Source organism: Palaemon carinicauda, chromosome 30 (genome assembly GCF_036898095.1).
Source record: "Palaemon carinicauda isolate YSFRI2023 chromosome 30, ASM3689809v2, whole genome shotgun sequence".
Lineage (NCBI taxonomy): Eukaryota > Metazoa > Arthropoda > Malacostraca > Decapoda > Palaemonidae > Palaemon > Palaemon carinicauda.
Window position 1 is genome coordinate 56915340 of NC_090754.1, and position 72089 is coordinate 56987428.

General features: G+C 39.3%; 2 protein-coding genes across 3 annotated transcripts in view; both read right to left on the reverse strand.

Annotated features, from left to right (window-relative positions):
- Positions 1–18626: 18626 nt before the first annotated feature.
- LOC137623150 (NAD-dependent protein deacetylase sirtuin-2-like) lies at positions 18627–54668 on the reverse strand. Its single transcript, XM_068353837.1, has 9 exons — positions 54647–54668; positions 39260–39391; positions 30152–30369; positions 29690–29792; positions 28851–29077; positions 26052–26175; positions 21148–21340; positions 20625–20820; positions 18627–19525 (listed from the first exon to the last, which is right to left on the reverse strand). Exons 2-9 carry the CDS (start codon positions 39378–39380, stop codon positions 19493–19495), a joined length of 1215 nt encoding a protein of 404 aa, XP_068209938.1. The 5' UTR covers positions 39381–39391; positions 54647–54668; the 3' UTR covers positions 18627–19492.
- An 11748-nt stretch (positions 54669–66416) lies between these two features.
- The window catches only part of LOC137623151 (5'-3' exoribonuclease 1-like), a 52214-nt gene continuing 46541 nt past the window's right edge, over positions 66417–72089 (reverse strand). For both annotated transcript variants that reach the window (XM_068353839.1, XM_068353838.1), the window contains exon 20: positions 66417–70139. In XM_068353839.1, the coding sequence (XP_068209940.1) occupies positions 69093–70139 (1047 nt within the window). In that variant the 3' untranslated portion in view covers positions 66417–69092. The remainder of the gene's footprint in view (positions 70140–72089) is intronic.

A 72089-nucleotide genomic window follows, 5' to 3' on the forward strand; every position in this document is an offset into this window, starting at 1 on the left:
TATCTTTTTTATCTATATTTTCTGTTCATTCTTTCAAAATCAATCCATGTTCAAGTTTTTCTTTTCTATATCAATTTATTCTGTTTTTCCCTAATGCCTTACTCTATTGAAAGTTCCTTATTAAAACCCATTATTTTGTCCTCCCATCCCCTAGCTATGACTTACATTACTCTAGGTCCGGTTACATAGGACAACCCAGCTGGAAGCGACTGGCTGCAGCCACTCATCTTTAACACGCTCCGCCTACAAACGCCATCTCGCATCGTTATTGGTCGCCGCCTTCTAATGGCTAATTCATTTAAACATAACATTAATGATTAGAAAGAGAAGTACTTTAAAAGAGTCAGTATAAAAACAATTCTGTAGAGAGAAAGCAAAATATAGAACTGACCAGCATAATCTAATTTATGGTGTAAACATACAGAAGTTTGCCTAACCCCGCCTTTTAAACGTCCATCAAATGATCTTTGCTCCGCCGTGGCTCGCTTCTCTCAAAAATAAACATTATCTCATTGCTCCGCTGTTCTGGCAACCGGTACGTGGAAATGCTGCGCATGTCATCCATGAGGGGCACTAGTAAAGTATCATAATTACATATTGTTACTGGGTACTAGTCTCTTATAATCTGTTTTATTGTTAATATGGTTGTTTACATGAATTAGCTGTGAGAAGGTGGTGGCGACCAATCACGATAGGTCTCGCCCTGCCTTTTAAACGTCCATCAAGTGATCTTTGTTTGCTCTGCCATGGCTCGCTTCTCTCACAAATAAACATTATCTCATTGCTCCGCTGTTCTGGCAATCGGTACATGGAAGTGCTGTGCACGCCTTCCATGTGGGTCACTAGTAAAGTATCATAATTATCTATAATTACTGGGTACTAGAGTCTCTTATAATCTGTTTTATTGTTAATATGGTTGTTTACATGAATCAGCTGTGAGATGGTGGCAGCCAATCGCGATAGGTCTTACCCTGCCTTTTAAACGTCCATCAATTGATCTTTGCTCTGCCATGGCTCGCCTCTCACAAATAAACATTATCTCATTGCTCCGCTGTTCTGACAACCGGTACGTGGAAATGCTGCGCACGCCATCCGTTTGGGTCACTAATAAAGTATCATAATTATATATGATTCCTGGGTACTAGATTCTCTTATAATTTGTTTTATTGTTAATATTGTTTACATGAATCAGCTGTGAGAAGCTGGCGGCAGCCAATCGCGATAAGTTGTAGCGGTTTTAGACAGAGCGTGTTAATGATGAGGGGGCTGCACCCAGTGGCTTCTGACCCAGCATTTTTGTCTTCTGGCAGTTAGGCTAAGTGGAAATCTCTTTTTTTCTCTTTTAAATACTCACCTTACCATCATTATTTTTCCTTTGAATTCGATTTAACGCACCAGAGTTTAACCATTTATTCGCTGCAATGTGAAATGAATGTCTTCCTTCAACTCTAAGCATTTCTTATTTTTCCTGCTGAGATTTTATGACCTTAGATTCAGTACTAATGCATATGCAAAATGTGAATAGAAAAAGGCTAAATCTTAGACTGACTGTAGACTAAAAAGCTTGAATAGTGAGCTTTCGTAGAATCGAACCATCCTTGAGAATTACTGCAGAAGAAATTTTTTTCAAACATTGCAAATAACACTGTATAGATGGCGCAGCAGTCTGTAAACACATGTCCGATTCCATTCAGATTGATTTCACGAAGGTTTTATTGATTTTTTTCTCTATATTCGAGAATGTTGATGATATATAAATGTGTGTGTAAGTAAAAACCTTTTAATCATGTATTTTTCTTTACGTTCGTGATTTTATATGGGATGAGTGTGTATGTAAAAAGGATTTGAGCATTACGAAGTCAAGACAGAATCGGACATGCATTTACTTAATCATAGAAATACATAAGCTGTATAGAGACGATGGTAACTAACGCTCTGTGGTAGAAAATGACAGTTTGCTGTGTATCTCCACCTGCTGTGACCAAATCGTCGCTATACACAATGGCGGGTAAAAAAAGTAACAAAGCAAAAATCACATTTTGTGGCTGTGACGGAAGGCCAGGAAAGTTGTCAAATGAATTTATGAATATCCAAATAGATGAACATTTTATATATAGACTTAATAATAAGCAGAGGAGACCAGAAGAGCCTTAATGAGTTTAGATTACATAATGGGATCTTCGAATGTTAATCAGCCAAGGATTCTTGAGTTTGGGAGACCATAAGATACAGTCACTGTTAGGGCTCGGCGAGACCAAGCGCGGCTAGCGGCGAGGTTAGCGGCAAGAGGTTCCCACGGCAAATTGAAACCTTGGGTATCTTATGTAGGTGGCCAGATAGCAGGCGCGAGGCTTCCCGCGCCTCCTATCTGGCCACCTACATAAGATACCTAAGGTTTCAATTTGCCGCCATAATCTCTTGCCGCTAACCTCGCCGCTAGCCGCGCTAGGTCTGGCCGGGCCCTTAGGGAGACTGTTTCGAATTTTAATGTAGAATAAACAACCGTGTCTTTATCGATTCCAAATTGGATTGATTTAATATCTAGATCCAAATCTGAATATTACAGAGTCCAGATAAAGGGATTTAAACCTGTGTCCAAATGTATTGTTTCAATGAAGTTACTCTTTTAACTCGCGTCATCTTTTTCCTTTATTCTGAAATACTGTTGACATATGAAATATAATATAAATTTTCTCGGATTTTAGAGAAATATAACTTTCTGTTGTTAATCTTTCGTCTTCCAAAGCCAATGGAAATAGAAAGTTGATTATGTTTCTTGAATTAAACATATCAAAAGAGATAGGTTGTTTTTTCTGAAGAGCATATCTTTATCTTAGCAAGTTTGTAATATCAAGAAAATTGAAGTAAGTAAAGGAATGATTTGATTTTGTATCCAAGAAACAAATAACGTTTGTATAGAAAGAAAACAGCATCAGATAAAAAATAGGTAAAACACAGAAGACAATCGCAAAATCAGAATTATTTTTGGGAGTTGGGAACATGTAGATGGCGTTAAGTCCCATGGAATTAACCGTGACCTTGACCTCAGGCCGAAAAGGACGATTTTCCTCAAGTTCAAAATCTCTAATAAAAGATATTTTCATCTTCCCTCCTAACGAGACATTCAAAAACTTTCAGTCAGATCAGCTTGAGTTCAGATAATTACAACATACAATAGTATGCTTTGACAAGTATCAAGTCTGCCATAGTTTTCTGGGTCTCGTAAACAAGGCAGGATCAAGGATGCATTCGTTTTCCAATTTGTTAACTTATCAATTTTTATTTGGCTACAAGTCGAGAGACACTCCATATCTGCAGTAGAAAACCATGAGTTACCAAATTCAAAATGAAAATATTAGTATTCCTTTGAAAGCTTTCAAAACTTTAAAATTTCAAATAGTCTTCTGAAACCTAGACGGAGGCCAAGTTGAATAAGCAATTTCGCTTTCAAATCTAATTGAACCTTGATTTCAAAAGAAGTGCTATAGATATGGTGGCTTATGTGATAACATCCCTAAATGGTGATCGTCATACTGGGGTTCGAGTCCCGCTCACACTCGTTAATTTCTTTGGTCGTTGCAACCTCACCAACCTTGTGAGCTAAGGATGGGGGTTTTGGGGGGAGCTTATATGTCTATCTGCTGAGTCATCAGTAACCATTGCCTAGCCCTCCTTGGTCCTAGTTTGGGTGGAGAGGAGCTTGGGCGCTGATCACACATATGTGTAGTCAGTCTCTAGGGTATTTTCCTGCTTGATAGGGCAATGACACTGACCCTTGTTTTTGCCATTCATGAGTGGCCTTTAAAAAAAACCATTGAAATGTTAATTTTACAGAGCATTTTCCAAGCAAAGATTGTACTTTTTAAAATATTTATAGCATTTTGAAACATTTTAGAAAAAAAAGATGGAAAAATCTCGCTTCTTCAACCAACTTAAACGGTCATTAAAACGGGAATTTTGCTTATAAAAATACACTCGCCATCCACCTCTTGAAAATCATATCCTAAATAAAACAAAAAATCTATTCCTTTGACAACTTTCCGAGAATAAACAAGCCTTTTTTTCATTATAGAAAGGAAGATCTTCTCATTTTAGTTTCTAGTCAACCACGTCGAGAATAAAGCAAGTGTAGTCTTTCCAGTATGAAGATGTGGGAAAATCCAAAATCAGAACCAGCTTATATCATTGAACCTTTTGATAAACATCAGATTTGTAACTTCCTCAGAAAAGAAAGTGTGATGTTTTAATGTACGTGTTTGGATGTTTGTGTGCATGTGTACGTGTGTATGTGTGTGTATGTGTGTATCTTCTCATGTGGTGTGAATATATTCGTGGTTTTGTTTCCCAGTGAATAAAATAAAAACATCTGATGCCTTACATAAGGAAAAAACTTCACATATTTTTGCTCTATTTTATATTCTATATTGTGATGTGATCATCTAGTGAAACGGGTTTCACTCTGTGGTTTTTACTCTTCATACGAAACAGCTGAAACCGGTTTCATTGTATTTAATTAAATACAACACTTGAATAAGCTTAAGGAACTACAAGTGGATGTCTCAACCTATACCCATTGCCGAAGATACATTAAGTGTGAAAAAACCTTTATAGGTACTTGTAGATATTCTATATACTATGGAAGGATATATAGTGGAACAAACACTTTTAAGGACTTACTATACTTCACGTCTGTAGGATACATGGACCCATAGATCCATGGGATACTCAAGATACATAAGATATATTGAACTTGATAAGGTTTCGCTACAGTGGACCAATAAACTTTTTCGTAACCTCTCCAATAAACTTTTCCACCGACCTTTTTCGATGTGAGTTTTTTTTTTTTTCGCTTTTCTTTTTCTGTTTTCTGTGTAGTTACTGCCGTCTACAGAATGTTGAGTGAATGTTTTTTTTTCAGTCTAAAGAATGTTGGGTGAACGTTCTTTCTGTCTAAAGAATGTGAAGTGAATGTTGAGTAGACTTACGTCATGTGGACGTGGCCTTTTCAAGTGGGCAGTCATTAATTTACTCTCCTGCTTAAGACAGCTATGATAATCTGTTGCTATTTATAACTGGGTTGTATATGCACGCAAAGAAACTATTTGCGTGCATACATACATATGTATACATGTAAGTTATAGTATATATATATATATATATATATATATATATATATATATATACATATGTATATACACTATATATATATTTATATATATACCTATATATATATGTATATATATATATATGTATATATATATATATATATATATATATATATATATATATATATATATGTATATATATATATATATATATATATATATACCTATATATATGTATATATATATATATATATATATATGTATATATATATATATATATATATATATGTATATATATATATATATATATATATATATATATATATATATATAACCTTATATGATATTTCCTATGAAAACTCGACCATATAGTAATGTAGATTACATTTCCTATGAAGATAATTACTGTTCCTCTCATCACATGTGCTGTACATATCTGCTATACTTCTAATCTTAAGATAAATACTCATAGATAAGGCAAAAAAATCTGTACATTTCACTCTAGATAGTTTTGGAACACTGTCCATAACTAACATGCTGTCATCTCTCATCTTTTAAAAATGAATACTGAAGACTTTACTTAGCACAAAAGGACCAAATGCTGATGATCACTTCACAAGAAAATAATGTCGTTTGTGGTTGTGGCTATTATTGATTTTCCTTTTAAATGTTAGTGAATATTGTATATTTGTGAAGGTGCGATGTCATTAAAAATTATATGAAAAACTGATGGATTTCATTTACTTGTTTGACTTGGATATTTACGGTGTGGCATTGTGCATTCGATTCTGCCAACAGCAAAAATGAATTCTTGTTTCTTTATAAAAAAAATGTAATTTATATATTTCACTGAAATTACAATACTATATCTGATTGTTGTTGTTGTTATTGTTTTAGCTGATATTGTTACGTAGGACACTGGTGTTGTAAATTAACCCCAAAGGGGTTTTTCAATCAACATTGCTCATCAATTAGTACTTCCAAGTTCCTCCACCTACCGACAACATCAGGAACTATGAACCCATGTAAACAAACCACTTTGGAATCTGTGAAATTGTTTCTTAAGCATTTAATAGTAATTTCAGTCCTTTTATCGAATGGATTATCATACCATATAACGTGCGCTATCTCTTTATATCAAATTACAACTAAATTCCAAGGGATTTGTTAAACGGTGATCTGTAAGATCAAGAGTAAATTAGCAACAGGTTTCCCTTCAAGTCTCTCTTGTGGGAGATTTAAATGGCCTCTGATTTCCCTTTAACTTTTTAGGGAGAGTAACAAAACAAGACAGTAAACACACAGTCAACATTGATATTCGTCTTCAATAAATGAGAATTATCATCTTATAGTGTTTTTTCAATATAAAACAATACGAAATTGATAAGACATTGGACGAGAGTTAGCTTTGCAGATTACAGCATATATCGTAAGTCACTCGATTTAGTTATGCTAATTACAATATTTTTTTATAGTAATAGTGACATAGTCAGCTATTTATTTGGATGTTGAATGGTGAAATATACTTTTGAGTTGGTTAGATTTTAACCTTATAAGAGGGCATTATTTTTATATTTGTTATTACTGTTCTTATTAATATTAATTTTGTTTTTATACTTGAATTGAGTACAATTTATTGATACAATAGTGACACTTTTTTATATTTAGAAGTTTGCACAACTTTTCAACTTCAATTTACATTGAGTAAAAGTTCTTGATAGTTACACTTCTGTTTTTCAAATGTTCGAAGCTTGCAAACTTTTAATATTTAAAAAAGCTTTTTATTTCATTGGTTTTGATAAATAGAATACTGTTTTAGTATCATTTTTGTTTTGTTTTCCAGTGTAACGTATGTGAAAGTTAGAGTTCATGTGGCAGTTTAGACTTCAATTTACTCCACAATTTGATCAAGCGGGGACATGTCTGAAAAAAAATAAACATTCAACTATCCAAGAATTTAAAACAGTGGCTTCTTATAGTTCATCATATAGGAGCCACATTCTTGTGGCTTAACCCCTGAGCTAAAATACAGAACTCAAGCAAAAACCCAGGTAAGCATAAATAATACATTATGGAAGGCCACAAAATCTTGAAATATATATATATATATATATATATATATATATATATATATATATATATATATATATATATATATATATATATATATATATATATATATGATTGGTTGATAAACGTGATTATGCCTAGATAGACGTAGCTTGTGGCAGCTAAAAAAAATTGCATATTCTTGTTCTGCAGTGAAAATACAAGTGAATTTGAACATTTAGTTGCTACCCATTCAAATAACTTTAATTGCTTAAATAGTATACATACGGAGCTCTGTTTCGAGTAAATAAATCTCTATTTACTGTGCATTTAACCTCAAAATAAATCATGTAACTCTTATAGCCACAGCTCTTTAAGAAAATTCAAAGGTTAAAAATGAAGTGTTTCCGCAAACAGCAACTCAGATGTTACGGATAGCTTCCTCGCAGGAAATTCCTGTCTTTTGATTAGCTATCGCATCCTCAGCTGTGATTGGTGGGGCTATGGCTGTTGTCGTCATAAACAATTAATTTGTACTGCACTGCATTATAACTCGAAGATGATATTTACAACCTATCTCCTATTCTTGTGTATTGGTATTATCATTTAATTTCATCTCAGCTTCAAATTTTCTAGTTTTTTACGTTGTTATTTTAACCCAGAATCAGGTTTAGATATATTCGAGGTTTTATTCCTTTCATCGGCTACATAGCTTCGAGGTAGGCTACGCCATTTATGTAACATGACGATAGCTAAAATTCTTTCATAAATTATATATCCACTAAAATCCATCGCATCAGTTAGGATTTCAATCAGATAAAGCTTTTAATAGAATCAATTTTATTTCAACATAGTTGCTGAGACCAGATAACGAAAATTGATTAAATAGAACGTAATAGTTTGTAAGTATTAACACACATTTTGTTTTGGTCCTCTGACTACAGTTCATGTCCACGAATAAAAATGCTAAGTGGCAACTGCTCGATACAAAGAAAGAAGCAATTAAAAAGTTATTCAGGAGTATTTTATTATTCTATTTACATTTCTCAATATTACTAAGACTTTATAAAGTCTTTTGGTAATCAAAACAAACGATGTATAGAATTATGGTGAGTAAATGCAGTGTTAAAGATTTGTCAGCTGGTGTCGTATGGCAACTCTATCCTTCCGTAAATGGCGTGTCTCTTACACCGTCTGGAATGTCGGCATAATTTACATCAGCATTTCAACTAACAGTCCAGTTTTCCAGAAAGATTGTCTGTAGAATTTGATCGTATACTTATTTTCAATTATATGTCTAGTACTATTTTACAATAGGATGCATGCATGCATTCCTTTTCGAGAATATAACGTTCATCCTACTCGTTATGACGTATGCAGTTCATCCTGCACTTTTGAGACGTATGAATCTCCTCCTACTTAAGCTCCGCCTACTCTGTGACGTATGAAATTCACCCTACACCTGCTGACGTAAAGGTTCATCCTACTCTCTGTGACGTCATCTTACTTTGTTCGACGTCTCAGATAATTATATTCTTAATCGTTTATATAAACGTGTGTGGTACTATGTTTTGAGTAGATTATATCTATGATTGCCTCTAAATATTAAAGGAAACTAAAAATACTCTCACTTTAAGCATTTGAGATAAATTACATGGCATGAGGAGCAGGTTCTTCAAACAGCAAACCCGTAAATCAACACACACACACGCACGCACACACACACCCACCCACCCACCCACACACACACACACACACACACACACACCTCAGGAACGCCGTGTCTTCTTCCCATTGGCTGTCTCATTCTCATTTGTGATTGGTAGTGAAGATGGTAAGTTATGTTGCTTCGATCTATTTTTCGTAAGTTAATGTTGTTTCGATAAATAAACTCCAGTAGGCTATTCCTGCAAGATTGGTATTAATTATGATCATGTGAATGAATACTTGTTATCAGTTTACCAGTATACATACAATTCTTCATCTCATTATAAAATACATCCTACTCTCGGTAATGTCACAAATATATTCTCTATAAAAGTAATATAAGAAAAAATCAGTCCATTGTTAAAATATTATTTCTTCAAAAGTTCAAACTTGCAGCAAATGTTATGTTAAATAGGCTGACATAAGTCTTTTTATAGTTTATTATATGAAACGGTGTTTGATGTTACAGTTTTTAGAATATTTTACTTTAATTGTTCATTATTTCTCATATCGTTTATTTATTTCTCATTTCCTTTCTTTATTGGACTATTTTTACCTGTTGGAGCCCTTCGGCTCAAAGCATCTTGCTTTTCCAACTAAGGTTGTACCTTTGATGATAATAATAATAATAATAATAATAATAATAATAATAATAATAATAATAATAATAATTATTATTATTATTATTATTATTATTATTATTATTATTATTATTATTATTATTATTATTATTATTATTATTATAACATTTAAATTAAACTGGTTTTAGTTAACTAAAAGTTTGTCTACCTCTCACTACCTCTCTCTCCCACTCTCTCACTACCTCTCTACCTCTCTCACTACCTCTCTCTCATGTCATATTCAAAATATTACATCGATCGGCCTTGGTAAAAGAGTTTAAATTGGAATTTGGAGAAAATATTGAAAAGGTCTTCAAACAGCAACGCATATAAATCGAAGGGCTGCCTTCTCCTCAGCTTACTACGATTGCCACTGACGTCATAAATTCTTGCCATTTACCTCATTCTATTCATGAAAATGTATTTAAGACTCGAGGGATTAACTTGTACTGGAGTATTGTCATAATATTTTACATCATTAGCTATTTTTTAGTATTATAAATTACGTGTATTGCCTAAATTAACGCGATGAAATAGGAATAAAACGGGGAATATAAAACTATCTGGTATTACGACCTCTAGTCACCACTATCACCCGACTGGACGGTAAGTAAAAAATCTGTATTATATCTTTACTAAATTTTATCTAAATAATTATTATTTTACTAGATAAAAACTCTAACTGAATGAATTTTAACTAAAATTACTTTCTATTTCCATAAAATAATGTTAATCAAATAAAATTTAATAGTTTGTAAGAAATAACTAACTACGTTCTGGCTACACTGGCCCACATTCCCAGAACAATAGTAACCGGCAACTTCTATGAACAGAAAAACGAGTAATTTAAGTTAATTACTGTTATGTTCTAGCTATATTTACGTCCTTGAATAATATTCAAAGGTTTAAAAGGTCCTTATATGCTAGAACATGTGAAATATAGAATTATATTGAGTTAAATCAGGGTTGAAGATTCGTCAACTGGTGTTGTATGGCAACTCTATACTTACGTAAGGGCGTGAACGTCTTCTTGGCTCAACATAAGGTAACCCATATCGTTTCAAGTAACGTCGTCCTGTGTTCATCTAGTAAGTATAACAACAGTGTTTGGTTAAACACTAATGCTGATATATACAGTAAGTATACTAGTGTCCTTACACTACTAGTGTATATGAAATTAATGTTGCTCCTTCATGACATAAATCGATTAACGAATATTTTATATTAAACATCCTTCGATGATTAAAATAATATCAATCAAACATACAGACTATCATTTATCTCCCTTTATTTTCTTATAAAATTATTCATAAGAAAAAAAATGATCGTTCAGTTTTTAGGTAAAATGAACCTGGTTCTCAAACAGCAATCCATAAGTCGGAGGATTACTACATAATACCTCTTTCCCGCGAAAGAAATCTGGTTTGTCATTGGCTACCACCTGCTCGCCTGTGATTGGTCGTACCTCAATGATGATATCGTAGCCAATGTTTATTCAATTATTCCTTTGAATTTCCTGTGTTTATTTAAGTTATACAGTTTAAATAGACATATTGTCTATTTCGCAATTCTTTACTTACATATTTATGTATTTTCAGAGTAAAATAAAATTTTAGAACTCAATATTTAGTTAAAATACGTATAGATTCTCTACCACAAAGTCCTGAATTCATTCATAAAAATGGTTGTGATGACGTAATCATCGGGAGCAAGTTTTGTGACGTCATAGTACAATAGCCAATGAGAAGGCAGTATTTTTCCCGCCAAGTAACCCATAAGGTGAGCGGGTTCCTCCGATTTATGCGGTGCTGTTGTCCAAATCTTCAAATTTCTGAATCGATTTTTACGAAACGCTCTAGCTAAATGGCTTATTTTGCCTTAAAAATTCTAGATATTTTAAACGCTCTAGCTAAAGGGGGTCTTGCTCAGAGGGTTCCTCCAGTTTATGGGTTGCTGTTGATTTTTTTTTCCAAAATGGTAGAAATTGGATTATTTAAACGCTCTAGCTAAAAGAGCCTGTTTATACTATTAGTTAGGAGGGTTCCTATGATTTATGGAGTGCTGTTTACTAGTTTCAACATCTGAAATATTTCGTCTTTGAAACGCTCTAGTTAAGAGAGTCTTGTTTATTTCGCTTTTTTAATAAGTTGCTGTTGATTACAATAATCAGTCGTTTTTTAATTTATTAAACCAGTTTTTTCAGAAAGATTATTTTATATATGTTAATGACACATCTCCCAAAGGAAAAATAAACATTTATTAGCCTTGCTAACAATTTATTCATTACATAATAGATTAAAACATAATTTGTGTTAATGATGGCTTTGTTTGCCATATTCTCCAAAGCACTGCTAGTTTCTCAGCCATACGAAAACGTCGAGACTTCAGACAGGATACCATACAACGAACTCCATTAGTATACCGGTGCCGGGAAAGTCCTGTCACATTCTCGATTCTGATTGGTAGATACCTTTGCTTACCACGGTACAGGGTATGACGTCATCTTCCATCACTGTTAGAAGTCAGTCTATTTCCCTCTGATGGCTTATGATTACCATGTTGACTTGGATTGTCCTTGGGTCCTGTGAGGCCACTCTCATGTCTCAAGTACATCTATGGGGGTAAAACATAGAAGTGGTTAGACAGGAAATTGGAAGAAAGTAAGAATGAAGGTCAAGTAGATTGATGTGAAGCAAGTGCAGCTCTGGAAGAAGGGATGACGCACACACTCCAGTCTCAGGTGGCTGACTGACGGTAGTACAGTAACTTACTACAAGATACAGCTACTTCAAATGCAATAATTATTCTTTAACCAGACCGATTACATATCACATGCTATCTTACAACTGAAATCCATGTTTTTATGAATTAAATATTACTTCCAATTCATTTGAATGGCTTTAGACATCTGGTAATTATATACCAAATTAAGTGATACAAATGGCTATAGACAGGGAGAGGTGGAGGCGACTGATGCCAATGTCCAGACTCAGGAATCTCCCATCTAAAATGCTGTACTCATTCATGAAAAAAATGTGATGTGATGTACAGTAACCAATGAGAACCAAGGGCACCCATAAGGAAGGGGACTTCTTAGGGTTGATGGACAGAAGAAAATTAGGAAATTGAGGATAAAACCGAGGTTGTGGTGAGGTCAGGTGAGCAGTAAGGAAAGTAGAACAGGATAGCCATGCATGGAATCATAGACTGTTATAAAACAGGTGGAACAATTTAGATAACTTAAGATCAACTATAAGTCTTGGAGAGAAGAGATAAGATTGCTGAGGTGGATTATGGGAATATCACTGCTCAAAATATTGGAAAATGATGAAATAAGGATGGCAGGAACACTACAGTAAAGATTTCAGAGGTGATATGAATAAGTGTCACGACTAAGATAGTGTGGGCATATGTTGAGGATGGGTAGTGGAAAGAGCTTGGGATTAGATCGAGAGGGAGACTGATGAGGTGAAGGATACTATAGAGAAGAGGTTTGGTAGAATAGGATGCCTTTCATAAAGGCATTGGAAAGGGGGCATCAGGCAACCGACTCCCTAACGTAGGGATAACGGTGGGGAAGAAGAGTAGGCTATAGTAGACTTGCTAGTTTAAGGTTAATGAAGAGACTGAAAGACGGTGCATCTACCCTCGCCATCACCATTTACATTGTTTCAATGACATCATGGTACTGAATGAAGCCTATTAAAAGGAACAAAAGAAACTTAAATTTGGGGGGTAAATGTCAATATAAACAAGCTTCCATAGAAAAGTAATATAAACATTAGGGAAGCTTCATAAAGATAGTTACAGCTCTTAAAACACATAAATCATTAGACAGATACTTTAATCATTGTGAAAGGAAATATTCAGGACCATATCTTTAAATAACAGCAATGGCACTTTTCGGTAATAAATAGTCTAATGTTTTGAAGTAAAGATTCTAATGTACGTAGATTTAGATCCGTTAATAGCTTTGCTTAGAAGCTAATGATAAATCCTTTAAAACAATGTTAGGAAGCTACGAAGTTAAAGAAACATCAAACTGAATTTATGAATTTGGGACATAGCTACCGTTGGGCAATGAGTGGCTAAGTATTGACTAAAAGCAGTCAAGTATTGACCAAAATCGTCCAAGTACAATTAGGGGAAGCCCACACATCTAACTGCCAGTTGTTCATTGTTCTCATCAAGGCTAAAGCTCATCCCTTTACCCAAAAGAAACATAACTTTCCTCTTTGGATTGGGGTCCTCTTCTGTTTTCCACACTTTTCTTCCGTTTTCATTCTATTTTCTTGCTTAACTCAGGAGGCCTGGTTTTGAATGGATTTAAGAAATTTGGTCTATGGGAAAACCCTGCAATCAAAATAAGAAAATTTAAGAAGTCGAGCGTCAAGATCAACCAGAGAAACGGGGACGAAGGTGAAGTAAAATAATACAAAGGGACGTTGCAAAGACCCCAAGTAATGCCTATAGTACACTACATGAAGTGCACTGATGGCATTAACCTCCTATGGTGTTAAGCTTGCCAACCAATAAGACCTCTGCCCTTGTAAATTATTAGTTTAAATACATCATTTACTATAATGTTATCGATGAAAAGAAGGTTAAGTCAGAAAATCTGGTCGTCCGTAAGCGAGAGGAGACCAAAAGTAACAGATGTGTTGGTAAAATAAAAGATACATAAGGAAAGTAGGTGGGCAAGGAGAGGTTCTAGTCCCGTCTTCTTATTAAATGATTGTAAACTGGCCAAAACAGCACTACATACTGTACTCTTATCCCAAACTTAAGAGCACAAAATGGCCTAGATTGCTCTATTTCCAGGCCTCTACACCGAACTGCTACTTCACCTGTGTCGCTCAACTCCACACAGAAACCCTGCAATGGGCCCTCTTGGTGGAAAATGGGTCTGGTTCCCCTGGAAGGTATCAGAGCAGGGTCTCTTAGCTCAACTGCGAACAAAAGGGCGAAGGTATGTCTTACATATAGGAACAAACAGTAGTAAAAATAAACAATGCACTGTCAGCCCACTGGAACTGAAAAACATTTACAAGACATTGTTGCAATACACAATAAAATACTGAACAAAAATCTAATAACTTATGGAGTCAAGACAGATAGAGATCGACATTTGTAATTCCAACTCTTTGATAGTTAAGTAATTTTTTTTTTAATCTTATAGACCAGTAACTTCAACCATGAACAAAAAACTAGATAAAGCCTTGATATCCAGATACTTAGGCATAGACACGAGTAAATTCAACTCTTAGTGATTCAAGTAAAGTTTTAACAATCTTGCAGACCAGTAATTTCAATCATGGCTTATTTTATTGAAAATTATTAACAAACATATTTCACTAAATCATCAATCTGGGTTCAGATAAAATCTCCTCACAGTAGCAGCAATGGACCTATAAAAATTGTGGCTGGTCAATAATGAATGATTTCTTAAAATGTGTTCACAGTTGTAAATATCCAAATTTAATAATCTAGTGCCTGTACTAATAGACAATAAGTAAACATAAGAATAAGTGTGTTCAATAAATAAAAAATGCTTCAAGTACAAAACAGAAAACTAATTACAGTAATTAACATCTTTTAAATGAATTTTGTTACTGAGCTGGATGCATAAATTAATTTAAGTTGGCCTTGAGAAAATTTCAGCTTAAGAACCCACTCTCGGAACGTAGACTTTTCTTGCATAAGGGACTCGCTACTCAATTCGGAATTGACGGAGATTGTTCATGATTCCGTCAACTGATCTTGGAAACAGTACAGCAGTTGTAGAAATTTAAAATTCCAAATCTGTACCGAAAGTCTCTTGAGTTCTTCCTTAGCAATAAAAATTTACTGTATTAACAGGGAGTTTGACTTTACCTGCTTCAGGAATAACTAATTTTCATCCTTCAGTATTTTCTTTCCTTTTGCAATTAAAATTCCACTACAACTTTTCCTTCTCAAGTAGTTTAAACTTCTTGACATGGAACTCGAAGACCATCTCACATAAGACGAGAAAACCTCTGTGATTCATATTCTTCAGCCTTCTAAAAGTTTTGTTGAATACCTAGGAATCCATAAACATTAAAATCTATACAATATACACAGTGCCTCATTTCACATTGCTTCGGAGGCCATTTCCATTTCAGAAATAAGTTTATCATATAAAATCACAAAAACTATGAGATATATCTTGAAATTGAAACTGAAAATATGAGTACGGGTACTCTAGTAATATACCTCTACTTTGTAATCTGTAATTCAAGTCATCAAAATCGATACATGTACAGCATTCCCTAAAAAATATCAAACGTTCACCAAACACAGCTTTTAAAATACACAATACCGGTAAGTCTTCTGACTACCGTTAAAACTCATTATACAATACCATTGTATTAAAAAATATAGCCTCTTGCTTTATTTTAGTTTATTAAAATGTACCTTTTATACATAACTTTGGATTTTTATCATGGACATAAGAGCTATAATTCAAAATAAGACCCACATCCCTTCAACAGTTGTATAATATATCACAGAAGGCATAATGTATGAAGAAACTCAACACTAATACATAAAACATTACAGTGTTAACATTCTTAAATTAATATAAGCTTGATTTAACAGTACAGAACAACATTCTTAAAGTAGCTAATGCAATTACAGTGAAGTCATCTAAAACCTAACAATTTAAATATTAATATGGATAAACATAATTATGCTTCTTTTAAAGAAACTAAATGTTTTTATAAAATAAAACAAGTTTTAAATACAACCCCATTCATCATATACGTGTCTAAATTCGGGTACTGAGTGTTCCAAAGTTTAATAGCCTTTCCTCTCTTGAGCGAAAGGTGGTCCGAATACTAATGCACCATCTGGATTCTGCGAAAGTCTCAACTACCTTCTTCCCTATTTGTTTAAACCATACGTAAAGCTTTAAGATTTTGGAGTAAGAGACTGGTTACCTTAAAAAGGGAGTTGATAACCAACTCAACAGCTCCAATTACCCCTGGTTTTCCTAAACTCCTGCCACTATCCTCAGCATTTAAGGATATAAGACCAAACCAGCAAAAGAAGTACAAGTAGTCCTCCGTTTCTCATACCTTAACAAGGTACTTTTTATTCATGGGCCATCAGCCTTTCCTGCATCATAAAGGGGACCAATGGCTCCTCCCTGGAGCCAACCTGTTAGGAGTAAAAGGATACAATTTCCTTGAATGGGTCTCAGGAATCCTCTACTGGCTGTTGGGTATACTAGACAGGCACTACAACCATTATGGATCTTTTGCAGAGGTTGTAAGATGGATCGTTGCCTGAACATTGACCAATGGCAAGGAGCTAGGAGAAGACACTTGCTGGAGACTTGGGTTTAGGAGCAGTATGGCCGTCACTGCTGGAGGAGGCAAAACTTAACAGGAAATGCACACTGGAATGATGAAAACATTGTGGAAGATGTGAATTTCTCAAGATCAAAATTTTGATCACATACCTTTTCCCCTGACACAACCAACGATTTAAAAGACCACCACTAGTGACTGACTGATCAGCACCTATTATATGTAAAGTTAACTCTTATTACTTACTGAATTCCCTTCAAGTAAAAGGGGGCTAAAAACAATTGAGAAAAATTGGCAAATGAATTAGCAATAAGGGTTATGGCCACAGAATGGAAAGGTCGCAGCCATGCACTACATGGGCAGCGAGTTCACACACCTCTCACAGCACGATATTTTTTATTAGTGCCCAATTTACTGTTCTCCTGAACTATGGAAAAGGGCTTGGGAGCCCCATAGCTCTACCTTCTATATCATCCCTAGCCATTGCCTAACCTTCTTTGGGGCTTGGACATCAATCATACAGTAAGTGTACGCGTTTGGTCTCTAGGACATTCTGCAACAGCCCAATCATTTGTCCCATGCCTCTACCACTCGTGAGCAACCATTAATCCTTTAAATAACAATTATCGGCACAGTAAAGACCTTGCGAACAGTAGACAGCGATGATATCAGTACTGCTCATTTGTGAAAATTGAAAGTAATTAGAACACCTGAGGATTCAGGTGGTACAAAGAAAGCGAGACTGATTCCAACTGTCTGACAGCCAAACAGCCTCATAATCCTGGTCATCAGGGAGACATATATAATCAACGGGGTTGTGACAAAACAACACTTAATACAATACTCTTCAGCAAATATATCACGGAAAAACACTCTAACCTTAATCAAATTTCAGCTTATTTTTTATGGCTATTTTGTTTATGAATACAAACATAATAAATGCAAATTATCAATAATTTGGCACATAATTCTATTATCTGGACAAAGCTAATATAAATGCTTTCTTGAATGCTCTACTTGAGAGTTTTCTTTGTTCCATACAAATTTCATCTAGTAAATTGGTCATTGGTCATAAATTATTAGACCTAATTCTGACAAGAAATTATAGACATTAAAAAACATAATACACAATAAAGCAATCTTTAAAAAACACAGAGAGAGAGAGAGAGAGAGAGAGAGAGAGAGAGAGAGAGAGAGAGAGAGAGAGAGAGAGAGAGAGAGAGAGAGAGAGAGAGAGAGAGAGAGAATTTCACCAAATGAATAATTAATAAAAGTTTACGAAGAATGCCCACTGAGCACCAATGCTTATGATAATGAAATCCACTATATTATCCAGTTCAATTTCATGCCTGTACACACTAATTGCATTCTTTAAAACAGAATTTACTTTTAATTAATATCAAACTCATTACTTACACCAGCTATGCAAGACAAAAGATCAATTAAACATCTTGATTATATGACCAAAAGAATATTCTACCCAGTTAGACTGGATATATCAGACACTGGTTCAAATAATAGTTACATTACTGAGAAAGATTTTGTAGCTTTCTGCAAAAAGTTATTTTATTTCAATACAAAATATCAGTTTCACATTATTAAGCCCATTTTGGAATTTCTTGATTATTAATTAATATGATGATATTGTAAAGTGTAGTATCTACGACCTCTGGGTCTGCAAAACTCCACCAATAGACAGTGACACTTCTTAAGCATTCTCCTTAATGAAAATAAGAATATCACTCGGTTTTTAATTCTTACAGAGTTCGGTATTAGTCTCTGCTTTTTAAAAGTTTAATCTTTTCTTTATAATAATATATTATAGAGTCAAATCTATAACCTATGATATTTTAATAATTTAAATTAATTATAATTATAATAAAGTGGCCGGTAACGTACAGCAACAATACGCACATTTTCACCTCTGCCAAGACAAAGTTTCGAGCCAATGGTATCACCGATTCAGTTACGTACCTAACATACAGTATAAGTCAGGAAAAAAAAAAACAACTTAATTCTACTTAATTACAAAAACTGCGAAAGCTTCACTACTGAATAACATTAAAATCAACAGAGTACAAAGTCTTCATGCAAGAGAGCTGCTTTTTTCCTAAATCCCTTTCAAGCTAATCTGAAGAAGCTTCTCAACCGCTAAGTTTGTTAGGTTATGATGAATAATCATAAAACAGGACTGGTGAACTCACGACGCAGAATTCAAATCGGTTCACATGTAAGGCGCTGTTAATACAGACTATAATGGAGCAAAACGATACCAATACTAAATTATCTATTACATAAGTTCCTCTTTTTTCCTTATTAATATAGCTTTACAATAGCACATTTCCTTCATTTATTCCTTGACTTACATTCATTTGCCTCTTTTATTTCAACCTTCTAAGGGAAACATTTAAAATCCCTTTGACTTACGGCAACATCCACTCTTTTACTCTTTAGCTAAGGAAGAAAGCAGCTCTAGGTTAACAAATTACGGTCCTGCTCCCAACAACGTTTCCGATGTTGCTTCGGGACAAAACAAAGGTGCGACAAATTTTCTTTATGCCTTACACAACAATTTTTTTTTCCAGTGGGTGAAACAGACTCCCACTGCATTTCAGTACAGACTGGATAAAAAATACACACCGGGTTGATGACTTAACAATATCACAGTTCGAATCAGGATTTACTTCTTGGTCAGGAGACTTTGTAGGTCCTCCTGCAAACAGACAAACAAAAATTAGTGCTGATTCATCTTTGTTTTAATATTTCTTAAAACAACATCAAGATATAAATTTAGGACTACGACTGAGATACCCTAAATGTCAAGGAAAATGCGTAAAACTTAAGGCAGTCTCCAAACCATATAAATCTTTCATACAAACGAGCTTTTGTGGTTTATGGCAAAGAAAGGGACAATTTAAAACTTATATAGACACCAACAGCTTACCAGAAGAGGTTGATATATGATAACAATGAAGTACAAGCAGTTTATTTTCTACTGCCTGTCATTCCAATATATCAAATAACTTAAACAACAAAGAAATATTAAAAAAAAAATATGAATAAGTAACGAACAGGAGTCTCTTTGGTCTAAATCATTCAACATACTGTACTAAATTAATTGAGTTATGATTAAGACACATAATGGGAAGCAAAGCCAAACATAAAGACATCGTGTTCATAATTAAGTATATGAAACCAACCTTACTTTAATGGCTGATTCACTCTCTCTCTTAACTAGAGACAGTAGAACACTATCTACATAACTAAACACCAGTAAAAATGGTAAGCACTTCGTGTTAGTCTGACTTTATCAAAAAATACTTGAACACTAACATAATGGTATTGGTCCTTAAGTCTAATACCATATATTTCAAAGCAGTTTGAGTTAATATAATAAGAAATTTTATATTTGTTTTAGACCTCAAAGATTTAAAATAATTTCCATAAAACAACTACATTAATATTCAAACACATTACATTAATAATTCCTAAGAAAATAATTGGTAAATCCACTGCCTTGCGATTTGCTGGACTGGGATTCGAGACCCAGTGAAGCTCGACAGTTTCTAGTAGTGTCTACAACCTCATCACTTTTGTAAGCTAACGATGGGGAAGTTTAGGAGAGTCTATAGACCTACTTGCTGAGTTATCAGCATCCATTGCCTGTCCCTCCCTAATCCTAGGTTGGGTGGAGAGGAACCTTGAGTGCTGATCACACGTGTATATGTTCAGTCTCTAGGGCATTTTCAGTGTCCCTTTGCCTCTGCCATTCATGAGCAACCTTTAAATCTTCACTGTGAAAACTAACTCACCTTCCAGCCGAGAAGTTCAGCGAGCTTAAAGCATCCTTCATCACAGTCTCCTAGCAAAGCTACGTCGCGAGTATTCCTGGGGGAATCCAGTGCTAGGCCGCCACCCCCGCCCATTCCCTGCAACAAGGCCATCATAGGGTCCAGCGACCCCGCCTTCTCGCGATTGACGAGGAGCCGCGGGCACGTGGAAGGTACGCTAGAATGAAATGTGGGCAAATACAAAACGTTATTTCTATAACATTGAACTTTGGTGATTTATTTTTGTTATTGACAATTTTAAAATAAAAGGAGGCAAAGAAAACATTATGTTTACAACATTCAACTCTGGTGATTCTTTCTTTTTATTTTTGTTATCGACAATTTTAAAATAAAATGTAGGCAAACAAAACATTATGTTTACAACATTCAAATCTGGTGATTCTTTCTTGTTACTGACCATTCAAAAATATCAGAAAAATTGACAGAAAAACAAATAAATAGATTATCTCAGTCATAAAACAGCCAACAGCAGGATGGAACATACTTGTCAATAAGGGAGGCAAACGGCTGAACAGTAAGCGACGTCCCTAGGATGATCAGAAGATCGCACTTCAGGAAATCGACTTGAGTCAGCATGAAGAAACGAGGAGGCAAACTCTCGCGGAAGAAGACGATGTCCGGCTTCACGACTCCACTGCAATCCGGACACGTTGGAATGTTGTCTTTGAAGATTTCCTCTGCAAAAGAAACATAACCGAATTAATTTCCTTTCCATAAAATAATAATGTTGTGAATATGCCTTCCCTATCATAAGACTCAATACTTCATACCATAGTATTCTAGAAGTTTTATTCCAGCTGTGACCAGATTGTGGAATGATCTTCCTGAATTGGTGAAACTTCAAAACTTCCAGTGAATGTTTTTATCCTGAACAGACTGACATAAGTCTCTCTTCATGGTTGATAAAAGACAGATCAATTTTATCAGTATTATTGATCTTGAAATATGTTATATTAATCATTTATTACTTTTCATGTAGTTTTATTTCCTTTCCTCACTGGGCTATTTTTCCCAGTTGGAGCCCTTGAGTTTATAGCATCCTGCTTTTCCAACTAAGGTTGTAGTTAAGCTAGTAATAATAAAAGTAATTGATCAGCCATTTGTTTCCAGATGGAACATGTACGACAGAATGTAAAATACATTTAAAAAAGACGGTGAAAAATATCTATCCCAGCAAAACTTTGCAGAAATTTAAACTAATGTTAGTCTTATTTGAGGCTGTCTAGCCTTACCTCAATTGAGTTTAAACTCATAGTCTACTATATTATCTCAATGTGGGCAATTGCTTTGTTGTTGAGCAGTTTTAAGTCTCAATTCATAACCAACGAGATTAATCGTTTTTCTGTAATAATGTTGCTCTTGGCACTGTCAGATTTTGCTTCTCCAATAAGAGTCCAAACTAGTCCAATAATAAAAATAAATAACAATAAGATAAACTGTGAGACTAATGACACCAGTAATGATTATACTGCAGCAATAACAGCCTGAGATATCTTATATCAACCCTGTCTTCACTTCACTCTAGCTGCAATGCCTACATAAATTATGTGAACTCAAAAAATTGTATGTTGATGGAGTGGTGAGAGAGGTGAATGCTCGAGTGCTTGGACGGGGATTAAAACTGGTAGACGAGAATGATCATGAATGGAAGGTAAATCAGTTGTTGTTTGCGGATGATACTGTACTGGTAGCAGACACAGAAGAGAAGCTTGACCGACTAGTGACAGAATTTGGAAGGGTGTGTGAGAGAAGGAAGTTGAGAGTTAATGTGGGTAAGAGTAAGGTTATGAGATGTACGAGACGGGAAGGTGGTGCAAGGTTGAATGTCATGTTGAATGGAGAGTTACTTGAGGAGGTGGATCAGTTTAAGTACTTGGGGTCTGTTGTTGCAGCAAATGGTGGAGTGGAAGCAGATGTACGTCAGAGAGTGAATGAAGGTTGCAAAGTGTTGGGGGCAGTTAAGGGAGTTGTAAAAAATAGAGGGTTGGGCATGAATGTAAAGAGAGTTCTATATGAGAAAGTGATTGTACCAACTGTGATGTATGGATCGGAGTTGTGGGGAATGAAAGTGATGGAGAGACAGAAATTGAATGTGTTTGAGACGAAGTGTCTGAGGAGTATGGCTGGTGTATCTCGAGTAGATAGGGTCAGGAACGAGGTGGTGAGGGTGAGAACGGGTGTAAGAAATGAGTTAGCGGCTAGAGTGGATATGAATGTGTTGAGGTGGTTTGGCCATGTTGAGAGAATGGAGAATGGCTGTCTGCTAAAGAAGGTGATGAATGCAAGAGTTGATGGGAGAAGTACAAGAGGAAGGCCAAGGTTTGGGTGGATGGATGGTGTGAAGAAAGCTCTGGGTGATAGGAGGATAGATGTGAGAGAGGCAAGAGAGCGTGCTAGAAATAGGAATGAATGGCGAGCGATTGTGACGCAGTTCCGGTAGGCCCTGCTGCTTCCTCCGGTGCCTTAGATGACCGCGGAGGTAGCAGCAGTAGGGGACTCAGCAGTATGAAGCTTCATCTGTGGTGGAAATGTGGGAGGTTGGGCTGTGGCACCCTAGCAGTACCAGCTGAACTCGGCTGAGTCGCTGGTTAGGCTGGAGGAACATAGAGAGTAGAGGTCCCCTTTTTTTTGTTTTGTTCTTGTTGATGTCGGCTACCCCCCAAAATTGGGGGAAGTGCCTTTGGTATATGGATGGAAAAAATTTTGATATAAGGTAAAAATTCCCACCAGAATACTTATATCATAAGACATATTACCTTAAAATTGGCTTAGTATTAGCAACAATTTAGATAAATTCCCTTTATACTGTCCAGCCACTTACATCTTTGACTAATATCATGTAAGAAAGACATCACAGATTTTAAAAGTAATTTGTATTTTTCCTAGCTATACAAACCCAAGTCCTTTAGTAAGGGTAAGCTTCTGGTGAAAGCTTGTAAATGCCAACAAAGAACTAACGAGCTTCTAGCAATTGCCACCCAGTATCCACTGGGTACAGGTCTAACAGCATTCAGCACCTTCATTCAAATTCTGGCTGTTGAGCTGCACAGACGTGTTCTCGAGGCTCTCCAACCGGCCTGAAGTTTTTCTTATTTTCACCCTTTTTCTCATTTCAGTATGAGTGTGAAAGAACTTAGCAAAATGCGGACATATCCAGGGCTCTCTGATTGACAGACAGCCCTTTGTGTCCAACGTGTAGAGGGCACTGCTGCAGTTAGGATTCCTATTATGATGTTTGCAGGGAGTGGTCATTCTCCCAGTGGGCACCATTTCGGAGCAGGAGAAAGAAGAGATCCAAGTACGATTGTTATCCCTAAAGTTTGTCCTTGATATCGGGAGAGTCAGCGAGACCCTGACTTCAGACTAACAAAACTCGTCACTCCGGCCTTTCTTTGGTTAACTCTTCAGAGGGCAAACTGAAAAAGACCAATGACTTCTGGATTGAAGGGTAGCTCCCAAGGTGGTAGACCTTCCCACTTCCACTAGAGAATCAGGGAGGCCTCACTTTGCAGATGAACCCCAGTCTTCAATGTTGGAAATCCCGGCCGTTGTGCATTGTCCGGCCGAAACTCTTCAAGTTTCGGATGAGAAGTGCCCTGATGTGCCATCTAGCACGTAAACAAAACATGCTTCTTACCCTTTGATGGCTGCTTTTCCAGTCCCATACAGTAGGAGAACACTACTCTCTACAGGACCTCTGCTGTTGTTTTACCTTGTTCGTTCAGAGTATTTATCGTTTCAGATCACGTATCGTTCATTTACTGTTAAATCGTCACTGTTGTATGACTTTTAAAATAAAGTCTTCAGTTTCCTCTTGAAAGCCTTAATGTCTTCAATCATTCGAATGTTTCTTAGTCAAGATTACCTCAAATATTTATAGGTTATTAGAAGCCTTTACTCTATCTTGCATATGAACATAAAGTATTTTGAACCTGATTTGGTCTTAATCACAGGCAGCTGCAAAGAACTGAACAATCAAGCTTCAATCAGGCGGGACAAGGCCACATGAAAACGGCAGGAACAGAACTTCAGTAAAGGTCAACAAACTGGCCTCCTTTAAATTTATTGGGATCTTAAAATAACAGATTGGAGAATCTTCCTCTTTGAGGAACCATCTTCTTCCTCATTTGATTATGAAGGTCCTGAAAGTGGGAGAGAATAATGCAATGGAAGGCAGTTGTGAAAAGAATGATTTACTTAACCCTTGACAATGCTTGATGGAATTCTTGAGAAGTTATAAAGAATGGGAATATAATGACCAAACTCACTCACTCCCGCCACTGACTCTGGGGATAAATGGTCCTTAGCCGCCTCTATAAGACTCCTCCATTCTTCCTTATCTAATGCGATATCATGCCAGCAGGATGGTGCTCCAGGTCTCAGGTGTTCCACATCTCTTTTAACATTATCCTCCCATCCCCTTAGTGGTCTCCCCATGGGTCGTCTTCCATCTGGTCTACCAAACATCACTCCCCTGGCAATCCTGCTGTCTTCCATTCGGATAAATGTCCAGCCCACTACAGCCATTTTGCTCTTATGAAGTTGGTTATTAAGGGCTGCTCTGACAACTGTCTAAATTCATGGTTGTGTCTCCTTTGCCAAATCTCCTCATTGTTGTCATATACTGGTCCCCATATTCTCCTCAATACTCCATTCTCAAATACTAAGTTTTCTCTCCAATTCTTTAGTTAACCTCCCCATCTAACATGGACTCACAATTTCTTCATCACCGATAACTGCTGTTAAAGATAATCCTTAATTAATGACCATTGAGAGTTGGTTAAGATCACAAACTGGCAACCACAAGTAAAAGGAATAGGAACAGCAATAGTCTTCAATAACAAAAACATCTATGCTGCAGGTGAAATCACTCCATAGGGTCTTTAGGGCTAGTTACTCACTTGAGCAAAAATAATGAAAAGAACTGATGTAACAAAATCCAAGGAAAGAAATACATATGTTATTTACAATGAGGAAGATCATTGCCTTCCCCAATTGGGATGAAGTCAATATATTGCGCTCTATGGAAACCAGTTTAGTGAGCATCTCTGAGGAAAGAGATTTTACTTATATTGGCCCTGAAGTCCCCAAATCCAAGAGTCATGTCATTTACAAGAGGTTTTCAGGATGCAAGCTACACTATTTCTATCAGGATAGTGGTATTCAAGATTCCTGGCATACAGGTGATAATAACAATTAATCAATTCAACAACTGTACAAAGTTGGAAAATTTCAAACAGAAAAATAAGAGGGAATATCTTATATAATAATGCATTTAATTGACATACGCTGACTTCAAAAAAATGGTTCAGTATCTTAGAATACTTCATTATCTTTAAAGCAAAAGATTTTCCATGTTTATTTTGATTATTTCTCAGCAATACAGACCTTTCATCCATTCCTGACTGTACTCCTTCCGACACTCCAAGCAATGAGACGTTCGGAATGTGCCGTGCGCTTCGACGACTTTGTCCGCAGGTAGGCCGGCCACGTGCTCTAGAGTATCTACGTTCTGGAAAAAACATTCTACAGATAAAGATTATAATAAAAAGATGGAATAAATAAATCAGGTATAAAAAAATGAACAAATAGCTATGTAATAAAAGGAATCTTTTAAACAATACCTAAAATACAAACAACTTATATTTCCAACATGAGAATTTGGGAAAACTTTTAAAACAACCCAGTCAGAGTAACTGACAGCCATTAGCTTACTCAAAAGCAGAAGATATGAAGAACATACATACACATACATATACCAAGCCACTTCCCCCACTTTTGGGAGGTAGCCGACATCAAACAAAATAAAAAAAGGGGACCTTTCCTCTCTACATTCCTCCCAGCCTGACAGGGGACACAACAGAGTTCGGCTGGTACTGCTAGGGTGCCACAGCCCACCCTCCCCCGTTATCTACCACAGATGAAGCTTCATAAAGCTGAATCCCTTACTGCTGCTACCTCCGCGGTCATCCAAGGCGACCGGAGGGAGCAGCAGGTTACATGATATCAAGAGAAGCTACTGCATTTCTTTTTCCAATCAGAGGATTTGTAAGGATGGCTCGGAATACAAGTGAAAAGTTTACATCTATGAAAAAAGAATAACAAATATTTCTAGGGTCCCTGTGGATAACAAGCTTACTATTTTCATTAACCCTTTCAATCACATCCTTCATGAATCGATTTTTCATCCGACCTTCGGACCTTATTTTGGAGAAACCTTACTCAACTCATTAGCATGAAAATTCAATTTCTTCTATCATATTGATGAATAAATTTCCTTTTCTTATGATATAAAGCTTTATGTATTTTATAAAAATCTTAAGCATCTATTTATCTATCTACCAAGGCAAGGCACTTCCCCCAATTTTAGGGGCTTGCCAACATAAAAAAAAACAAAAAAAACAAATGGGAAACTTTTCTTTTCTTAGCTCCTCCCAGCCTAACGAGGGATATGGCCGAGTTTGGCTAGTACTGCTAGGGTGCCATAGCCTACCCTTCCCCGGTATCCACCAGAAATGAAGCTTCATATGCCGAATCCCCTCCTGCTGCTATGTCAGTGGTCACTAAGGTGACTGGAGGAAACAGGAGGGCCTATCGGAACTGCGTTATAATCGCTCGCCATTCATTCCTAATTCTAGCCAGCTCTTTTGCCTCTCAGATATCATATGGTTGAAGGCAGTAAAAAGTGCCTGGATATACACTATGTCTTATGAGATTTAATGGGTTAATGTGAAACAGCTCTAAGATATATAGAAATTAAAATCTGACATCCTTATCTCATTTAGCTGATAACAAAGCTAACCATGATTTAGAATCGACTCCCTTTTCGGTAGACTATAAACAAACGTAATTTTCCATCGAGGATAATGTGTGACGGGCACTTCCCATACAGCTTTGTAGAATGGGTACACAGGATACAACGTTCTATAGATTGGAGAAAGGAGAGACTACTGTGCAGTATCAGGTTTACACACAACTCTGTTTCAAAAGTTTGGATACAGTACAACAGTGTCACTCTCAACCTCTTCGTTAACTGGGTTTGATAATAAGGCATCTCTAGCAAAGGAAATGAATTTGGGTACATTCTCCTCTACCCCAATCTGGATATTGTAACAAGGTTGTACAACTCGCTGGGAAAAGGCAAGGAGAAAAGTGATCAAGAAAAACATGCCACCGACACTATCTCAGCTGTACTTGTTCTCCTCAGGCTGAAGATGTCACAGAAGATCGCATCTAGTTACCGATGTTACTTGTCATTGAAAGAGGCAGAGGAAACAGACTTTCCTCCAAAGTTGTGTTGATATTCAGTTAAGAAATACCATAGGAAATGTATAATAGTTCAAAGATAACATAAAATTTCTCCAGAAAAAATGGAAATGTCTACATTCACTATTATACATCATTTGTTTTACATAAATAGATAATAAATACATAAAACTACCACTATACTCAATTTTTTTTATCGAGGCAGATTTGCACCGACTCGCAGGGGTGCCCTTTTAGCTCGGAAAAGTTTCCTGATCGCTGATTGGTCAGAATTATCTCGTTCAATGAATCAGCAATCAGGAAGCTTTTCCGAGCTAAAAGGGCACCCCTGCGAGTCGGTGCAAATCTGCCTTGCTAAAAAGTATTGACTATAGGTACCATACCTCTTAATGTTACTTGATACAAGAAGACCAATCATAACTTTAAGCCCTAATTTATCTATGTAAACCTCTGATGCCAAAGATGGCTCATGGTACAAAGGACATTTATTCGTCTTCGGTAACCAAGTCACAAAGCACACTATCTTAGTATGGAGAGACCGCTTAAGCCTGATGTAAATTTATAACTGCCAAAGTGTGCTCGATGATTAGATCTACATTCTAATCATCGAGCGATTGGACCACAAGGCCAAACACCAAACCAGCCATCTCACTAGAGTCCGAAATCATCACCAGACAAGTAATAAAGCTAATTATTTCTTGAAATGGTGTGTCCTATGCAATAGCTTAGTCTAGATCACGTACTGTTAGGGTCACATCAAGTGTGGAACTAGGTGTGGAAGTTTATCATGGATGATGCCATCTTTGTCAGTAGTTAATAAGAAAAATTTAAAGCTATAGTTTGTAATTATGTATAAAGAATAAGCAGTATTACTTATGGCTATATAAAAACCATACATGAATTAAATAGGGATAAACATACCTGTGTATAATGTCTTAAAAGGAGACCTTTGTCATGAAGCAACCGAATAAACCAGTGCGAAGGCGTGGGGTTGAAGGAACCTGGATACAATTCCTTGGCGAGCACAAAGAAGGGTTTGGGATTATTCTTGAAGTATTCTATATCAAAAATAGCTTCAGGACAAGGGAGGTTATACTTCTCCAAATTACTGTAGAGACCAGAGCCGGGCGTCCGGAAATCGGGAATACCTGGAGAGAAAATACGGTACGATTTATATAACAAAAGGAAAACGTATGAAAGTCAATACTGTACAGAAGGTCCACCAACTTACAAACGTTTGACTTACGAACATTCGGCAATACATAAAAAAATCCAATTGAAAATAACACAGATAAGATAAAGAAATACTGTAATAAAAACAATATATCATTTAATACAGTAAGCAAAATGAGACTTGTAATAACCTGATATCTATTTCATATGAAACCTGACTATTTGTTGACTTTTGTAGCTGAAAATTATAGGGATTGGATTCAGGTTAGGCCTAACCTAGGTCAAAATTGAAAAAAATTTGGCTTACAAACAGGTTCTTGGAACCTATTAAATTTGTAAGTTGAGGTCCTTTTGTATTACTATATAACAAGTGCAGAAAAGAGCTGAGGGAAAGGTACAAAGACCCATAAGTCATGCCGACAGCGTACTGAATGATGGACACTGATAGCACTAAAAACTCCTAAGGGGCATACAGACATTAAAATCTTACAATTCAATGCTATCAATAAGTGAGATTGATATCCTTTGAAGATAAATTCTGGCGAATACTCTTCGACTCAAAATCAATGACATAAGCGAAACCTCACCGGCTGAAGTTGATATTCCAGCTCCAGCCATCGTTATGATGTTCTTGCACTGTCCGCTCAGTATGTACTTCACGATGCCATCTACACTCACTTCATCAAGTACCTGTTGTACATAGAATAGAATAAACACTGTTGTTTTGGGGTACTAAATTCTTACATTCTATATAAGAAATTCAAAGCATCTTATAAAAGATGTGTTTTTAATTGATATGTAATAAAATCTATACAAGGACAAGTGAAACTTATTCGCTTCTGGAGCTTCTAGGATACTAAATTCCAGCATTCTATATAAAAAAAATCACATCATCTTATAAAAGATTCCTTTTTAATCAATATGTAATAAAATCTATACAAGGATAAGTAAAACCTGTTCGCTTCTAAAGCTCCAATTCACAATCCTTTCCACTAATTATCACAAAGTCTTTGAATATTTCCTTCAATAACCAAGAACACCTTCCTCACCTTTGGTGCATCTTCTGCCCCACCGATATGTAGCTTGGTCATGAGGAAGTTCTGAAGCATCTTCATGAAGCCCTCTTTATCTTCCTCGTCGTTATAAGGACCGTCGTCGTCGTCTTCATCTTCGTATCCCGCGTCGCCATCCTCCTCGTCACTGTCGGCGCCGGCTTTCTTCCGGCCTACCCCTATGGCACCTCCGATGGCACCTTCGCATTGAATTCCTGAAAACCAAACGTCGAATAAATCTAAAGTTGCTAAAACAATTGAAATGTCATGTTTAATAAACCTCGTCTGAGAATTATAGTAATACTTAGAAGAAACCAATAAACAGATACTTGTATCTTATAACCCTTTCATTCCTATACCTGAATCAATGTAATAAAAGAAAATGAAAGATAAATATAAACAACAGACACTTGAAAGCAAAAAAAAGATGCAACCATTACATATTTTGTTGTTATTCAAAAACAAGAAAATAAAAGTATTCAAGTGGCAATGTCACACCTAAAGGACATTAAAATTAAGACTTTATCTAAGACCAGCTTATCTTAAGCCTAACAGCTTTCAACACTCGGTGCTTGCGATTTTTTTTTGTCCCATACCAAGTCCCGTTTTTTTTTTTCGTTGTATAAACTGGTTAAAAATCCAATTTACTTTTCCTTCTAAATCTTTACTCGTTAGCCATTTTATCTTCAACTTCATTCTGTGCTTAAGTGTTTTTGTAAGTTACATTTAACCAATTACAGTAACTTATATTTCAGAAATTGAAACCTGCCCAATATACAGTAATCACCTGGCTGTTGCCGGTGTTCCTTTCCGAGCCCTAACGATATCTGAAAAATGTTATTTTCATTAGTAAAATAAATTTTTGAATATACTTACCCGATGATCATGTAGCTGTCAACTCTGTTGCCCGACAGAAATCTACGGTCGGGATACGCCAGCGATCGCTATACAGGTGGGGGTGTACACAACAGCGCCATCTGTGAGCAGGTACTCAAGTACTTCTTGTCAACAAGAACTCAATTTTTTCCTCGGTCCACTGGTTCTCTATGGGGAGGAAGGGCGGGTCCTTAAATTCATGATCATCGGGTAAGTATATTCAAAAATTTATTTTACTATGAAAATAACATTTTTCAATATTAATCTTACCCGATGATCATGTAGCTGATTCACACCCAGGGTGGTGGGTGGAGACCAGCATACATGTTAACAAAGAAGCTAAGTATCCTGTATTTCATTTTATTAGTTATTCAAAAATAACATAAAATAAATAAGTACCTGGTAAGGAAGACGACTTGAACCATTACTCTGCCTTTATTAAGTACGTCTTCCTTACTGAGCGTAGCGGTCCTCTTAGGATGCTGAACGACTCTTAGGTGCTGAAGTATAAAGGGCTGCAACCCATACTAAAGGACCTCATCACAACCTCTAACCTCGGCGCTTCTCAAGAAAGAATTGACCACCCGCCAAATCAACAAGGATGCGGAAGGCTTCTTAGCCGACCGTACAACCCATAAAAAGTATTCAAGAGAAAGGTTAAAAAGGTTATGGGATTATGGGAATGTAGTGGCTGAGCCCTCACCTACTACTGCACTCGCTACTACGAATGGTCCCAGGGTGTAGCAGTTCTCGTAAAGAGACTGGACATCTTTGAGATAGAATGATGCGAACACTGACTTGCTTCTCCAATAGGTTGCATCCATAACACTCTGCAGAGAACGGTTCTGTTTGAAGGCCACTGAAGTAGCCACAGCTCTCACTTCATGTGTCCTTACCTTCAGCAAAGCAAGGTCTTCTTCCTTCAGATGAGAATGTGCTTCCCTAATCAGAAGCCTGATGTAGTAAGAAACTGAGTTCTTAGACATTGGAAGAGAAGGCTTCTTGATAGCACACCATAAGGCTTCTGATTGTCCTCGTAAAGGTTTTGACCTTTTTAGATAGTACCTAAGAGCTCTAACTGGGCAAAGTACTCTCTCCAGTTCGTTCCCCACCAAGTTGGACAGGCTTGGGATCTCGAACGACTTAGGCCAAGGACGTGAAGGAAGCTCGTTTTCAGCAAAAAACCGAGCTGCAAGGAACATGTAGCCGTTTCAGATGTGAAAACTATGTTCCTGCTGAAGGCGTGGATCTCACTTACTCTTTTAGCTGTTGCCAAGCACACGAGGAAAAGTTTTTAATGTGAGGTCCTTAAAAGAGGCTGATTGGAGAGGTTCAAATCTTGATGACATAAGGAACCTTAGGACCACGTCTAGATTCCAGCCTGGAGTGGACAACCGACGTTCCTTTGAGGTCTCAAAAGACCTAAGGAGGTCCTGTAGATCTTTGTTGGTGGAAAGATCCAAGCCTCTGTGGCGGAAAACCGCTGCCAACATACTTCTGTAACCCTTGATCGTAGGAGCTGAAAGGGATCTTACGTTCCTTAGATGTAACAGGAAGTCAGCAATCTGGGTTACAGTGGTACTGGTTGAGGAAACTGCATTGGCCTTCCACCAGCTTCGGAAGACTTCCCATTTAGACTGATAGACTCTGAGAGTGGATGTCCTCCTTGCTCTGGCAATCGCTCTGGCTGCCTCCTTCGAAAAGCCTCTAGCTCTTGAGAGTCTTTCGATAGTCTGAAGGCAGTCAGACGAAGAGCGTGGAGGTTTGGGTGTACCTTCTTTACATGAGGTTGACGTAGAAGGTCCACTCTTAGAGGAAGAGTCCTGGGAATGTCGACCAGCCATTGCAGTACCTCTGTGAACCATTCTCTCGCGGGCCAGAGGGGAGCAACCAACGTCAGCCGTGTCCCTTTGTGAGAGGCGAACTTCTGAAGTACCCTGTTGACAATCTTGAACGGCGGGAATGCATACAGGTCGAGATGGGACCAATCCAGCAGAAAAGCATCCACGTGAACTGCTGCTGGGTCTGGAATCGGAGAACAATACAACGGGAGCCTCTAGGTCATCGAGGTAGCGAACAGATCTATGGTTGGCTGACCCCACAGGGCCCAAAGTCTGCTGCAAACATTCTTGTGAAGGGTCCACTCTGTGGGGATGACCTGACCCTTGCGGCTGAGGCGATCTGCCATGACATTCATATCGCCCTGAATGAACCTCGTTACCAGCGTGAGCTTTCGATCTTTTGACCAGATGAGGAGGTCCCTTGCGATCTAGAACAACTTCCTCGAATGAGTCCCTCCCTGCTTGGAGATGTAAGCCAAGGCTGTGGTGTTGTCGGAGTCCACCTCCACCACCTTGTTTAGCTGGAGGGACTTGAAGTTTATCAAGGCCAGATGAACCGCCATCAACTCCTTGCAATTGATGTGAAGTGTCCTTTGCTCCTGATTCCATGTTCCCGAGCATTCCTGTCCGTCCAATGTCGCACCCCAGCCCGTGTCTGATGCGTCCGAGAAGAGACGGCGGTCGGGGTTCTGAACAGCCAAAGGTAGACCTTCCTTGAGAAGAAAGCTGTTCTTCCACCACGTTAGAGTAGACCTCATCTCTTCGGAAACAGGAACTGAGACTGTCTCTAGCGTCATGTCCTTTATCCAGTGAGCAGCTAGATGATACTGAAGGGGGCGGAGGTGGAGTCTCCCTAACTCGATGAACAGGGCCAGCGATGAAAGTGTCCCTGTTAGACTCATCCACTGCCTGACTGAGCATCGGTTCCTTCTCAGCATGCTCTGGATGCATTCTAGGGCTTGGTTGATCCTTGGGGCCGACGGAAAAGCCCGAAAAGCTCGACTCTGAATCTCCATACCCAGGTAGACAATGGTCTGGGATGGGACGAGCTGGGACTTCTCTAAATTGACCAGGAGGCCAAGTTCCTTGGTCAGATCCATAGTCCATCTGAGATTCTCCAGACAGCGACGACTTGTGGGAGCTCTTAAAAGCCAGTCGTCTGACGGAGCCGGACACAAGATCATGGTACTGCTGCACAGTCTGTGAACTGTCAACCATGGGGAAGCGAGGAAGTACAGCGACAACCCGAAACTGTCTAGACTGTCTGGGTAGTACAGACAACTCCTTATCGGGTTGCTGAGGTTGCCGCACTGCGTCACAACAAGTCACCTCTGCTGGTTGTTGAACGTCTTCCCAGTGACACACTGACTCCGTAAAAAAAAAAAAAAAAAAAAAAAAAAAAAAAAAAAAAAAAATCCTCTATCAAGGACTAAGCTTGGACTGCATGTCTTGCAACAAAGCTCAAGGTCTATGGGAGCAGGTGTGGCAACAGACGGGGTTAGCGACTGAAGCGGAACCATTTACCCTCCCTGGAAGCATGTTATGCTTAAATAAAAGTCCATAGGAGGCTAAACAGCTTAAGGCTCCTCTCCAAATGACAGAGTCCTCAAGGGAATATCAGAAGGAGGGAGAACAGCACTTTCTCATCTACAGGAACCATATCCGAGAAAAGCTAAGTTCTCTCAGTGAGGGTTTCACTGGTGCAAAAGCAGCAGACCAGAAGGCAACGTTATGAAACTGCTTGACAGTCTGTGAACTGTCAAAAACTGAACTGTCAACCACAACAGGAGCGTGAGGACATACAGCACTGGTGTATAAGTAGCAGACCAGAAGGCAACGTCATGTAACTGCATGACAGTTTGTGAGTTGGCAACAACCAAAGATGTGTGGGGAAGCCTCAACTCCTGCCTGAATAGTTTGCTGCTGGCGAGTGGCGGTAACCACAGTGTGTTGCGGAGGCTGACACACCGTGTCAAAACACGGCAGCTAGTGGTAGCTCCCGCACGGCAACGGAGTGCTCTGTGTGTGGGAGTCATCATACATCTGGCAGGGTTGACTGTGCATGGGTGGAGGAGCTCTCACAACAAGAGTGTGAGAGCAGGAAGCCATGCCGGGCGCACAACCGTGGGAGGTGTAGGCCCACGGGTGCATCGTCAACCTTCTCCGCAGTCGGAGTGTGGGAGCTGGCAACAACAAAGCAGAGTGCTGGTGCATGGGAGGGGCTGCGGTGGGTTGAGGAGCATGCGGTATGGTATGCAGAGCATGCTGTAAGGTATGCAGAGCATGCTGTAAGGTATGCAGAGCATGCTGTAAGGAATGCAGAGCATGCTGTAAGGTATGCAGAGCATGCTGTGAGGTATGCAGAGCATGCTGTAAGGTATGCAGAGCATGCTGTGAGGTATGCAGAGCATGCTGTAAGGTATGCAGAGCATGCTGTAAGGTATGCAGAGCATGCTGTAAGGTATGCAGAGCATGCTGTAAGGTATGCAGAGCATGCTGCATGGGCTGCGGAGAAAGCCGCATAGTGCTGGAACCCGGCAGCTCTACAGAACCTTCCCACTGCTGATGCGGTAGCTCACGCATGTTAGCAGATGGTGCAGCAAGAACATGCGTCTGGCAGGGTGGACTGCGCATCGGTGGTGGAGCTCTCACAGGTGGAGGGTGGGAGCAGGCAGCCGCAGTATCTGCTGAGCGCACAACCTCGGCGGGTTGTAGGTAAACAGGCTAAATTGTCAACCTTCCAGCATGATACTCCTGCATGAAGGAGCAAGCTGAGACTGTATAGTCTGCAGCATGGACCACTAGGGTCTATGAAAGACAACAACAAACGGAGCTACTGTCCGTTGTGACTGAGGGTCTAAAACAGCTGGTGCGGCAACAGACGGAGTTACTGCCTGTTGCGGTACCACCTAGCCTCTCTTAGGAGGTGTGCAGTTGTCGTACTGCAGCGAGTCCGAACTGACCCAGTGGCTAAACCTAGGCCGTTGGACTTGCGCGGAAGGGACCGACTTGCACTTAAAAGCTGCAAGATTTGGTCCATGGTTTCTGCGAGAAACCTCTTCCGCAGACGAGGAATAAATGGGCTCTCTCGTCTTTGTGTGGGTGGGGTGATCACGTCGGCAACGTGTGTAGATACACCCGAAACCACAGAGGGAAACGTCTGTTCGTCGATCAAGGCCTGAGGAACCCATAAGTCCTTCGACATTACTTCTCCCCTGGGCTTGGGAGCTTGTAAGAGGTATCGGACTAGGTGAACCACTGGCACGAACAGACGAACCCTCGAACGCAACACAGTAACACTTTGCGCATATCACTTTATCACTTTTGATTTTCTGTTTGCACTTATTTCACTGAACTCGAAACTTTAAGTGGTTTGTACCTGAAACACGCAATCCTATCCTTCATTAAAAGGTAGTAATTGCGAAAACAGTATTACAATGTAACAGAAAAACATAATGAAAGATAAAGAATTCAGTGGCTGGAAAAGAGACTAAACACTAGATCAAATAAACTACGTTTAAAATCTCTCACCGCATAAAGCCTGGGAACAAGAATAAAACTCTAGAAACGTTTTACCTTCTTCCCCTCTATCGACTAGGGAGAAGAACAAAAAAACGAGAACAACGTTACCCGCTTGAACGAAACGTTTATCCTCCTCTCTCTCCCTCCGTCTCTATCTCTCTCTCTCTCTCTCTTGACTTAGAACCTGAGAGATGAGCCCAATTATATATATCGTTAAAACATATTATTTGTTAAAGGAAAAAAACTGAAAGGTTTCCCAAATAAAAAGTTCCTTTATTAGAATTAAAACCATTTAAGCTAAGAAAGAATGAACGAAACGCTAGAATCGGTTTACTCTTACTGCAACGTGAAACCGTGAATACTCTCTCTCTATCGTAACGATAGAGCGCAAGTTGAACGTTCTGAACGTCAACAACTGCGGAGACTAAACAAAACGTTAGTTCAACTTTGAAAACAGTACGAGACTTATCAAAGAAATTCTTTCAAAAACATTAAAATTAAAATAGCATAAATTCTTAACAGGAAAAACGATTTGACGAGCTCAATGTTAATTAACTTCGGTTCCAAGTAAGGACCACCTACTATTAGGAAAGGTCGCATATAAACAAACATAAAAAAAATAATTTTTTTTTTCTTTTTTTTTATAATAAAAGGAAAGTTAATCGAAGAGGCCTATAAATGGCGGAGAGATATAAAATAAAAAGTGAAAGAGAGTCTATACTCTCTTCGACACCAACACTTCCGTCTAAGGGAAGGGTCGGCCATTTAAAAGTGAAAGAGAGTCCATACTCTCTTCGTCACCATAATTAATTCAAATTAATTCCAAAAGCTTGCTAAGCTAAAGATAAAGCTTCCTGAATAGCGAAGGCTAAACTCTAGAGCAAATACATCACCAAATCGTGAACAATAACTCCAGAATCAACAGCGTATCCAAGTAGGTCTAGTCGGAGGCACGACAGAGGAAAAATTGAGTTCTTGTTGACAAGAAGTACTTGAGTACCTGCTCACAGATGGCGCTGTTGTGTACACCCCCACCTGTATAGCGATCGCTGGCGTATCCCGACCGTAGATTTCTGTCGGGCAACAGAGTTGACAGCTACATGATCATCGGGTAAGATTAATATTGAAAAATCGTAAACTAGAAACAGAAATCTGTGGTACATTCTTTTTATTATTCATATTATTTTTTTTATTCCTTTTACAACTTTCACAAATCAAGCTTTTATAAGCCTCAGAATGAATATCATTACAAATAAAAATTAAATAATATACGGTTTGGAAAATATATATACTGTAACTTATCTACACTAAGAAACCTGCAATATAGGTTTACATATACTGTAATACATTTATAAATCCATGAGTGTGTTTAGAGAGCGATACATGAACAGCGATATGGCGATAGATTACTGTAATCATTTTTTTAACATTTCATGACAAGTGCTGAAAAGGACGATAAACTTTAAGGCTCGCTCCATACGAGCGGTTTGATGAACCACGCAGGTTAAAAATCAATGGAGATCAATAAGGCCCTTCACACATTTTCTTCCGAGTGGCAGTGATTTACTAACCATGTACACTGCTAACCCGCTCAGTTCCAGTATAGTGGCTTATAGAAACTACAAGGCCGCTCGGGGAAAATCCACTCGTGAACTAGCCTCCTAGCATCAAAAATTTCTCTGGGCGGAAAAAATCCTCTTGTGTGAAGTGAGCCTCAACGAGCAGCGTTTCAAACCCAATCGAAACTCGCTGATCTTAGAAACAGTTCAAAACTTAGAAAATCATAAAGTGACTTTAATCAGAAGCAAGTGGAACAAATGAATCTCTTTCTCTATCACAAAGTGATGAGGTTTTGGTGAACTACTTCTTGCCATAACAGGAAACTGGTAGACTCATCAAGTGAGGGAGAATGTCTTTTCTTGAAATATAAAAAACTCTGGTACCCATCTGGGTGCGAATCACTTCCCATTATAGAGAAAATAGAAATGTCGAATAACAATTTACTACTGTGGAGAAGGGCAGTATTCACGTGATTAGGAAAAATAAAATCTGCAAACAAGAACACAGTCAGTAATGGGTACGTCAGACTGCCCTTACCTGTCTTATCTAACTTTTCAAAATGCTTAGACGTCATTCTAATAGATTTGCATGATCAACTCGATGATGTTTCAAAGTTCTTAGCATGTAAGACATAACTTAGATTATCTCTAAGTTCTATCGTGTGCCCTGGTTTCATGAGATACTGAACTTTCCTACAAAGGTAGGCTTAGCTGGACTACTATCAATGTTCATGATGTGTAGTTCGCCAATTTTCTGTTTCAGCCGACCATGTCACTAGCAAAATGTTTCATGCAGATACTGTATACACAACAGCAACAACAAATACAACAACAACAAATGCAACTGTTTCTAGTCCACTGCAGGATATAGGCCTCAGGCATGTCAATTCACACCTGTGGTTTGGCCAGTTTTCATCACCACGCTGGCCAGTACGGATTAGAGATGGTGGGAGATTTTCATCACATTGCTCACAGCAAACCAACCTACTATGGGTGGCCTTGACTAGTACAGGTATGCTGATCATGGCCATACGAAATCCGTTTCACCACGTTAGGGTATCCCCACGATACCATTACAGTGTACGAGCGTGTGCGATACATGTGTGGTACAACATTGTGAATAAGAGATAGGAAATATGTCAAAGAGCATCCCTTCGTTATCATCTGTTTCAATCATTTTCTGTCTCCTAGAATGTCCAACTAATCTATCTTTATCATTCCAAAGGTTTTCTTAATCTAATTTACCAAGGCAAATGATAAGCCCATCATTGCAGATAGAAAATTGCACACTCAGTACCGTTACTAACCTTCAGCTTCTTCCTTCTTTGATGTCGAGCCTTCATCCTTAACCGTAGCTCCTGAGGCCGTGGCTTGTTCGGTAGCAGTTGTATCTTCCGGCTTACTTGACGAAGAAGCAGAATCAGCCATCTTTAATCAGCCTGGAATAATTCACCATTGAAAATTTTGTATTTCTTTTATTCCAACAACATGACATCACGTCAACATTTATAAATTACTAAGAAACTTTAAAAAAACGAAAGCTTCAAACAATACAGATTGTACATACGTATACCAAGGCACTTCCTCCAATATTGGGGGTTAGCCAACATCAAACAAATGAAAAAAAGGGGAACTTTCCTCTCTACATTCCTCCCAGACTGGCAAGGGACTCAACCGAGTTCGGCTGGTACTGCTAGGGTGCCACAGCCCACCCTCCCACATTATCCACCACAGATCGTAGTTTTACACAAATCCTATTGGCTTTGAAAGTGAGATCAACATAAGCTAATACAATTGCACAGATAAACAGGTTGCTGAAATAAAACATGACACCTAAAATTACCTAACCTAACAATAGTATATTGCTTTATGATAAAATATGACAAACATATCTCTAGCCAGTAATGAAATATACTATACGCTTTGCAAGTGTTTATCACAGTCTTTAAAGAGGTGAATAGTGAGTAATCTAATTTCATTATCCCTAACCCTGCATCTGATAAATATTAGGAACCAAAGTGGCAGACCAGATATTATAGGTCATGAAAGACACAAAACAGAATAGCGTCAAGCATCATCATCATCACTCCTACACCTATTGACGCAAAGGACCTCGGTTATATTCCGCCAATCGTCTCTATCTTGAGCTTTTAATACAATACTTCTCAATTCATCATCTCCTACTTCATGCTTCATAGTACTCAGATATGTAGGCCTGGGTCTTACAACTCTTCTAGTACCTTGTGGAGCCCTGATAAAAGTATAGTGAACTAATCTCTCCTGAGGAATGCAAAGAACATGACCAAACCATCTCCATCTACCCATCACTATGATCTTATACACATATGGCACTCAAGTTATATCTATCATAGTTTTATTTCTAAACCTGTCCTAGCATTTAACTCCCAATATGTCAATAGCAATAGGGAATTATGCTCTGCTTCAAAAATTAAGTAAAACAAAAAATGGATCTCGAAAAGCAAACTGTGATGAAAAATATGAAAATATATTTGAATAAACTAGTACTCTCACATATGAAATACTTAGTTTATAATAGGCGATCTGTGGCAGCAGCATCTTCCAGATGAGGAATGAAAATTCCAAGATTTCTAAATTTGATTTCTTTCTCAAAAGAAGGGCTTTCCAGAAGCTGTGTTTAATAATATGCCAACCTGAAAAATTTGTAGATAATTTGTATTTTTCCTACCTATACAAACCTTAGCTATTTAAAGTGGGTAATTACTTTCGGCGTAGCTGAAAGGACGAGCCATTAAAATTTAACGAGGGTTTACTACCCCACCGCTAGTAAGCGGGGGGTAGGGAGGGTAGTTAGCTACCCTCCCCCCTCACACACCTGTGTTGTAAGCTCACTTTGCTTAGAGGGAGGGCTTCATGAGGGACAGGGCTGATGGGCAAGTTTGATTAAATAGCTAAGGTTTGTATAGTTAGGAAAAATGACAAATTCGAAGATAATTTGTATTTTTCCTAACCATACAAACCTTAGCTATTTACAAAGGGTATTACTTTTAGCGTAGCTGAAATGGCGAGCCATTAGAATTTAACGAGGGTGTATTACCCCCGCGCTAGTTAGCGGGGGGGTAGGGGAGTGGTAGCTAGCTACCCCTCCTCCCCCTCACACACAGGTGAATACTCACTTTCACTTAGAGGTAGGACTTGTCTTGGGGGACAGGGCTGGCGGGCAAATATGTGTAAATAGCTAAGGTTTGTATGGTTAGGAAAAATACAAATTATCTTCGAATTTGTCATTTGTTCCGTAACCGAAATACAAACCACGCTATTTACAAAGGGTGACTTATCCCTTAGGAAGGGTGGAAAGTCCCCAGCCATACTGGCTTTGGCTTTACCCGGGGACTCAGAATCCGAGTGAGTCGCACTCGAGAAAAGGAGTCCCTGCACCTCACAAGTTCCTTGCACCGCAAGGAACCATGTGGCCTACGTAAGCTTGTGTGTGAAGGAAGAAGTGTGACCCGTCTTAGGCAGTTGACCTGGAGTTCCAGAAGGAACTCTGGGTTAAGACGTTCCCAATACCACCTCGTCAGGGTATGGGGGACGCGACAGTATTGACTCAATACTCGGAACACAAGGAAGCATGGTTTACCTGCAGAGGTTCGAGGTCAGCTATGCAGAGACCAGGATGCTGCTTCCCCGTAGAGGGGATGATGAAGAAAGAAGTAAGGGCCAGACATACTTCTTTCGTTCATGCAGACTAAAACCTGATAACAATGCCCTCAACCTTCTGCTACCTGTCCAAAAAGGAGCCTGAGGTTAGACCAGCTGTTGTGTAGCCACCACAGAGCGATAGAAAACGTATCGAGACTCCTGTGGGTCACGCCCTGCAGGAAGCGGGCTGCGAAGGTCATCAGACGCTTCCAGACTCCAGCTTGTAGCACCTGCGTCACAGAGTAGTATTACTCGAAGGCGAGGGACGTTGCGATGTATCCAACATCGTGCTGTAGGGCGACGTGACGGGGGAGGGTCTGAAGACAGGTCGAGATGAATGTCCTTGAGTCCGGGCTGAAGAGGTATACTGGTGACTCTCCCCCCATGTCCTCCTTGTGTTCCCAAATCGGCTGCAACTGAGGCCAAACTGCAGCTGTTCCCAGCGCTAACCTCTCGATTCCTGTACTGGCAAGAAAGAGAAGGTCTTGGGACATCAGACACAGAATGGAGACTCAAAATCTTGAATGAATCGGACCGAAGGGTCGGGACCCTCAGATTCTGAGTCTAGCCAACAACTCAGGAGCGAGCCTGAATGTTGCCTTCCCCTCTTCCTTAGAAAGGAGGGGAGTAGTAAGAGACCAAGAAGATTGCTCACACACTGGCCGTGGCCAGAGTGAGCAGAAGACCCAGGGCGGAATACAATCCGAGGCCTGTCGTAAAAGGGTCTTGAGAAGATCTCTTAAAGGACTAAAAGTCCGAGCCATGCTCCAAGTTGGAGGTCTTCCTCCGACTAGGGCAGGGACGATCGTAGCTTCGCATGAGCGAGGATAGATCCAGCGGGCAGGAAAAAGTTATTCCTTTAAGCCTGAAGGTCAGGGAAAGGCTGAGCGACAGGCTTCATTGCCAAGAGCGGAAAGGAGTTTCCTCCCGCCGAAAGGCAATAAGACCGTTATTGCTGGAGAAGAGGCCTCACGGGAAGAAGTATATCTCCCACGGCACCAACCACCTTAGACTCTTCACTTTGCCTGGGAGACCCCTGTGGATGACTATCGCAGATGACGCGACCTCCGTACCGCGACTGTAGCGGGTTGTCTCTTCTAGAGGAGGAAGCGTAGTGTCTCCAGGCATGAAGCCGAAGCGACGCCCCGGTTCGGGAGAGATGTCGCAGTGTGGTTGCTTGAGTAGTCTGCGCCGTGGGAGAAGCTCTCCCGGGAGTTCCGTCAGGGGAAGCAGAGGGTCCAGAAACCGTTCTGCACATAGTCCCAGTGGAGCTCTCCCATTGAAAGGTTGACAGACAACCTGGTTTTGTTGAGACCCATTGTCCGCAGACAAAAAGGAGGGAAGACGCAGGCGTCGAAGTTGTCCCACCATCACCGGAATGCATCTTGCCAGAGTCTCGGGGTCTGAGACTGGGGGGAAAACTAGCGGAAGCTTGAGGTTCCAAGCTGTCGCGATCAGGTCCCCCAGACCAGCACTTGCTGGTTACCCAAGGTCAAAGACCCCTAGGTACACTCTCTCTATGAGGCTCTGCTCGGATAGTCTGAGAGAAACATTCCCCTGCCTGGAATGAGAGAGCCGATGGTGGAATTGAGAGAATCTCAATCATCCCGATATCTCTACTGCAAGATGTGAAGGTGTGAAAATGCGTCCCCTGCTGGTTAGCATGAAGTCGACACGCAACGGGGCGACTTGGCAGGAGCGGTAGGATCTGAAGAGGGGCCAGACTAAGGCCCTTAAGCCTGCCTGAATGATGGAGAGGTATCCTTCAGGTCTTGACCATAGGCCTGGACCGGAACATGCCCCCCCCCCTTTCCTTTGACGAGTCCGAGAACCGCATCAAGAATGTGGGGAAAGGACGAGAATATCCACTACCATCAAGAGGCTCCATAGGTCAACACCCATTGCAGGTTTAATAGTTCCGCTGGTCCCATAGGGCCAGGGAGTCCGGTTAAACATTGCCTGAAGCCACCGGAACTTGGATCGCCCCACATGGAACTTATCCTGAGGCGACCGTTCGGACTATAAACGGGTCAATGAGGAAAGAAGAACTAGGAAACGTTCCAAGGTAGGGCTGAAAACTCTGCTTGACTGAGAACAGGTACTGCGACTCTCCTCAGTCTTGCCACGGTGAACCGAAAGGAAGGCTCGGAGGATGTGGTAACAGAATCTGGCGTCCCCAGGTGGTCACCCATCCAAGTACCGACGTTGCTTAACCTCGCTGGACGGACGAGAAGCGGGGTTTCCAACGTGGTAAGGCGGTTGACTCAATATCATGGCCAGATACTCCAGATGTTGAGGCAGAGGAAGAGAAGGCTCCAAGCAAAATACCATGAGCCCACACATGGTCAGCATTCGGAAGCTTTTCCCGGCGCTGAATCAGGTCGAAACCCGAGCCTACCGGAGTTGACCAGCCCTCCAAACAGCAGAGGAGGCGGAAGTCTGCACCTGAGCGGCCAAGAGGAAGGCAGGGAGAGTTCTCTGGGGAAACAAACCTGCTATGCCACGGCGGGATAGCCACACTGCATCATAAGCAGGAATACTTGCAGTTTAGGCTGAATTCGACGAGCACCCTGGAAGATGGATGGAATGGAAACTGAAAGTACCCGTCCTTCCGATCCAGGGTTAAAGGAGTCCTGTCGCCTCGTTACCAGTCTGATCGATTCTGCTGGTCTACGCTGGCCGAAGTTTGTTCGACAAACTTGATCAGGGCTGAGAGGTCGACTATGGACGTCCCCTCTCAGATCCTTCCTTACAAGAAAGGATCGACTGAGGGGGCCGGGGGTGAAGCCGTCGATGATCCTAAGGAAGACCTTCGCCTAAGGTATGGATCATTCTGCCCAACCGGGCAACTCTGCTGATGCTATGGCATAGAGGTTCAGAGACACTGAATTCGCTGACAGAGACGGCAGGCGCGATATCCTTGGCTACTCACAGAGATTGTGCGGGAATGGGCATCGGGAAGCTGTCATTCGGATGAGTAACCTTAAGCATCCTCCCAGCGAAAAAACCTGCAATCCTAGAGTTCGTGAACTCCTTTTAGGACTATGCCCCCCCGGGGGAGTCTCCCGTGCCATCTGTTCCTGACAGGAGGAAACTGCAATTGGACACCTTGTCCCAGTTGTCGTAGCCGATAACTTAGGCCGACGTGGTTGAAAGAAAAGGGAGCTGGAGCCCTGCAGAGTCTGGAAGAAAGCGCCTTGGAGGAGTGAAACCGGAAGTCGATTTACTCCGCACAGCAGATGTTTAAGTCTCTGTCCTTGGGCAAAGACAAAACTCTTCTCAAGGATGGAAGGGTGTCTGAGGTCGTTGACCTCCACAGATGAGACACCCGAAGGAAGCCTTCAGTCAGTGCGTCCAGATGGTACAACATCGAGCTTGTCCGCAAGTAGATACTTAACGACGAAAGGCCAAGGTGCCTGAGCTCGAGAGGAGGAAAGTACCCTTGATCTTCCTGTAGCTTCCTTGAACCAAACCTCGGGCCGTAACCGAGGAGGGAAAGAACCTGGTAAGCTCCCAGAGGAAGAGGTAAGCAGTCACCCCTTGTCCGATGGAGAAATCTTCAACGGAAAGCCCCCCCGCCAAAAATCCTTCCAGGGCGGGAGAAGGAGAGAGTACTCGTGCAGGAGAGGGGACCCTCGAGACCGACCTCTTGGGAACCAACTTCGCCCTGGGGGAAGTCACCACGAAGTCCACTCCTCTCTTTCTCTTCAGCGTAGGAGAGACAGCCGCTGGTTTGTTACCCTGGCCGGTGAGTGCTGGTTTCATAAACCTCATTAACGCCCGTGCCAGCGGATCAAACCATGTCTGCTGCTCCAAGGACACAGAGTCCGAAATCCTCGCTAAGGTGAAAGGGATCGGGCGATCCTTTGGAGAGGACACGACGGTTCCTGCCTGAAAAGAAGGTGGGAAGAATGCTGTACTGACCTGTCTTCGTCCTGCACTACCAACCTGTGCTTGGATGGAGGTGATCCCGAGTGCCGCCTAGGAGCACGCGTCCCTGCTGCTACCACCGGCTGTGGAATTCGCCGCGAACTATGGTCGCGCGAGGGCGAACGGTCGCGCAAAGGCGAATGGTCGCGCGGGCGCACAGGCGAGTGGTCGCGCGGGCGCGCAGGCGAGCGGTCGTGAGGGCGCGCAGGCGAGCGGTCGCGAGGGCGCGCAGGCGAGCGATCGCGCGGGGCGCGCAGGCGAGCGATCGCGCGGGCGCGCAGGCGAGCGATCGCGCGGGCGCGCAGGCGAATGGGCGTGACGGCGAGGGATCGTGCTGCCGCGTAGGTGAAGAAGATCGCTGGCGGTAAGCGATGGCGAGCAGCATGTGTAGGTGAATGATCGCGTGATAGGGTGCGATGGTGATCAGCATCCGCAAGAGGGCGATCGTTCAGGGTTGTGCGATGAGGAGCAGCATGCGAAGCGGGCAATCGTTCAGGGTTGTGCGATGGCGAGCAGCATGCGCAGGTGAATGATCGCGTGAAAGGGTGCGATGGTGATCAGCATCCGCAAGAGGGCGATCGTTCAGGGTTGTGCGATGAGGAGCAGCATGCGAAGCGGGCAATCGTTCAGGGTTGTGCGATGGCGAGCAGCATGCGCAGGTGAATGATCGCGTGAAAGGGTGCGATGGTGATCAGCATCCGCAAGAGGGCGATCGTTCAGGGTTGTGCGATGAGGAGCAGCATGCGAAGCGGGCAATTGTTCAGGGTTGTGCGATGGCGAGCAGCATGCGCAGGTGAATGATCGCGTGAAAGGGTGCGATGGTGATCAGCATCCGCAAGAGGGCGATCGTTCAGGGTTGTGCGATGAGGAGCAGCATGCGAAGCGGGCAATCGTTCAGGGTTGTGCGATGGCGAGCAGCATGCGCAGGTGAATGATCGCGTGAAAGGGTGCGATGGTGATCAGCATCCGCAAGAGGGCGATCGTTCAGGGTTGTGCGATGAGGAGCAGCATGCGAAGCGGGCAATCGTTCAGGGTTGTGCGATGGCGATCAGCATCCGCAGTTGAGGGTCGCGCGATGGCGATCAGCATCCGCAGTTGAGGGTCGCGCGATGGCGATCAGCATCCGCAGTTGAGGGTCGCGCGATGGCGATCAGCATCCGCAGTTGAGGGTCGCGCGATGGCGATCAGCATCCGCAGTTGAGGGTCGCGCGATGGCGATCAGCATCTGCAGTTGAGGGTCGCGCGATGGCGATCAGCATCCGCAGTTGAGCTAGTAGCTGGCGAACCATGTTCCTTCAGAAGTGTTGGAGAACGTTGGCGTGCCAGCTGTAACACACGTGGGCGATCCGGAGATCGCTGGCGAGCTGATGAATGCTGACGAGCTGACGAGCTGATGATCGCTGACGAGCTGATGATCGCTGACGAGCTGATGATCGCTGACGAGCAGAAGGCTACGCGTGGAAGCCCGCGCAAAGAAGAAGAGTCCTTGACCCCGACCTGAACCTAAGTTCTAGATCGCGAGGGCGAACGTGGGCGCACAGGGCACGTAACAGGAACTGCAGGGAAGATCATCTTGAAAGCGCTGACGAACAGGAGAGCGCTGACGAACAGAAGGGCGCGCAGGGAAACCCTGACACGCTAGGGAAGAACCCCCGTGGGGGCAACCCTTTGCCCCGAAGGGATCGTTGTCCGCCGGGAGACTGATGTCCGTCGGAAGACCGCTGTCCGTCGGGAAGACCGTTGTCCGTCGGGAAGACCGTTGCCCGTCGGAAGACGAGATTAGACTGCTGTCCATCTGCACCAAGACGGAAGATCGAGAAAAAGAAGTTGTAGGCTGCAAACGGAGATTCAAAAAGGCGCCTCAAACACCCTTATAGGGAGATGAGAGGCCCTTACGACGAGGCGGACGGAGGGCCTTACGGCGAGGGAGGCCAACAGCAACAGCAACAGAAGAAACCTCCGAAGAGGAGTCTCTATGAGTGTACTCTCTCGCGAACGAAAGAGAAACACTTCGTGGAAGAGACTGGTCAGCCAGTGACCTAAAAGGGGCAATCCTCCGAAGAGGAGATCCTGCAGTTGCCCAGCCCCTTGAGCGAAACTGCAGGTGCGACCGCTCAGCACCAAGAGCATAGTCGCACGAAAAAAAGGCAAGAGAAGAACCCCCCAAAAGAGGAAAAGCTCAAGCCTGGACAGGAAAAAACTTCCCTCGGAAGGAAAGTTATCCGCCCAAGGAGGCAAGCCTCCTGACTGTTCTAAAATGAACTGGAGAGCTGTCCGTCGACACGGGAGTACTACCAGTAGAAGGAGACACGCCCCTGACGACAATACAAGGGGGAGGCAGCAACAGCCGAATCCCCAGGACTCAACCAGACAGCTCACACCGTTGCTATATTACAGAAACGAACTAGATCGGTAACTGTAAAAAATAAAACAAATAATATTAGTACACATTCATTCCCCCGGGAAGGCTCCGAAGAGGAATCCCGAGGAAAAGGAACAAGAATTACACAATAGGCACGTGCCCTCACAACCACTTACACTCGCGGAAGGAGAGCTGTAACCAAAACAGAATTATAACAATTATAATTATGTAACTATGTAATTATGTAATTTAAAAATGAATGAACACTAAAGAAAAAAACGAAAACCCCGAAAGGAATCGTTCTACAAGCTGAAAAATTAACAACTACAATTAGATTCATAAACTAATTGAGACAAAATGTACGGCGTAGCAACCCCACCCACACGGGAAGGAAGCTACAAGGGCGTAGTAAAACATAGTAAAAGGGTGAACGACCTCAAGAGAGAGAGAGAGAGAAAGACCGAAGTCAAACTCGATCGCAACCCATAAAATTAGGCCGTGGTGGCCTAACTGCCGAGGCCTCCACGTAGATATCGTACACTACACACACACATCTGAAAAGGAAACTTACTTATTTCTATACTCAAATATATATACAAACATGAAAACATGTTTACATATATATTGAGTAAAAGAAAAGTAAGCGATTAAGTAAAGACAAAACAGACAATGGCTGCCAAGCGAGGACCAAGACAGAGACGTCTGTCACAGTCCGAGCCAAAAGTGAAAGTGAGTATTCACCTGTGTGTGAGGGGGAGGAGGGGTAGCTAGCTACCACTCCCCTACCCCCCCGCTAACTAGCGCGGGGGTAATACACCCTCGTTAAATTCTAATGGCTCGCCATTTCAGCTACGCTAAAAGTAATACCCTTTGTAAATAGCGTGGTTTGTATTTCGGTTACGGAACAAATACAAATTATCTACGAATTTGTCATTTGTTCCGTAACTGGAATACAAACCACGCTATTTAAAGTGGGTGACTTAACCCTTAGGAAGAGTGGAATAAGTCCCAGCCATACTGGCTTTTGGCTTTGCCCGGGGACTCATTATCTGAGTGTGTCAACACTCAACAATAAAGGGTCCCTGCACCTCGCTCACACCTTGCTATGCAAGGGCTGCGGCCTACGTGAGCTGTGTGTGAAGGAAAAAAAAAGTGTGACTCGTCTTAGGAAGTTGACCTGAAGTTCTTTAGATGGAAACTTTAGGCTAGGACTCTCCCAATACCACCTCGTCAGGGTATGGGGAAGCGACAGTATTAACTTAATACTAGGAACACAAGGGAACATGGTTTACCTGCAGTGGTTTGAGATCAGCTGTGCAGAGAACCCAGGATGCTGCTTTCCCCAAGAGAGGGGAGGATGAAGAAAAGAATAAGGGCCAGACAAACCTTTTCATTCATGCAGACTAAAACCGGGTAACAATGCCCTCAACCCTCTGCTACTTGTCCATTAAGGAGCCTGAGGTTTAAACCAGCTGTTGTGCAGCCACCACAGGGCCGATAGAGAACGTATCGAGCCTCCTGTGGGTCACGTCTTGCAGGTAGTGGGCTGTGAAGGTCGTTTGACGCTTCCACACCCCTGCTTATAGAACCTGCGTCACTGAGAAGTTCTTGAAGGCCAGGGAGGTAGCTACTCCCGACATCATGAGCTCTAGGACGACGTGATGGAGGAGGGTCAGGATTCAGGGACAGATGGATTGCCTTTCGAATCCATGCTGAGATGGGGTTCTTGGTAACCCTCCTCTTCAATCTCCCAGTGCTAACAAACAAAGCCTGCACTTGGGGACGAACTGCAGCTGTTCTCTTCAGGTATAGCCTCAGACTCCTTACTGGGCACAGTAGGAGATGGTCTGGGTCATCTGTTACGGAACGAAGACTCGAAATCCGGAAGGAGTCGAACCGAGGGTCCGGCACTCCCTGATTCTGAGTCTTAGCAATAAACTCAGGGACGAAGCTGAACGTTACCTCCCCCCATCCCCTTGAATGGGAGATGTCATACGAGAGACCATGAAGTTCGCTAACTCGCTTGGCTGACGCCAAAGCTAGTAAGAACACCGTCTTCCAAGTCAGGTGGCGATCTGAAGCCTAGCATAATGGTTCGTAGGGAGGTCTCTTAAGAGACCTGAGAACTCGAACCACGTTCCATGGAGGAGGTCTCACTTCCGACTGAGGGCAGGTAAGTTCATAACTACGTATGAGTAGGGAAAGTTCTAGCAAAGAAGAAATGTCCACTCCTTTGAGCCTGAAGGCTAGACTTGAGGCTGAGCGATAGCCTTTCACTGCCGAGACTGAAAGGCGCATTTCTTCTCGCAAGTACACGAAGAATTCCGCTATTGCTGGAATAGTGGCATCGAGTGGAGAGATACCCCTTCCACGACACCAACCACAGAAAACTCTCCACTTCGCCTGGTAGACCCCTGCGGATGACTTTCGCAGCTGTCCAGACATCCTTTCCGCAACTTGTTGCGAAAATCCTCTATCTGCGAGGAGATGCTGGATAGTCTCCAGGCGTGAAGCCGAAGCGAAGCTAGTGGCTTTGTGAAAGATGTTGGAGTGTGGTTGTTTGAGTAGCTCGTGTCGCAGAGGGAGTTCTCTCGGAGGCTCCGTAAGGAGTTGCAGAAGGTCCGGGAACCATTCCGCGTGATGCCACAGCGGAGCTATAAGAGTCATCGAGAGGTTGACCGATAGTCTGGTCTTGTTGAGTACCCTCCTCATCAGACAGAACGGGGGAAAGGCGTATACTTCGATGTTGTCCCACCGTTGTTGGAAAGCATCTTGCCAGAGAGCATTGGGGTCCGAGACTGGGGAGCAGTACACCGGCAGTTTGAAGTTCAAAGCTGTCGCGAACAGATCCACAATTGGGGAACCCCACAAAGTTAGGACTTTGTTGGCTACTTGACGATCCAAAGACCACTCGGTACTCACTATCTGAGACGCTCTGTTCAGACTGTCGGCGAGCACATTCCTTTTGCCCGGAATGAAGCGAGCCAAAAGTAGAATCGAGTGGACTTCGGTCCATCTCAGGATCTCTACTACAAGATGGGATAGCTGTTCTGAAAAGGTACCTCCCTGCTTGTTGATGTAAGCCACTACTGTGGTGTTGTCGCTCATCACCACCACAGAGTGACCCGCCAGGTGCTGTTGGAACTGTTGAAGGGCCAGAAAAACGGCCTTCATTTCTAGCAGATTTATATGGAGGCACTTTTCTGATTCTGATCACAGGCCTGAGGTCCTGTGGTTCAGAATATGGGGCCCCCACCCTTTCTTTGAGGCGTCCGAAAACAGCATCAAATCCGGGGGGAGGACGAGAAGATCCACTCCCTTTCGTAGGTTCTCGTCTGCCACCCACCACTGAAGGTCCGTCCTTTCCGCGAGACCCATAGGGATCAAGACGTCCGGGGAATCGTGTCCTTGACTCCACCGGGACTTGAGTCGCCATTGTAGGGATCTCATTCTGAGGCGACCGTTGGGAACTAGATGAACCAAGGATGAGAGATGGCCGAGGAGACGTAACCACGATTGGGCTGGGAGTTCATCTCGTCTGAGGAAAGGACTTGCGACCTTCCTCAGCCTTGCTATCCTGTCGTCTGATGGGAAGGCTTTGTGGAGATTGGTGTCCAATATCATGCCTAGATATACCAGTCTTTGGGTAGGAAGCAGAGAAGACTTCTCAAGATTTACCATGATCCCTAGATCTTGGCAAATCCCCAGAAGTTTGTCTCGGTGTCGAAGAAGGGTTGACTCCGAGTCTGCTAAGATCAGCCAGTCGTCCAGATAACGGAGGAGACGGATGCCGATCTTGTGTGCCCACGAAGATAACAGGGTGAACACTCTGGTGAAAACCTGAGGTGCTGTTAAAAAGCAAAAGCAATGATTAAATGGCTGTCGTGTAGGCGAGGGTGACAGCGGACACATCCGACTAGCACCCGAGCCGATAGCAAAGTGGGATTACAACACAGGTGTGTGAGGGGGGAGGGTAGCTAACTACCCTCCCTACCCCCCCCCCTCCTCCCGCTAACTAGCGGTTGGGTAGTAAACCCTTGTTAAATTTTAATGGCTTGTCCTTTCAGCTACGTCGAAAGTAATTACCCACTTTAAATAGCGTGGTTGGTATTCCAGTTACGGAACAAATCAGCATTAATTATGAATACTAACAAGGTTTATACTGTCCCTTTGAAAGCTCAAAGGCCTCAAAATCAGAATAAGAACTGTCAGTATCTAAAATAATTCTCCCAAATCAAAATATGATTGTTATTGAGGATAAAAATAAGCATGAAACCACTTCTAAAAAGTCAAGTTTGAAACAGTAGTGGCTTACGAGTCTGACATGGAATACAGTATGGTTTTCCTTGATCGATGACTGAACTATTAGAGCTGGTACGGCAAAGACTGGAGAAGTCGAGAGGCAAGTGGAAATCTTTCGTCTCCTGGCTATGAAACATGATACGTTACATAGATCAATACTCGGCGATTTTATTAAAGTGTGAAATACTGAAGGTACTGAACTTACAAATATTCGGAGATACAAACACAAATCCAACAGAAAATAATAAAGATATGATAAAGAAATATTGTAATAAAACAACATTATATAATTTATTACAGCAAGCAAAACGATATTTGTAATAACCTGATATCTATTTCATATGAAACCTGACAAATTTGTTGACATTTGAAGCTGGAAATCATATCATTATTATTATTATTACTAGCCAAGCTACAACCCTAGTTGGAAAAGCAAGATGCTATAAGCCCAAGGGCTCCAATATGGAAAAATAGCCCAGTGAGGAATGGAAATAAGGAAATAAATAAATGAGAATAAATTAACAATATATCATTCTAAAAACAGTAACAGCGTCAAAACAGATATGTCTTATATACAGTAAACTATTAACGTCAAAAATAGATAATTCATATATAAACTATAAAAAGACTCATGTCAGCCTGGTCAACATAAAAACATTTGCTCCAACTTTGAACTTTTGAAGTTATACTGATTCAACTACCCGGTTAGGAAGATCATTCCACAACTTGGTAACAGCTGGAATAAAACTTCTAGAATACTGTGCAGTATTGAGAGCCTCATGATGGAGGAGGCCTGGCTATTAGAATTCAGGTTAGACCAAAATTTAACAAAATTGGACTTACAAAAAGCTTCTTGGAGCCAATTAAGTGTGTACGCTGAGGCTCTTTTGTATGACTGCGTATTGTAACTCACCGCTTTGGAATTCTAATGTATTTTGACGTCACAATTCAACCGATCAAAATGACTCAACAGTAGAATTCTCAACAATATAGTTCGGATTAATCACCGGCGGTACAGTTGCCTTCATTAATTCCTGTTCATTTCATGGAAAGATAAAAGAGACGTTTGTGTACCAGAATTAATGAAGAAAAGAAGAAGATAATAGGAAACGTGCTATTCAAGAAAGAAGGAATAGAGAAAAGAATATATCTATCAAATGTGGAAAAAAAGAGAGAAGCAAATAAAAGAATTAGAATAAAGAAGAAAACCAAGGAGGTGCCGATGGAAAGGCGAATCCCTCCGCCCAACAACTGAACTGAACTGTACCAAAATCAGTTTTCTACTTGGGTCCCGCCTAATTTGATAATAGAGAGGTAAATCTATCAAATATACTAAAGCTAGAACAATAGGATTACAAACTAGGTGAGCCAACGTCCCGCTTCGAAGGGCCACAGTAATTATGTACAGTAATAGTCTTACAAATAAAGTACGGTATTTACGTAATATAAATCAAATTGTGGATTCAAAAGCCTTGCTGGAACCTTTTGTGTAGTTTGTAGATTAGCGGACGCACCCTCTATACTAAATTTTTTTTAATGAGGCGCATTTGCACTGATTCGCAGCGGTGCCCTTTTAGCTCGGAAAAGTTTCCTGATCGCTAATTGGTTGGAGAAAATAACTCTAACCAATCAGCGATCAGGAAACTTTTCCGAGATATAAGGGCACCGCTGCGAGTCAGTGCAAATGCGCCTCATTAAAAAAAAAATGAGTATAATTAGTCAGAGCAGAGGTAATTTGGGGGTGTGTGGGGGGGAACTAGGGCCCCCTTGGTAAAGACATGTCGATGAAGGTAAGGTGGTTATATTTCGGTAGAGTTCCCCAAAGCCTTTACCGCTTGGCTGCAAAAGCGAGAGCACGGCGGAGCATAAACCACTAGATTTCGGTAATATTTCAATTATCCTTAATGTTTTTTGCTCGCGACGAATTAAAAACATCAAGCTCCTATGTACTGGCAAGCGGTAATAGCAGGGTAGAACTCTACCGAAATATTACCGCTGTTTTATAGCAACTTAGTTTTTCCCGTCTGTAACTATAATAAAACCCTCTAGGCACTTTTTGAATAAATTATTCGCAAATTTAACGAAAATAGGTTGCATAACACCTATCAAACGGATATATATATTTAATAATTTGAAAATGCTACTGATATATCGCTTAAAAATGAGAAAAACTGCTAATATATATTTAAAAAGGTAAAATTAATAAAAATAATCGAAAATATTCCCCGAACCTCAAAAGCTCCTAGAGACAAACAAGTTGAAATGTAGCAAATAATGATTGATTCTCTAAAATATTGATTTAAACAGCATAATGGAATACTTAGAATTATTTTAAAATCATCCTAATTGTAATTACATTTTTATAAAAGGAATTAGAGTACATTATTAAAAAAGATAAACAATTATGACGATTACTTACTTGGGCCACGTGTAGATGCAAGTGTTGGGAGCGTTTAGTTCATATATATTTTTATTTTTAGTCTTAATATCTAAAGAAATACTATTAATTAATTATATATATATATATATATATATATATATATATATATATATATATATATATATATATATATATATATATATATATATATAAAGACTTGTATGTATGCTTATTTTTCAAATTATTCTGAAACACACTGGTCATCTAAATACAATATGTTGCATGTCAGTACTAGCTTAATATTTTACATTTATTCAATATGCAATAGAATTTTGCATTAATGATGAGAGAAGAAAACAAATATTTAATATATTTATCATATTAAATTTGCAATTGTTTTAGTTCAACTGAATTTTAAACAAAGAGGTTGCATGAAAAAAATCTTTCAAGGCCAACTACATATTACTCGTTATAGCTCTCAGGAAATGTCTTTGCTTTCATTTGCTTATTATATACATTAATTCAATATATTATAATTATATTTAATCTATAATTGTATATAATAGGCTAAAAGGTGACACTAACTATGAGAACTAATTATAAACTAACAACGGAACGCCTCCAGTAATTATTGTATTTGCAGATTTATTTCGATATTTGTGGCATTTCCTAAACCTTGTAAACGTTTTCATAATTTTAATAAACACACACACACACACACACACACACACACACACATATATATATATATATATATATATATATATATATATATATATATATATATATATATATATATATACATATATATATATATGCTTACATACACTTGGCTACACTTCTATCTTATTTCACCTTGTTTTTTTTTCAAGTTTATAGTTTATATATAAAAGATACATTTTAATGTTGCAACTGTTAAAATATTTCATTTTGATTGTTTATTAATTATCTTGCAATTTATTAATTTCCTTTCCTCGTTGGGCTATTTTTTCCTGCTGGAGCCCTTGGGCTTACAGCATCTTGCTTTTCCAACCAGGGTTGTAACTTAGCTTGTAATAATAATAATAATATTAATAATAATAATAATATACATACATACGTATTGTGTGTACACACCAGGCTAAGTTCTCCAAGTATTTTTTTCTTTTTTTAAACACCTTTGTAAATGAAGATTAGACTTGTCCTTTAAGGCTGGCTTACACGGAGATAGTTCACACAGTAATGGGTTGAAGAAATGCTACAGATTTTGGTTCCATTTTCATACTCACTCATCCTCATCCAATGTCTAAATCATCTCAAACGTTTCAGATCTTTGGTCTGAAAATGCGAGTTTCAATTACTTACAAAAACCTCTATTTTTGCCAAAGATCTGGTCCTATGTCAGAACTTTATGCTGCTCTGTAGTAGATATAAGGGAATAATTCACTTCCACTCTTTAGTGCGTTTACTTAGAAATTTAAAAGCTATGTTATATATTACACGTCTTCTCTTAGGTACCAAGTTTTATAGTCGAGTCTAAAGACAGTTCGTTAGGGCGGCAATTTCTGTAAGAGATTGCTCTATTTGAGGATTCAAATGTACTTTTCCTTGGGCATTTACAAATTATCTTTAATAGATAAAATGGCTGTGGTAGAGGAATGAAACTTAAATAAAAAAATACTAATAATAAAGATCAATCTCCATAAGTGAAGTAAAGTTAAGTTTCAGGTTTAAAAAGCAACCAAGGAAATCGTGTACAAGTATCAGTTTGTTCTTTGGAGCAGATTGTGGGTTAAAACTTGTGCATTTCTGAACATTCTCTCCCATTAACCTATGAAATTATTTCTGTTAACTGGTTTTCAGGTGAAATTACTTCTCATTAGGTACCAACGCTACAAAGAGCTATGAACATAAGACACTAGAAAAGTATTCTGAGAGTTCAAACCTCTGCTACGACAGCTTACTTCTTGAAACCAGCTTGCCTTTCCCAAAATCAATTTAGACTGTAGGCATATTTGAAGTCTCTGTGACAACCATGCGCAAACTTAGTGCTAAGGTTAGGGTTAATTTGGTTGACGTTTTGCTTAACTTTGACATAGGACTTTCAAAATTGAATCACTTACACGTCTCTACATAAAAATTAAACCCTGGAAGTTTTACTACTCTAAGAGTAAAATTGTGGCTAGAAAGTTGTTCACATACAAACAGACTAATTTGATCGACCTTGACCTTTGACAGAGGACTTTCAAAACTGAATCACTTCCACGTCTCAACATGACAAATACTGTAATCCCTGAAAGTTTTAAAACTCTAAAAATTAAATGGTGTCCAGGAAGTTGTTCACAAACAAACACACACAAAAAGGTGCAAAAACATAACCTCCCCCTAACTTCATTGGCGGGGGTCAAAATGTGTTATCTTTACAACTCAAAGCCACATTATATGATTACTTCTGAATCTCATACAAGGGATTGCACCACCTTTTGGTCATTGTTTTTTGCTGAAGCACATGACTGTCAATACCTTTGATGAATTATAAACACTTTACCATCTTGAAAACAAAAACTTTTACTGAAAGCAAATGTATCACATTAATTATGGCAAACAATATTGTTTGCCTTTACTTATATGCATGTTCTGTATATTGTATATTTCTTAACTTCGTATATAGGCCAATTAAACTATAGGACTACATTTATGAATTTGGCACATATGGCCTATAGGTCTGGGGTCTGGGATGCCAGTCAGCTCTAAGGTAGGCTAAAAAGAGAAATCGGGTGTTAAAAGCATAATGCCTACACACCATGACATTCCCAGACCCATCTTCAGGGTTAAAAGAAATTCAATCGGAGGCTGATGTACAGCCGTTATAACTCTCTATAACTATTGCAGTTGGTTACACTTTTCTATACAAACACACAAGGCAAAAATTCAATTTCGAATTCAGAGGATTAAGAAAATCCCATTCATGATCTAAGATCTTTTATTTCATACAAGAGCATCCAGCTAACAGAGATCTGTAGACAGATACTCATGGCTAGAGATGAAATAAATATATTTAGCGACAAAACATAACAAAAGTTCTGCATTCATCAGTTCTCTAAGAGACAGCTTTTACAAGAGTCCTTCATTTCTAATGTGTTGTTATCCTGAGTTGTTTACATACAACCTAATTCATATTCTTTTAATATTACACAGTAATTATAAACATACCGTACAATAAATTGTACTACAATAAACACTTTACCTGGGTTCCTTGGTCGATGGATTTCAACTTAACCCTCTGAAGATCCCAAGATGGATTTCGGCGTCATTTATTCATGAAATTATAAATGCTGTATATAGAAAATCTATCTAGCATCGCAATGAAATGTTTAATTTTTGTCTATATTTCCTTCTTAGTTATGACACAAAACAACAGCTTAATTAGGTCGACAAAAGACGTCATTGGTGTCAATCAAAAAAAGTTTGCAAATCATGAACCTGTCAGCAATTTTGTCCTGGCTGGGATCAACAGAGGGTTAGCTTGTTTTAAATACTCTCAATAAGAAACAACTTTGCTGTGCTTTTACAAACAAGTGCATTCTTTTCAAACTCAGTGCAAATATATTTATTCATTATCCATACCTCAGATAAAGCAAGTTAAAGTTATGATTATAATCTGTAATTCTTTTCTTGGAAATAAAGAAGATAGGAATGCCACAGGTAATTACAAAATAATCTCATTCATTTTTTTAACAAGTGGTAACATCCAGATATCAGACAGTGATATGAAAGAAAATGACAAAAACCAATTAAGAATACGTAGATTTACCATAATCCTAGAAAAAGGGCTGCCTCGTATGGCAGTCGCTAACATATCCTCAATATGACTAGGTTGGAAACACATCTAAACTGACAAACACACCACTGGGCAGACACAGAATCAAGAGAAATGAGCATATATTACATAGGTCAAGACATGACTCATACCAAACCTTTCATCTTAAAACTAAGCAGATAAGTATTTTATAAAAATTTGCATGATGCTTTAGCAAGTTTGCATCCATACGCAATAAGGGACCAGCAGTGACTCAAAATGGAACAAAGCTTTAGCTGTGAATGATTGTCATCAATTTATAACCCATGAAAAATGTTCAAAGGCTTTGAGTTGCAAATGCACAGCTCTAAAAGTAAGATCATTTACGAATGTACATAATTTCTTTATAGATATTCAATCACCTCCTCTCGTTTAAAATTGCCATTTTTCGCTTGAACAAAATGTCCACAGGACCAACACCTTTCGACAATCTCAGACTAAATGCACAGCTCTAGAAGTAAGATCATTTACGAATGTACATAATATCTTTCTAGATATTCAATCACCTCCTCTCGCCTAAAATTTCCGTTTTTCGCTCGAACTAAATGTCCACGGGACCAACACCTTCCGACAATCTCAGACTAAATGCACAGCTCTAAAAGTAAGATCATTTACGAATGTACATAATTTCTTTCTAGATATTCAATCACCTCCTCTCGTCAAAAATTGCCGTTTTTCGCTTAAACTAAATGTCCACGGGACCAACAACTTTCGACAAACTCAAGACTACATACACAGCTCTATAAGTAAGATAATATTCGAATGTACACAATTTCTTTTTTGAAATTTAATCACCTCCTCTGACCTAAAACTGCCAAATTTTTGCTTGAACAAAATTTCCACAGATAAAAAAACTTCAGGCAGACATTGTTCATATGTGTGACTTAAAATTATATTTTGTAGTGTTAACTAAAACAAGTTTAAGGACAAAAATACTGCATATCCTATGCAAATCTGTGTACAGTAAACACTGGCTTACAATGAGCCAGTCATCAGTAAATAATATCAATGTAATTTCACAAGAATTGGAAACAAAACAGATCACATTACACCTTGATTAATACCAAGGTTGAAATACATAGAGATACAATTTAGCCACAGTGGACTTTCTTAGCAAATATACAATATGCATAGAAAAATTATTCACTTTGAGCTATGTTTTCAATAATGTCTCGCTCGGTGACGGGCAAGAAAGATTTGAGAATAGTCAAGTCACTCCAGTGGTACCTTAGTACGAATATATTTGAAGCATATAACACGCCCATATCAGATCAGTTATTTGTTACTTACAAATTAAACTATATGTTACATATCTGAATCGGAAACCATTCAGAAATTGAACTACTTGTGACAAGTTCACCAACACTAGTAAACACCAGCATGGCTTCACGCAGGCACCGAGTCAAATCAATGAACAATTATTGTAAAAGTTTCAAGGAAAAACTTGTCCCATTTTCACATAACATAAAAAAGCAGGTTAATCTCAAGAATATAGGCTTCACACAGGCACATAGAGTCAAATAATAGAATATTTATTGTTAAAGTTTAAGGAAAAGCTTGTCCCATTTTCACATAACATAAAAATGGCAGGTTAATCTCTAGAATATACGCTTCACACAGGCACACAGAGAGAGTCACACCAAAGAACATTGTAAAAGTTTAAGGAAAAACTTTGTCCCATTTTCACATAACATAAAAAGCAGGTTAATCTCTAGAATATACGCTTCACACAGGCACACACAGAGAGTCACACCAAAGAACATTGTAAAAGTTTAAGGAAAAACTTCGTCCCATTTTCACATAACATAAAAATGGCAGGTTAATCTCTAGAATATACGCTTCACACAGGCACACCGAGAGTCAAATTTAAAGTTTAAGGAAAAACTTCGTCCCATTTTCCACATAACATGAAAAGCAGGTTAATCTCTAGAATATACGCTTCACACAGGCACTGAGAGTCAAATCAATGAACAATTATTGTAAAAGTTTAAGGAAAAACTTGTCCCATTTTCACATAACATAAAAAAAAGCAGGTTAATCTCTAGAATATACGCTTCACACAGGCACACAGAGTCAAATAATAGAATATTTATTGTTAAAGTTTAAGGAAAATCTTGTCCATTTTCCACATAACATAAAAATGGCTTTAATCTCTAGAATATACGCTTCACACAGGCACAGAGAGAGTTAAATAATAGAATATTTATTGTTAAAGTTTAAGGAAAAACTTCGTCCCATTTTCCACATAACATAAAAGTGGCAGGTTAATCTCTAGAGTATTACGCTTCACAACACAAATCGGGAAAATAGTCATCAATAACATAAATCTGTGCGATGGAAATTCAGAGCAGTGAAAATAACTAAATAAGGAGGCAAACACGATCTTGAAAATGTCCGGCCGTAGCAGAGAGAGATTACATCGTCGTACGGTAAAATATGATAAATTTGGAAGTAATTTGTAATTTTCCTAATGTATAAACCTTCAGCTTCCCCGAAAGAATAATCCGTATTAATAAGCGTTAGTTTTGTTAGCGACGGAACAAATCAATTTTGAATTGAAAATCATGGATACAGCTTTATAAAACAATGTACTTAATTTTGGATTTTTTGAATAAGTTACAAGTTTGGCAGTTTAGTGCCTTATAGATCTGACAGTTTATAAGTTATTTTTACATAACTTTTTACAGAATAAAAATGTTCATAAACTCGACTATACATTAACCCTTTCACCCCCAATGGATGTACTGGTACGTTTCACAAAACTCATCCCTTTACCCCCATGGACGTACCGATACGTCCTTGCAAAAAACTGTTTTTCACATTTTTTTTTACATATTTTTGATAACATTATGAGAAACTTCAGGCATTTTCCAAAATAATGAGACCAACCTGACCTCACCATGACGAAAATTAAGGGTGTTAGAGCAATTTAAAAAAATATATTGCAAAATGTGCTAGAAAAAAAAATGCCTGGGGGTTAAGGGTTGGAGAGTTCCAAATAGCCTGGGGGTAAAAGGGTTAAGATATACAGCCGTATTAAAATTCCCTGCAGTCTTATTTCATTGCTGATACTCAAACTATGAAAAATGTCAAAAGGCTTAAATCCAGGTGATACATTTCACTTCTCGCTTTTAATTACTTGATTTTGAAAGTCTTGTCTTAAGAATTTAACATTAAATGATGAAATTGTCAACTTGCGATTCACATCCGCATTCATAATCTCCAGCAATTCACATTTTGCTGAATAGTTTTCGGTCAAAGAATCCACCAATAGAGGGATTTTGACGAAGGAAAAATCTATTTCTGGGCGAGGGACCTGTGTCGCTCCGTGAAATTCTCCTTATAGCACGGTTTCTAAGGTATAAACACAGCTAAATACAGTATACCAGAGAAAAAAGTTGCATGGAATGCCAGGAATATACCCAGCTCGCTCACCCTTATAGGGTCTCGGTATAATAACTGGGGCGTGTTAAAACCACTATCAGAGGTCCCTTACCAATTAGTTTTATCCTTCCTCAACATCCCCCGTTACTACGAGGTGCCGTTCACTACGGCTCATTTAACAACAATATATGAAGATATTAAGAATTAAAAAAAAAAAAAAAAAAATTGAAATTTTAATTTGAGATTCTCATTCGCATCTATAATCTGCAGCAATTTACATTTGGCCGAATAGCTTTCTGTCAAAGCAAACCCACCAATAGAGTATCATTTAACGTCGATATATGAAGATGTTCAGCAATTCACGTTTGGCCGAATAGCTTTCCGTCAAAGCAAATCCACCCATAGAGTATCATTTAACGTCGATATATGAAGATATTCAGCAATTCACATTTGGCCGAATAGCTTTCCGTCAAAGCAAATCCACCAATAGAGTATCATTTAACGTCGATATATGAAGATATTCAGCAATTCACATTTGGCTGAATAGGTTTCTGTCAAAGCAAACCCACCAATAGAGTATCATTTAACGTCGATATATGAAGATATTCAGCAATTCACATTTGGCCGAATAGGTTTCTGTCAAAGAAAATCCACCAATAGAGTATCATTTAACGTCGATATATGAAGACATCCAAAATCTATTATCTCTACCTTCATAAACTAAGCTGGAGGCCAGACGTGCATCTTAAAGTCCGTTCATTTCCAAAATGCCTAAAAAAAGTTACGCGTATACTTCCATACTTTGGGGCACCTCAATTTTTTTAAATATGAGCACTTTATCTACGACAATTCCTTTCGGGATTTGTATTAGATTTATGAATTTGGGCCATAAAGACTTGCACTGGGGCTGGGAAGACCATTCAGCAGTCATGTGCTAAAGAAAGGTAATGAGAATGGAGGTACAGTAGAGGTCTAATAGGCGTGTGGAGCAGGGGTCCACACGGACATTACAAAGGCGTAGTTAGCAAAAGCATTATACGATCCTTTGTACAAAAATATTAATACAAACACCATCTGAATGCAATGATATATAGACGATAACATAGCTGATCGTTAGCAAAAAAATTATATGACCCTTTGTACAAAAATATTTATACAAACACCATCTGAACGCAATGATATATAGAAGTTAACAGATAGCTGATCGTGCATTCATAACCGGACGCAATTTTTCAGATTTTCCTCTATCATTTTTCCTATCGGCCTTGTTATCACGAAGCAGTCGTCTTTCATTTTCAAAATCCATCCCCACAAATCTACTATTCCAAGTTTTCTTTTGAACAGCAAAGATTACAAATTTCTATGACCTGAAAGAGCAAAGGCTAGCAATCCACAGTAGGTGGGAGCTTAAATGAAATAAAAAATATTTCAACACAGACTTTTCGAAAACCAGCTCTACCGTGTGACGAGGGAGTTGACAATATGTAAAGAACTACCATTTCTAATTCTTACTGAACTGTGATAATAGATTCATTAATAGATTCATTGCCGTTATTTCAATAACTAAAATCTTATTTATTTTGTCTTGCAAATTATGGTAGTTACCCTCAGATAGATAATCTTTTATATTATAATAAAATGAGATGAATGGATATTTTTACAAATTATCAGTTACATAATGTCAAAATTGAATGGTCTGGAAAATTTATGGTCTAAAAATTATGAGATTTCATTACGCTAAAACTAATAACATAGAATTTCTTTGATATTGTTAAAAGCAAATTAAAAGAGCTTGTTATTACTTTTGACTCAAGCCTTGAGTTGGAGCCAAAACATCTGTTTTTGAAGAAGATAAAAACTACTACTGTAGTTCCCAAAGCACCAATAATCACAAACCATTATGTAAGAATAAGTGTTCTTAGTAATGACCTGTTTCTATTCTTATTCAATATCCTAATTCATTAACGTGACAGTATCATTCTTATGACTCCAGCGCCGTTTATATAAACTTCTACGTAAAGGATAAATATTTATAACAAAAACATCATACGTATACCGAGGCACTTCCCCCAATATTGGGGGTAGCCGACATCAAACAAATAATAAAAAGGGGACCTTTCCTCTCTACGTTCCTCCCAGCCTGACAAGGGACTTGACCGAGTTCGGCTGGTACTGCTGGTACATTAATGGATATATGACGGTAAAAAAAGCTTTTAACACTACAGTACTTAAACTCATCTCCATAAAATCAAATAAACAGAAACAAAATGAAATACTAACAACTCCTATGCCAGTAAATGCCAGCAGTTCTTAACAATACTGTAAAAGTTAGATTACTTAAAACTGAAAGCAGAATCACTTGTGCAAGACTTATGCCGCAGATATCCATTCACAAAAACGTATCAAACTTCTTGAAAATCTTCCTTGGAATAACTTTCCTCTTGAGTAAAGAAAGCATAACTGAAAATCTTCCTTGGAATAACTTTCTTCTTAAGTAAAGAAAGCACAACTTTTCCTTTTAAAAGGTATAACATTGTAGTTGACTTTTTAGTTATATCTGCAACATTGAACGACGTAAATTAATCTTACGCTGTGTGTTGTATGATTTTAAACAACATGATGCTATGATTAAGAATATATTTAAAGATGATACAGAAGAATTTAATGTAAACTTGTTTTCGATAATACATCAAGTGCAGTCGGCATGCAATCAATTACTGTACACGCCTGAAGGTTTTATAAGTTAAAACGTATTGGTAGTACCGACTCATCCAATGCACTGGAGATTTTGTAGGAATAGAACATTGTCAAATTCACCTATGATGCACAAGATCATAATAAAGTTACTAAAGTTACTAGATAACATATCCTAATGACATTATCAAGAAATGTAAGCGATAAAAAAAAAGGGGATTCTGGAATGTGTCCCCTCCCAACTAACCTCAACCCTGGAAAGAATACTGGAATTAAGAGTATACCTTTTGGTAACCAGAGGTATACTTATTCTAAAGACAAATTAAAAGGAAAATGCAGTTGAAATTTGGTTACCACGGGTACACATTCTAAAAGCAAAAAACCTCTCCTGCATTTGACAATTTCCTTAATAATACCAACTCACGTCTTTCTTGCCACTTGTTCATTCTGTTATTGGAAGAGGCATTCAAATTGTTCCCTATTCCTCACAAAAACTTACACTGAACAGCCCTCTGCTCTGCGATAACTTTAGCAAAATCTACTAAAAAAAAAAAAAAAAAAAAAAAAAAAAAAAAAAAAAAAAAAAAAAAAAAAAAATGACTTAGGTTAATTCTAGCCTATTTGCAGAGAGGTTTAATGAAGTCTCCACAATAAAAAGCCAAAATTCTATTCCATCTCAACAGGTGAAACACAAAATTGTCAAATTTCTAAAATCATAATTATTTCTATGAACCTCTCCTGATGTTCATATTTCTTCTCCAGACATTTGTTTTATAGTCAATTACTCTCAAAATATAAACAAATATTTCCATTTTCTCTCCTTTCAAAAGATACAAGACCCCAGTAAAGTAACGAGACAATCTAGTGGTTAATGGCAAGTAGCAAGCTAGAAGTTGCACATTCTCTCTCGCCTATATACTGTATGCCTTCTTTTATCCAGTTCTCCCTGGCACTCAGCATTCCTACAAAGAGAACGTATTCAGCGAGTAGGTTGACCGCTTCTCTACCCAATACAAATTTCAAGAGCATATGCAGAATAGGATGAACGAGCCCGTATAGTAACAGGCGAATTTAACGCTCACCATTCCAGTAGATACCTCTCCTTGAATCAGTACAATAACTAAAAAATTTAACTCTCAACATTGATACAGCAGAAGCCTTTCATTCAATTAATCACTCAGTGAGACACTTTTATTCCCAGACTTTGTAGGATATCAGTTCTTAGTATTCACAAGCCTTGGGATTTCACAATCACGAGCATTACCCGTTGCAAGAAGTCTGGTTGACAAGCTTGGAAGGCTTACGAATAAGTCATAAATATATTTGTGTTTCTTGCGGCTTGCCATAATCCCTTCCAAACCCTAACTTTTGATGATGACCATTTCTCAAAGCTGGAGAGACTTGACTATTGTCCTTAATGGCAAAATTATTCATTGGAGCTCAGTCAATGAGGCAAGAAGGGAACTTTTCTAAGAATTGCACTACGAAAAAATTCCCGTCGATCAAGAAGAACTTCTTTAGTATGTCCGATGAGCAATTTACCAGGCAAGAATGGACCAGCAGCATTCAAAATCAGTTATCGGTTCCTTCACCGCAGAACTTTACTTTGACAAAGGATGCTTTCCAATGTCCAACATGTCTGCTTCTGGCCTAGTAGTTAAAAGTATTTCCTCCAGTGGCAAATGATTATAACCTGCCTGAAGTTGGAAATTTTTTCTAACAGAAAGTACTCTCCAGTAAATAATTCTATTTGGTTAAAATTCTCTTTTGGACAAAGAGACATATCTAACAATATATAATTAATAAAATAAATACTATATTTTATTTCTGAAAATGGTGAATATTTGCCGAAGTACAAAATTCTGATGAGGAATGAGTTGGAAATTTTTCCTAAATAACAGAAAGTACTCTCCAGAAAATAATTCTATTTGGTTAAAATCCTCTTTTGGACAAAGAGAGATATCTAACAAAAGATATATAATTAATAAAATAAATACTATATTTCATTTCTGAAAATGGTGAATATTTGCCGAAGTACAAAATTCTGACGAGGAATGAGAATTGTCATATAGGAGATCAGGACTCATCTGTACATGTATAACGCAAATCCTTACATCCTGAATGCATTAATTAAATGATTGAATGTCTATCTATCTACCATGGCACTTCCTCAAATCTTGGGAGGTAGCCGACATAAATGAAAAAGAACAAAAGGGTATTTATTTTCTCATCATTTCTCCCTGCCTGACGAGGGAATCAGCCGAGTTTGGTTGGCACTGCTAGGGCGCCATAGTACGACTGTATATATAACTTTCAGTTGAATAGACAAATGATGTAATATTAACGATGGAGGGAATGCTTCAAATATATTTTGGGTTCTATACATCTTTAAAATAAAACACTGGTACATGATTTACAAATATTTCTTTGAAGGAATTTACGAAATGTCAGGGAAGTTTAAAACTTAATCTTTTTTATAAAATTTCCTACTTAACATAAAACACTTCTCCACTTAAACTTTACATAAAAAAAACACTATCAATATCAATTGATATCTCACAAAGACTGAACATTAGTGGAAATTCTTCCCTGCAAGCCAGCGTTTAGGAAGTTGAAATATGGATGTCTTTTAAGGTCACATTTCAGTTAAAAAGACAATGTTAGTTTACTGAAAAAACATAAAAAAAAATAACAGTAAATTTTATCCAAAAATGTCCAACAACTCAAATGAAATTTGAGAGGAGTGATTAATGAAACCAAGTTAAATTCCTCTTTTCGGTTGTGTACTCTTTGAGAGGAGTGATTAATGAAACCAAGTTAAATTCCTCTTTTCGGTTGTGTACTCTTTGAGAGGAGTGATTAATGAAACCAAGTTAAATTCCTCTTTTCGGTTGTGTACTCTTTGAGAGGAGTGATTAATGAAACCAAGTTAAATTCCTCTTTTCGCTTGTGTACTCTTTGAGAGGAGTGATTAATGAAACCAAGTTAAATTCCTCTTTTCGGTTGTGTACTCTTTGAGAGGAGTGATTAATGAAACCAAGTTAAATTCCTCTTTTCGGTTGTGTACTCTTTGAGAGGAGTGATTAATGAAACCAAGTTAAATTCCTCTTTTCGGTTGTGTACTCTTTGAGAGGAGTGATTAATGAAACCAAGTTAAATTCCTCTTTTCGGTTGTGTACTCTTTGAGAGGAGTGATTAATGAAACCAAGTTAAATTCCTCTTTTCGGTTGTGTACTCTTTGAGAGGAGTGATTAATGAAACCAAGTTAAATTCCTCTTTTCGGTTGTGTACTCTTTGAGAGGAGTGATTAATGAAACCAAGTTAAATTCCTCTTTTCGGTTGTGTACTCTTTGAGAGGAGTGATTAATGAAACCAAGTTAAATTCCTCTTTTCGGTTGTGTACTCTTTGAGAGGAGTGATTAATGAAACCAAGTTAAATTCCTCTTTTCGCTTGTGTACTCTTTGAGAGGAGTGATTAATGAAACCAAGTTAAATTCCTCTTTTCGCTTGTGTACTCTTTGAGAGGAGTGATTAATGAAACCAAGTTAAATTCCTCTTTACGGTTGTGGACTCTTTGAGAGGAGTGATTAATGAAACCAAGTTAAATTCCTCTTTTCGCTTGTGTACTCTTTGAGAGGAGTGATTAATGAAACCAAGTTAAATTCCTCTTTTCGCTTGTGTACTCTTTGAGAGGAGTGATTAATGAAACCAAGTTAAATTCCTCTTTACGGTTGTGTACTCTTTGAGAAGAGTGATTAATGAAACCAAGTTAAACTCCTCTTTATGGCTGTGTACTCTTTGAGAGGAGTGATTAATGAAACCAAGTTAAATTCCTCTTTTCGTTTGTGTACTCTAAAAGTAAAGCTTTCAGAAATCCTTATGTAAGCAAAACCATATTCCAAACAAACTATTTACTTTAGAGAAAAACCATTATGAAATATATCGTGCACACTGTCATGTCTGAAATTCTCTGTCCTGCAGAATAGTCGAGAGTAACGGCGGAGCTGTTTACATGAGCCGTCAACACGAGCGATCGACGTTGAACCGACGTTGTGTTAATCTTAGCCTCAAGACCCAGAGAAGATGATGACCACAATATGGAACCTCAACTAGTCTACATATTGCTTTGAATCGGGTATCATACATACATAAGAAACTGCTGGAACATCAGCACCCAAAAGATAAAAAGATACTTTATGCTTCATGGACGAAAGTTACGCATAACGTGAACACACCGACTTAGTAAGACGCGGAGCTCTTCAGATAGAAATAACCCTATAAAATATAATAGCAATGAAATAATTGCAATTTCACCAAAACTGCTATTTACTGATGCTCTTGTACATCATTTACTGGTATATTCAAAATTTACAATTGCCTACAAAATTTCATCTGTTCTCTGCTCTGCCTCGGGTATCCTAAGTATGAAATCTGAGCTTCAATATGAAGGATCTCGTTGTATCGAGTTAATTAAAATAAATTCATCCACACAAAAATATCTTTTTTTACAAATCAATAGTTTACACTGATTATAAAAACACTTATAAAACTAGCAATAAACAACTTCACCTATGTATCCCCAACAAAGGGCTGGCCGAACTTCACGGCGAGTCTGTTGCGCACCTTTCTCCGGGGCCTGTTATCGTTGCCGTTGGACTGCTGCACGTGCCGTTGGGTCTGTTGTGCATGGGGCCTTTCGGCATCGGCTGAACCCAAGCTTTGCCCTTCATTGGTTGATGATTGCCTCGTCATATCATCACAATTGCCGGGCTTAGGCTTACGTGGTGTACGATTACGGATGACCTGAGTGGGCACAAAAGCAGACTTCACGGGCGAGTCTTCTTTGTGAGCGTTAGTCTCCACACCTTGACATTGCGTTTGTTGAGGTGGCTTAAACATCGACAAAAGATCAGGACTCAAATGCGTCGCTAACGACTGATCCGGTACCTGTGGAGCGCATGCCATTGCCGCTCCTCTGAAGATGTCCTCCACCGACACCTCCGTTCTGCCATTATCGGACCTGCCGGAATCCTTCGCCGGGACGTGCGCTGCGTTAGATATCCCCGGACCCTGCACGGGCCACTTATCTAGGCGCTCGTTATCTTCCCTCTGAACTTGGGACCAAATATTCTCGTACAGACGGAGACCCTGCGGCTGCTGTGCAGTGATGGCTCTTCCCCTGCCCCTGCCTGGGTGTGGTGCCTGGCCATAGGCACTGCCCGGTTGTCTTCCAGGATTAGCAGGTATCGTAGGTATCGCTTCAGTCCCAAAACCATATTGTGGTGTGTATATAATGGTATTGCTCTCACAATCTACAACCTTAATGAAGTACTTAGGACGGATTAAACCCTGACTGTCGCCAGTGCAGGATATCAGCTGTTCATTGACACGGTAAAACCTGATGCCGTCTGCCAGCGCCTTTGTCACGTCTACAAAAATAAGAAGCTGGAATGCTTTGGGCCCTGGTTTGATCCTCGGAATATACGAAAAGCACAAGATACAATTGCGATTTGGCATTCTGCCTATACCTTGCTGGAGGATCTTGTTCCATGTGGCATAGTACGTTCCGAAGACGACGCAGTCGACTTCTCTGCCGGAGCGGATCTCGACCATTCCCTGTAACGGTAAACAGAGTCGTTAATACCTTCGATGATTGCAAACAGACTTTTTCTATTTAACAAACTAATCTAACACATGCAACAATGATATAACATATGCTTATAGAAAGAAACTGGCTTAGTTTATTTAATTCAGATACAGCACTGTTATTAGTAACTTTAACTCAGTTTATAAGGCCTTCAAAAATGTCTAATATTATACGGATTGTAATAGAATATCAAGAGGTGCATAGAATTAACTAAAAAACTCACTAACTCCATTTCTTCACTACTTTCATAAATTCTTTATAAAAACTCAAAGGTATTTTATACTATTCTGTTCAAATTGGGCACAAATCTGGAAACTTTGAATAAACTAAATATTTGTTTTTTCTTTATCAACAGTTGGAGAGAGAGAGAGAGAGAGAGAGAGAGAGAGAGAGAGAGAGAGAGAGAGAGAGAGAGAGAGAGAGAGAGATTCATCATACTATTTCAAGCTATCAAAAAATACAAAAGGGGGAGGGAGAGAGAGAGAGAGAGAGAGAGAGAGAGAGAGAGAGAGAGAGAGAGAGAAAGCTGAATAAATTGAAGAAAAGTAATCACCCATGAACAGCGTGCAACATTTTCTAGTAACAGATGACTGTCAACCTTGTTAAAGTCAAGATGTTTAGCTCAGTGATATTTTTAATACTATCACTTATAATAAACTACAATTAACCACTAACCATCTAAATACTTCAAAATTACCAAAAAAAAAAAAAAAATTTTAGTCTGTTTCACAAAAAACAAGCATATAACATAGAAAGAAAAGTCAGTAGCTACATTGCTAATAACTAGATGGAGTAATGAGAAAAGATTTAAATGATAACAAATGGGCTAAATCTTTAAAAAAATAAGCAAGCACACATCGAAGTTAATCCATCACTGGGGTCTGACAGTAGTGAATTTCTTGTCGTCCAGTGAGTAATGTAAAAGTGATTGATATATGGTGGGTGTAGATGCCTTATAAAAACAAATGCCATATCTCCTAACCCTTTTACCCCCGGGGTATTTGGAAATTTCCAACCCTTAACCCTCAGGGGGTTATTTTTTTCCCAGCACATTTTGCAGTATATTTTTTAAAAATTGCTCTAACAGCCTTAATTTTGGTCATAGAGAGGTCAGGTTGGTCTCATTTTCTTGGAAAATGCCTGAATTTTCTCAAAATATTATCAAAAAATATGAAAAACTAATTTTTATAGCATATTTTTGCAAGGACGTACCAGTACGTCCATGGGGGTAAAGGGATGGCTTTTGTGAAACGTACCAGTACGTCCTCTGTGGGTAAAAGGGCTAATATATGATTGCAGTTGGACTGGTGAACGCCAACGTGTCCCTTAAAACCACAGGAATAACAGGCACGAAGAGAATTGAACATTCCACAGCAAGTGCATGTGACCAGGTGAATGGGATCAAATAACAGAGGTGAAAGCAACAAGTCAACAACCTAAAGTAATCGTGGCAGCAATAAAGAATTGGCACAGTGAGACAGAAGACTCCTGCTAGAGAGGACCCAACGCTTCCTCTGTCAACTTATGACTATATTCTTGTTGAACCTCGCCCCTTTCTTCCTAGTATATCATAGACAAAACAAACCAGTGCGTTGTGCGGGCTCATGGAGCACAAATTGCGAGGTGATCAGGATGGAGAACTTCCGTGACACACAATTACTTGCATGCATTTCTTAATAATTTGTTAAAAAACAAACATGGACCCAACAAGCATAACAAAACCCTGTGAATACATCTAAGTAACACTTAAAAGAAAGTATGAAAAATCTAATCTGCTAGTTGGAGAATTTGAGTGGCTTCCTAGATTAGAAAACATTTTGTTGAGCCATCAACTTGCTAACATTCTAAATATATCTCACTTGTAGAGTTGAATATATTGGCTCCATTCAGGGATACTGTACGGGCCTTATGATCACTAA

Coding starts and splice junctions, on each gene's coding strand:
- LOC137623150 (XM_068353837.1), bottom strand. CDS start 39,380: ATGGCTGATTCTGCTTCTTCGTCAAGTAAGCCGGAAGATACAACTGCT. Junction 26,176..28,850: donor TTTTAAGACATTATACACAG/GTATGTTTATCC, acceptor TGTTTTTTCCAG/AACGTAGATACTCTAGAGCA. Junction 19,526..20,624: donor CTGAACTTCTCGGCTGGAAG/GTGAGTTAGTTT, acceptor GTCTGTTTGCAG/GAGGACCTACAAAGTCTCCT.